The sequence below is a fragment of the Quercus suber genome, unplaced genomic scaffold (assembly GCF_002906115.3).
Source record: "Quercus suber isolate HL8 unplaced genomic scaffold, Cork oak 2.0 scaffold_260, whole genome shotgun sequence".
Classification (NCBI taxonomy): Eukaryota; Viridiplantae; Streptophyta; class Magnoliopsida; order Fagales; family Fagaceae; genus Quercus; species Quercus suber.
In genome coordinates this window covers 162,827-234,915 of record NW_027069716.1, presented here as the reverse complement: position 1 = coordinate 234,915, position 72,089 = coordinate 162,827, and the positions used below count along the sequence as shown (strand labels likewise).

Below are 72,089 nucleotides of genomic sequence, written 5' to 3'. Positions count from 1 at the left end.
AAAAAATAAATAAATAAATAAATAAAGGTGAAACTTTGTTCTGTCAACTTTCCTGTTAGTATTGGATATTTAATGAGTTGACGTAGCATAGCACAATTGCTTGGAAAATAATAAAGCATGAAGGGCTATACCTATACCTAAAGATTGTACAAGAACAGCAGTTATATCGCGGCGTGTGAAGCAGAGGTAGGACCTAACCTTGGGTTCTTCTACGCGTTCCAATGTCCACCATGAGCTCACGAACTTGACTACGCGCTTGTTGTTGAGTAGTATTTTTTTTTTTTTTTTTAAGATAAAAGGAGTAATTTTTAAATATTTTTAAAGTCCGGGAGAATTCATTTCTTTCCTATTTATATTGGGGTTCATTTATTAAATTCATTCGTAATTAAGTCTATTATGAATATGATATGAGGAAAATACCATTTTTTCATATTTTGAGAATATCTAATAATTTTCTATTAAGAGCATTTTTCTTTTCATTTATTATTATTATTATTATTATGGTCCAGTTAATGTGTGCCATAAGGGCACACGTTAACCATTCATTTTGAGAAAGTTTTTATTAGAAATTGAAAAAACCGTCAAAACAGTTAATTATTTTTGTTTTTCTATAAAAAGTTTCCTAAAATAGTTTATTAAAATATGCCGCACATGTTAGTAAATCTCTTATTATTATTATTATTATTATTATATTTTTTCCCAATGCCTTAGGCTTATGAGCCTAACTCAACTCATGGATGGGGAAATTATACGGTCTTCTGATGGATCACGTTACTTGTCCACTATTCTACTAAAAGATTCTCATTTGTTTAAAATTACTGAGTCAATAATCAATTTCTGTTTAAAAAAAATTTTTAACTCAGTAATTTTAGACAAATAAAAATCTTTTAGTAAAATGATAGACTCCGTTACTTATCAACCGTGAATACCTTATAATTTCTACCCCGGATGATACAGCCTACCGGCCAACGTCAGGCAAATAGTCTAAAGAATGTTAGGATGATTTAAATATCTTTCATAAAAGTACAGTCCATTCCATCAGCAAAAAAGAAAAGAAGGTACAGTCCATAGCCCAAGCCCATGAAGAAATACGAAAAAAAAAAAGAATTTCATTCCAACTGAGTCTGCAGGCTTTCCTTAAATTTTGGCCTCAATTTTCTCTAATTATCAGCAATTGTTGTTTTGCCTTATAATTAGCCGATTGAGTAACAATAGTTACAATACAACTCCTTTCTTTTACAGTTTTTTTTTTTAATACAATTTGGACTTCTCCTTGGAAACATCAATCACGGCTATAATTAAGTTAGTGTTAACTTAACAGTGCTCTTACAGCATTTGTAAATTGACAATTTTAAAAAAAATTTAATATCAATTTTATGAAAAATATAAAAAATTGCCAAAAAAGTTAATTATTATTTTTTCTTTTATCGTAAAAGGTTTTTAAAAATATTTCATAAATCAATATTTTTAGGGCATTCGTGAATTTTTTCCATTGAGTTATAAAGCTTTCTTCTCTTTTACAGCTGAGCCTCCAAAACCATGAGCAATTAAAGAGTCTATTTGGGATGAGCTACAAGCTTCAGCTTATTTGAGTTTTTAGCTTCTTTTTAGTACTATTCATGAGTTCTATTGTATTATTCAGCTAATTTTTTTAATTTATTTTTTTACACTTTAACAATTTTTTATTATTTTTAATTTTATCTAAATAAACTATTTCCAATCATATCCAAAATGCAACCAACTCCTAAGCCCAAACACAGGTCCATAGCTGCCCATAGGAAAGGCTTTTGATGTTCCGTCAGCATTAGCAATACATACATTCAGCAAAAATTAGATGAATAATACGTTCAGCTTATTTGAGTTTTTAGTTTTTTTTTGGTACTATTCATGAGTTCTATTGTATTATTTAGCTAATTTTATTTATTTTTTTTACACTTTTAACAAAAAAAAAAAAAAAAAGCTAAATAAGCTATTCTCAAACATATCCAAAATGCCACCAACTCCTAAGCCCAACACAGGTCCACAGCTGCCCATAGGAAAGGCTTTTGATGTTCCGTCAGCATTAGCAATACATACATTCAGCAAAAGTAGATCATCAACCACCGTAAAGGGCTTGTATGAAACAACAAGATAATATTTAATCTTCACTATGAAAAAACTCCCTCCATCTATTCGCTCAACCAGCACCTTTTACACTCTTCCAGCAAAGTATAAAAATAAGCATTAAGCTATTAACACGCATCACCAACACCATATCCTTTCCCTTCCTAACTCATTCGCCCTTATACTTCTCTTGATTTTAGCCTACTATACGTTTGGTTACCGTAGGCCTTGAGTTTCTTTCCTTAATTGCAAAAAAAAAAAAAAAAAAAAAAAAAAAACAATTCTAAAGTAATAAATTGGAAATTTCTTAAAAAACAAAAAAGGAAAAGCATTTAATGTGAAAGTCCTCGGTCCATCCTTCCACGTACCATGATGGTCAATACTCAATAGCATTTGTTGCTACCATCAAACATTCGAAGATCGTAGAGAGAGAGGAAAGTTAGTTCGCAATCACACCGTTCTGACAAACTCTCTGTAGGGTCAAATGTATTTGTTGGCAAACCCATTTCCAAAGCTTTGTTTCAAATGTTATAATTAAATTGTAAGTTTTAGGGTCGTGATTAGTGTTTGAAGAATTATGTTGAAAACACAAAAAATTGCTCCGAAGTTGAAGTTTATGTTGCCTCGACTACAGCTCAATCGGTTGAGACTCATTAAAGCTAAATTCTTTGCTCAACTTTAGTCACCCTATTGAGACCAAGATTTTCAAACTCGGACCATTCAAAGAACCGAAAAAGGGAGAGGTTCAAGGTTTTTAAGGTCGGACCGAGGTCCAACCAAGGTCGAACCGTGATGACGTCAAAATTAATTTAATATTAATTAAAATACAAATAAATGTATTAAATGTGTAAAAATATGAAAATTTACCCTTTAAAAAATATTAAGCAATTAAAACAACTTTCAAATGTATTTTCGATATTTTTATAAAGTGAATAGAAAATAGTAAATATAAACAAGCTTTAAAAAATTTTATTTGTTATTCTTTCAAATAAAAAATGCATTTTAATTTAAAATAACATCATTTTTAACATAAATTTACAATTTTCATATTCATATTTATTGATGTGAAAGAATAATTCTTGAACCAAAAAAAAGAAAAAGAAAATACTATTAAGTAAATAGTGATAAAATTAAATCCAAAACTATTAATCTTGTAGAATTAAAATAAATAAAATATAAGTTTCAAGAAGAACACAAGGAAGCCTAGTGGTTCAGTGGTTAGCATGTTGGACAAAGGTCCAGAAATCCTAGGAGGTCGCTGGTTCTAATTAATTTCAGAACTGGTTTTCACTCACTAAAGAACCAGATTGGAGCTCGGGTCACGGGTAACCGGGTTGGATCGTCTGGTCCAGTTCGGATTTCACAACTATAATTTGAGACTCTTTTTTTTTTTTTTTAGGAAAACCCTTTCGAGACTTGAGTAAACTAATTTCTCAATTAGCAATCCATAATAACCAAAGGACCCAAGGAACTGTGTACTAGGGGTCTAGAGCTTATTCAAAGTCATATTAGGTCATCGTAAGCATGAAAACACTCATTGAAAATGAGCTCTTGTTGCGACGTTTGGCTCCAAAGGTTTGTACCAAGTGAACTCTCTGACACCTTATTGAAGATCAAGAAGTGCCTCAAGTCCTATATACATTAAAAAAAGAAAAAGAAAAAGAAAAAGAAAAAAAAAAGAACTGCCTCAAGTGAGGTTACTACATCAAAAACCTACTTTAATCAAGTTGTTCCTACAAGGTTAGACATCGATTAGGTATTTGTACATTAAAGAGATTCATAAGTAAAATAGTCCAACATGGTTGGAGCTGCATACCGTCACCTGTGTAAGTTTCTACTATAGGTAGCAATACGTGGATTGAGGATAGTCTTGTATTGTAACAACTTGTATTTTACTTAGTGAATTCTATAGTTTCGTGGTAAGCTACAAACTATCGAAACAATTTTTTTCTGTCGGAGTTTTTTCTTCATAACCATATATAGTTATGTACATCACATGTTAAATTGGAATTTCACCTAATTAGTTTAAACTAATCAAGTTGGTTAATTACTAAATTTCCCAACACTTTTCCCATAGTTTTGAATGTTACTAATATAAACTTATTCTTCTAGTTTAGGAGAAGATTACTATTCTCACAAAAAATTAATTTTTATTTATTACTTTGTAAACTAATTATAAGTTTGAAGAATACTATATTTGAAAAAATTAGCCAAAATTTATAAAGAAAAATCACAATTCACCATCTTGTGGTTAACACTACCATAATTTAATTTATAAATTTTCAATTGTTACATTTAACCCTTAAGTTTTGGATTAAAATAAAATCGTTAAGTTCCCTTTTGAAGTACCCCCTTTTTTTTTTTTACCAAAGGCGATAAAATTATATTAAATAAACACAAATAGTACAAACTACTCAATAAGAAGAGTGTCAGAAGCAAAATAGCCTACGCAAAGGCAATGATAGCTACTGGGCTCAGAAAAAGAAAAAAACAAACACGATAAAAAACTAAAAAAGAAGACGTGTGAACTATCACTACTAAACAGGTTGGAGAGCTGCCATGTGTCACTGATACTCCTTAAGGAACGCCATCACTCCACGGTGAATCCCAGCTGGGTGAGTCCGGACTTGCTCAAAATGAAACTTATTGCGAGCATTCCACAGGGACCAAGAAATCATGGCCCACGCTTCCAGCTCTTTCTTCGGAAGTCTACCAATCATCTGCCTAGTCAGTAGGTGAAAACAAGAAGCTACGGAGTTAGACTTCTAAATTTTGCCACGGACATGGGACCAAGTGCATCGAGCAAACGGACACTCCCAAAGGACGTGGCTTGTTGTCTCATCCTGCTATCCACAAAAGCCACATTTCGGGTCAACCTGTACTTTCCGCCATCGAAGATTGACTCTGGTAAGGAGGATGTCAGAGCAAGCCCGCCAAATGAAGTTCCAAACTTTTGGGGGAGTATTAAGGGACCAAACCTTGTTCCACAAACACTTATCCTGGTTAGTAAGAGAATGCTCCCCCATGGATGCATTGGAAAGACGAGGTGCAACATGGTAGGCGAATTTAACTGAGAATGTTCGACTCTTTGTCTCAATCCAGTGTAGCTTATCACGTGTCCGTGCATCCCCCAACTTAATCCGCAGGATATCATCTCTTGTGGAAGCATGGAATAGTGACTGAATCAAAGGTCTATTCCACTGTCTGGTATCAACATCAAACAGATGACACACCTTTAAGGATCTGTCAGCTCCAGGCTTGAAACTAGGAGGCCGTGGGAGCCATTTATGGCTTTCTATACCTACAGTTTCACCATCACCAATCTTCCAGGCAGAACCCGCAGTGATGAGCTCTCTTGCTTGAAGGAGGCTGTGCTAGACAAAAGAGGGGTTGCTACCCAATTCAACTTCCATAAACGAGCAAGAAGGAAAGTATCGAGCTTTATACACCCTATAAAACAGAGAGTGGGAACCCTGGATAAGACTCCAAGCTTCTTTGGCGAGCAAGGCTAGGTTGAAAGCATGAATATCCCGAAATCCAATGCCACCTTTATTCTTTGGGGAACAAAGCTTATTCCAGTTAATCCAATGAATTTTTTTCTCATTTCGAGATTGACCCCACCAATATTTAGCCAAGACAGAGTTTATACCATCACATATTGCCTTAGGAATTTTGAAAAGACTCATAGAATAAGTCGGGATAGCCTATGCCATGGTCTTGATCAATACCTCTCTTCCAGCTTTTGAAATATGTTTCTCCTTCCACCCCATTACCTTATTCGTTATACGTTCTAGCAGCCCTTTAAAGGTAGACACCTTGGATTGCCCCCCTACCATCAATAGTCCCAAATATTTCTCATAGTCATTCATCACTTGTGCACCAAGTAAGGCTTGAATCTCTTGCTTAACTTCAGGTGCAGTGTTCCGGCTAAAGAAGAGAGTTGTTTTTTGCCTATTGATAGCTTGGCCAGAAGCAGCTTCATATTTTGCCAATATGGCTAAAAGGTTTTGGCACTCCTTGGTGCGAGCCTCACAGAAAAGCAAAGTATCATCAGCAAAAAGAATATGAGATATCTTTACACCCCCATGACAAGACAATAATCCATGTACTTGATTACTTTCTGTGGCTTTCCTAAGCATAGATGAGAGACCCTCAGCACATAATAAGAACAAATAAGGAGACAGGGGGTCCCCTTGCCTTATCCCTCGGGTTGGAGTGACGAAACCTTTTGGCTCTCCATTTATAAGAATGGAGTAAGAGGCTGTGCAAACAGTTTCCATGGCCAAATCTACCCACTACTCGGATAACCCCAACTTGAGCATTATCCGTCTAAGGAAAGTCCATTCCACTCGATCATATGCTTTACTGATATCAAGCTTGACAACCATGTGCCCAGTACGGCCTTGCCTCCTATTTCGCATTCGATGCAACATCTCAAATGCCATTGTCGTATTATCAGTAATAAGTCTACTTGGTACAAAAGCACTCTGTGAATCCGAGATAACATTAGGGAGGATAGTTTTCAACCTGTTTGCTAACACCTTGGACACAATTCTAGAGACTACATTACTTAGGATGATCGGGCGGAATTCAGTAATATGCTGGGGGACATTCACTTTAGGGACAAGCACAATGTGAGTAAAGTTCATTTTACAAAGGCATCTCCCTGAATGTAAAGAAGATAACACGGCAGAGGTAACATCCTGCCCTACAATATGCCAATACTTTTGAAAGAAAAAACGAGACATACCATTTGGTCATGGGGCTTTTGAGGGGTGCATCTGAAACAATGTTGTACGAACCTCTTCCTTAGTGTACGGTTGTGCTAAAGTTGCATTCATCCCCTCTATAACAACTCGGTCTACAAAGTTTAACACCCTATCCATGTGCATCGGGTTAGTGGAGGTAAACAACTCTATGTAATACTCTTCAGCTATAGTGGCCACTCTACCCTCATCTGTTTGCCAAACTCCCTGCCCATCATACAAACCTTCAATATGATTTTGGTGTCATCTATGGCCTGCTCGCTGGTGAAAGAACTTTGTGTTCTTATCCCCAGTAGGGAGCCCTACTGCTCTAAACTGCTGTTTCCAAAAGACCTCCTCATGATGTAGAAGCTCAGTGATGGTTTTTTTTACCTCCGTAATACTACCCAAATTTGAGGAGAACTCCCCCCCGAGTGAGTTTGTCTAACTCCATCTGCTTTTGATTCAATTTGGTTCTTGTATCCTCGAAAGTGACTCGGCTCCAGCTAAGAAGGTCCAGGTGACATCTCTTTATTTTTTTGAATAAGCGAAACATCGGACTTCCTGACATTACCACCTGGGCCCAAGAAGTTCTAATTCTGTCTTCACATTCCGTATGAGGCACCCACTTTTCCTCGAATCGTTGTAAATGTTTCCGACGAACAATTTGTGGGCTTGAGTTGTCGAGGTTCAGTTGAATGGGGTCATGGTCAGAGTACGCAACATTAAGATGTTCCACTTGTGCTCTAGGGAAGAGTTTCGACCATGCAGTATTTACACAAGCTCTGTCCAACCTCTCCTCCACAAACTCCAGCTCTTGCCTCCCATTTCTCCACGTGAAGATTTTCCCACTATAGCCTAAGTCAACTAGCCGCCAATGGAGAAGTGTGCTACTAAAGGCTTGCATTAGACCCAACAGCTTAGGTATTCGACCATTCTTTTCATCCAAGGACAATATCTCATTAAAGTCACTAATGCACAACCATGGTAGGGACGTGTAACTGTATAGGTGACGCATGAGATGCCAAGTTTCACATTTTTGCTGGTCCTCGGGGTGGCCATAATCCCCGTTAACCTCCAAGGTACTGGCACAGGATAAGAAACATAGGCATCAATATGATTAGGGGAGACAGTTTGGGTGTTAAGCAAGACATTATTCTTCCACATGAGTGCAAGCCCTCCACTCCTTCTTCTACTAGGTACCCTTGACTATTCCATTTTAATACAAAATTTAGAGAGTCAAACTTGTTGCGTTCAAGTGTGACCCTAGTTAAATTAACCAATTGCCTAAGTTGATTAAATTAGTCTAACTTTATGCAACATTCAATTAATGCGGCAACAAATAAATTTGACATAGGCAACATGGTCACAATGGTGAAAGCTTTGCAGGAAAAATCCTAACAGGTGATATATAGGTCACCACTCCTTGAATAATCCACTAACAAAGATTGAGGTTACAAGTATAGGGAATATACTCGATCCCAAAGTACCTACCTATAGTAGATCCTACTGATTGATCCAAGCTTCGCTCCAACTCAATTGGACTACTCTTCTCAGCATCCTTCTTTGGTGTGCACTGATCTATAATCTACATGATTGACTTCATCATAAAAATCCCTAATTGTCGTAGTCTTGGTTTTGTAATAGCTTCACTAAAAACTCCTCAATGATCTTCAATATGATGTCAAAGACAATGGTGGTAAATAGCTCGAAGGCACACAAAAGTTGTAGTGAAATCTTATTCTTTCTCTTTCTGAACTCACTAGTTCACTAGGTGAAGACTACAGTTTATCTCTTAAACCCTTAGGGTTTTTGCCTTTACAACTGCCTTTTTTGCCTCTAAAAGTTGCACAATAAGTGGTTTATATAGGTGCACAAAGTAGGGTTAAAACCTATCAAGAATACTTCTCTTATTAGAATTTGGAGCTAAATCCTACAGTTTTTTTGCACTTCCTAGTTCAACTTTTAGGGTCAACTTTAAACCGCAATATGTCACTAGTTTCAAATTCAAATAGGCCTGAATGCAAAAGACATGAGTGGAAGAACCATAACTCCTCCTCTTGAGCATATCGAAACTTTGATGTCTTTGAGCAATTTCTAACCCGGACTCAACCTTTTTGTCATGAGTTTCCAACATTCAATATTTTGGACCTAACAAAATTGTAACAATTATTATATTTTAAAAAAAAAAAAAAATCCTGATTAGACTGAATTGTGATTGGATCAACTACAAGGGATAATTTAGTGTTTTAATAAATGTAAAATCTATTAATTAGGACAAAACCCTAAGAGTTTTATTTTAATCCAAACTTTTTAAGTTCAAATAAAATAATTGAAAACTTATAGACTAAATTGTGAAAAGATCAGATCATCAAAAGAAGGACTAAAATGTAATTGACCACACACACATATATATATTGAGTGAAGGGAGAAAACTTTAACTAAAATCCCAATCTCATAAAATTGTAAATCAATTTAAAAAATTTGTGGACAAACTGAGTTAATTGAAAAATTATTGCCAATAGTCAAATAAATTAAACATTCAGGTTTGTTTGGTTGGAATGGGTCTATAGAAGATGGAAAAAAAAGAAAAAGAAAATAGGTGAGATAGGTATTTAGTTGGAATGAGAGAGAGAAGAGAAAAATGGTGGGCCTGGCTATTTTGTCTCCAAGCTCACCAAAACTTCTTTTATTAATTTATTTATTTTTTATTTTGAAGATGTGTTTTTGAAAAAATTGTCATTCTCCACCAATTAGCATTTTTTTTTTCTTCCTTTTTTCGTTTTTTGTTTTTGCTTTCGTCTCTTCTATTATTCCAGTTCATTTGTTTTGCTTTCATTTATGTTTCTTTTTTCATTATCTCACTTTGTCTTTTTCCTTATTTTATTTTTATCTATGACACCACTGTTGTTGTTTTCGGGTTTCTTTTACTTTTGTTTTTCTCCTTATCTTAGTTTTTGTCTTTTTCTTTATTTTGTTTTTATCTTTCTTTCATTCTCGGTTTTATTTTTATTTTTATTTTTTTATAATTATTATTTTCCTTATATAAGTTTTGGATTCTTTTAGCTTGTGCTTTTAAAATATATTAAAAAAAGAAGAAGTGAAGTGTCTATACACAAAATTTTAATTAAAAAAATGTGTATAAAAATTTGTGTTGCCTTTTGTTTTATTTAATAAGGATATTGTGGGGCTTGTGGGCCTGGTAACCTCGGCCCACTTCACATCTGGCTCAGGGCCCATGCCGAGGAAGAAGTATTGTACGAAAACGATGTATGAAGGCCTAAGCTCTTAGAACCCTCGCTGAGGATATCCCTATCCTCGACAGACCGAGACTAACCCCAAGTGGTGGGGGGGAGCCGAGTTTAGGAGAGGTTGTTACCTCCACAATAAATGCGCTCACCTAACCCCCTGGCCACATTAATGGAGATGTGACTCTTAGACTGGATAACCTTGGTCATTGTAAATCACTTGAGTACTGATAGTATAGCTGATGGGATGGACAGTCAGAAGGTAGGTGCATGGATGATCAACAGATGGAAGAAAGAGAAGAAAGAGAGGGGGCTATATAAGAAGAACCCAATAGAACAAAAAAGGGGGGAGGAAAAAAGGAAAAGGGGGAAAGGAAGGAAGCTCCTCGAATGAGTGTCGAGGACCAACCTTAAGGAGCTGCCTGGATGCCTCGACCTCCAAAGGGTTGTAATTCCTGTTTTTAGAGTTGCCTGTCTGTTAAAGCCTAATTCTTCATCTCACTCTCTAAAAATGTATTGTTTGGGCTTGTTGGGCTAGATACCCATCCTTTTTTTGGGTCCAATCCAAACTGAGTCCTTACAATTGGCGCTGTCTGTGGGAAGAATTTGTGCACTAACAAGCGCAACGGATGATCGTTCCTAAATAGCTGGTTTACGGAAGGTTAACGAGGATGTGCCACCAAAAAAAAAAAATACAAATAAATGAATAAATAAACTTTTGCAGAAAGGTAGAAGATTCAAAGGAAAAGAGATGAAGCATCGCATTATTTTATTAAATGAAAAAGAAATACAAGATACAAACAGAGGCTCAGACAGGCGTGTTTTAAAGCTAAGGCTACAAACAGAGGCCCAGACGGGCCTGACCTAAAGCTAACTAGAGGGAATGGGGCTGAGGCAGGCCTGTTTCAAGGCTACCAACAACTCCTGGACCAGTGTTGTGGTGCCGGCGACAAGAGAGGAGCAGACGCATGGGCGCCTGACGGCCCCTCCTCATAACGTTCCCTTGATTCTCTCCTAGCCCCACCGCGGTTGGCCATTGGAGACGGCAACACTCGGGCACTAAACATGACGTAATCTTGCGCGTCTCCTCCGGTAGGAATGCGCCCCAGAGAAGAGTATTATGTACTTCAGGGACCTTCTTCCTAGCCGCCTTGCACGGCACAATCACGGTGACGCCCAAATTTTGCCACGCCAGAAGTCTGACACGGACTATTGCCGCAGCGGCTCTCGGTCGAGGGAGGAGGGCCTTTAGCCTATACGCCCTCACTCCCATCCGGGGCTGTCCCATTTCTCCAAACTCTTATCACAAGTCTGACAAGGTTATTGAAGGAGCTTAGAAAGTTGGGAGGACATGTTTCCTGTTTTGTTAGAAGGTTCATGAAGTGAAGGAAGACATCTCCTTCCTAATAGCCTTATATAGGGAGTGGAAGTTGGTGAGAATTGATCTACGCAAAACATTAGTGAAGAATTATCAGCGACATTAATCGCGACCAAATTCCAAGGCGGCTATTGACCGTTGGATCTGCATCAATCTACCAAAATATTAATGAGAGCACGCCTCGTGCATCGAAACGTCAAGCGGGGAACGCGAATAGTCGGGAGACGCCTTGTAACTGAAGAGGGCAGAAACTTGAATTGAGGGCGGGATTACAGCCACGCGTAAGGTTAGAATTCCAAACCACCCTTGCCCAGGGCATTGAGAGGTCAAGGGTCAAGTCCACAGGGTGGCCCACTTCCGACGAAGCAGAGCATATACCTGGGTACTAGACAGAACCAAGGTCTTGCATGGTCCTCGGACCCAAACCTATGGGGAAACTAGCTACTTACAGAAAAACAGAAGTGTTAGACAGAACCAAGGTCTTGTATGGTCCTTGGACCCAAACCTATGGGAAAACTAACCACGTAAATATACCTGGGTACTAGACAGAACCAAAGTCTTGCATGGTCCTCGGACTTAAACCTATGAGGAAACTAGCTACTTACAAAAGAACAGAAGAGTTAGACAGAAACAAGGTCTTGCATGGTCCTCGGAGCCAAACCTATGGGAAAACTAACCACTCAAATATACCTGGGTACTAAACAGAACCAAGGTCTTGCATGGTCCTCGGACTCAAACCTATGGGGAAACTAGCTACTTACAGAAGAACAGAAGTGTTAGATAGAACCAAGGTCTTGTATAGTCCTCGAACCCAAACCTATGGGAAAACTAACCACTCAAATATACCTGGGTACTAGACAGAACCAAGGTCTTGCATGGTCCTCAGATCCAAACTTATGGGGAAACTAGCTACTTACAGAAGAACAGAAGTTTTAGACAGAACCAAGGTCTTGCATGGTCCTCGTACCCAAACCTATGGGAAAACTAACCACGCAAATATACCTGGGTACTAGACAGAACCAAGGTCTTGCATGGTCCTCGGACTCAAACCTATGGGGAAACTAGCTACTTACAGAAGAACAGAAGTGTTAGACAGAACCAAGGTCTTGCATGGTCCTCGGACCCAAACCTATGAAAAAACTAACCACTCAAATATACCTGGGTACTAGACAGAACCAAGGTCTTGCATGGTCCTCGGACTCAAACCTATGGGAAACTAGCTACTTACAAAAGAACAGAAGTGTTAGACAGAACCAAGGTCTTGTATGGTCCTCAAACCCAAACCTATGGAAAAACTAACCACTCAAATATACCTGGGTACCAGACAGAACCAAGGTCTTGCATGGTCCTCGGACTCAAACCTATGGGGAAACTAGCTACTTACAGATGAACAGAAGTGTTAGACAGAACCAAAGTCTTGCATGGTCCTTGGACCCAAACCTATGGGAAAACTAACCACGCAAATATACCTGGGTACTAGATAGAACCAAGGTCTTGCATGGTCCTCGGACTCAAATCTATGGGGAAACTAGCTACTTACAGAAGAACAGAAGTGTTAGACAGAACTAAGGTCTTGCATGGTCCTCGGACCTAAACCTATAGGAAAACTAACCACTCAAATATACCTCGGTACTAGACAGAACCAAGGTCTTACATGGTCCTCGGACTTAAACCTATGGGTAAACTAGCTACTTACAGAAGAACAGAAGTGTTAGACAGAACCAAGGTCTTGCATGGTCCTCGGACCCAAACCTATGAGAAAACTAACCACTCAAATATACCTGAGTACTAGACAAAACCAAGGTCTTGCATGGTCCTCGGACTCAAGCCTATGGAAAAGCTAACTATTTGCGGAAGAACAAAAGCGTTAGATAGAACTGAGTGGTGGTACTGTCCTCGGATTCACGCTTCAGGGACAGCTGATTGCCCCACGAGACTAAGTCCAGAACAGAACCAAGATATTGAGCAAAACATTAGAGTATAACAAGTAAGAGGAAGCATCAATCAAGAAACTAAAAGTAAGCTACTGAATATATATTTCAAATAGAAAATATGTATTCTCGTTACAATGTCGCCAAGCCAAAAAGCAAAATGAAATGAAAAAGAAAACAAATAAGAGTGTCCTACGCCACCCCCAACTCAGTAGGCAGCTTGTCTAGAGGAGTATGTTGAAACACCTAAGAACCCTGATTCGGAGGGCCTACTTCAGAGGAACCTTCCACGGTAGGAGAAATCTAAGGGACAGTAAAGGTGGCTCGGGATTCAGCAGGAGGCCTCACCCTACCTTGGGGCACCTCTTGACTGTCGGTTTCAGCCCCTTCCAACGCTCCATGGGGCTCAGCCTCCTCAGAAGGTCTGTCAGCTGAGGATGTGTCCTCAGCAGTCTTAGTCTGACTTTTACTTGCCGCGGGTAATGCAGACTCCTCCTCGGAAGTAATGGAGGTAACCTCGCGAATTTCGGGAGGATAATATATTCTCTCTGCCCTCCTAAGGTCAGACGAGACATCAACTCCCGCTTGGTTGAGGGCTTCATTCCAAATCTGGGAACAAAAGCGCCTGCATATTTCAGGGATTTGAGCCTTGAAGGTAGCCTCAGTCTTAGCGACCCCCTCAGCAAATGCCTCCTCCTCCGCCTGTTCTAAGGAACGCTCAGCGTATATTCTTGCAAATAAAGCCTCTTCTTTGGCCCTCACGGCCTCGTCCCTGGCATACTCGGCAATACCCTTTGCCTCAATCGCCTCAACCAACTTTTTCTTCAGATCGGTGACGTCCTCTTTGGCAGCCCACAGCTGGCCCTCAGCATCCTGCAAGCGCTTTGTCTGATCCTTGGCTTGCTTCGTAGCCGCAGCCAGGTCAGAGGCCGCTCTATCTCTGTCCTTTATCATCTCCTCCAGACTTTCGATCACCTTCTTGAGATCTGCCTCAGATCTCTTAAGGGTGCTTGCAGCCTTCAAGAACTTGTCGCGCTCCTACATCAGAGTAACACTCTGACCGTCGACCTCCTTGTCCAACCTGAAAACAGCCTGGATGGCCTGCCGACCAAAACAAATATGCTGTAAAGGAGAAGGGTGATACTAGGCATTAAAATTCAAACAGAATAAACAACTATCAGAGGTCACCCCCCCCCCCCCCCCAAAGTGAGTTTTGAAAGTTCAATATGGGTATAAAACACCCTTGAACGTTTAAACCCCTAGATACAAAAATACCAATTCAAGCTTTATATCAAAAAATTAATGTGCGGAATATGATAACAAGCTTATAATAGAATTGATAAAATAATCTATGCCAAATATAAACACATCCACAACAGTAAATATAAGGCAAAGATAAAGGAAAGAGAGATGCAAACACACGGACAACATACGATGTGTTATCGAAGAGGAAACCAAAATCCTTGGCGTAAAACCTCTCCGCCGCCCTCCAAGCGGTGATAAAATCTACTAAAGAATATAGTTGGGATACATGAACAGCAGAAGATCCTCCAAGCCTAATCTACCCAAGTACCTAAGCCCTCCAAGCTTCTTGCTCCAACGAGGTTACGCCGAACCTATTTCTTCTTTAGCTTACCGGATTCCGCTACTTGACCATAGCATCAACCAATGTATATTGGTTCCTTTCCAAACTGCTTTCCTAAGCACCAAATGGACCTTCTCACAGACATGGGTGTGGTGAGATAAGGGTTTGGTAAATGACCTCTCAAGGGTATGACAATGGAGAGGAAGAGAGTAGAGGAATTTGTAGAATCTCTTTAGATGAAGATTGGGGATGACTCAATCTTGGTTTTCTCTAGGATTTTCTCTCACAAAATTCTCTCTAGAAGCTCTCTCAATATGATGGGTATAAGGATGTATATATAGTAGGGTGAGAAGGGAATGCAAAACGTCAGTTTTTGCCAAACAGGGCAAGTTGGCGACTTGATCTCGCGGCTGAACTAAGTCGCGAATTCAAGTCGCGACGTAACAGCCTGGCCAGACTGGAACTTTTGTCCTGTAGCGTGACAGCTGGCGCGACCCTTCAGCTTCCCAGTGTGCCTCTCACGTGCCTACCTTTCGTGGCTTGCCAATCGCGATCCACCCGCGAGCCCTAGCCGCTAGTCTCTGTTTTTCTTGCACACTCTTGAACTTTTCTTCACATCTTCTCACACACTACCCTTACAATTTTTCCACCTAAATACAGGGTTGCTAAATGCTAAATTACAAGCAAATTGGTCACGGAATAAAGCCAATTAAATGGTTGATTAAATTCAACCTTACAAGTTTGTCTAACTCCATCTGCTTTTGATTCAACCTGGTTCTTGTATCCTCCAAAGTGACTCGGCTCCAGCTAAGAAGGTCCAGGCAACATCTCTTTATTTTTTTGAATAAGCCAAACATTAGACTTCCTGACAGTACCTCTTGGGCCCAAGAAGTTCTAATTCTGTCTTCGCATTCCGTATGAGGCACCCACTTTTCCTCGAATCGTTGTAAATGTTCCCGACAAACAATTTGTGGGCTTGAGTTGTCGAGGTTCAGTTGAATGGGGTCATGGTCAGAGTACGCAACATTAAGATGTTCCACTCGTGCTCTAGGGAAAAGTTCCGACCATGCAGTATTTGCACAAACTCTATCCAACCTCTCCTCCACAAACTCCAACTCCTGCCTCCCATTTCTCCACGTGAAGATCTTCCCACTATAGCCTAAGTCAACTAGCCGCCAATGGAGAAGTGTGCTACTGAAGGCTTGCATCAGACCCAACGGCTTAGGTATTCGACCATTCTTTTCATCCGAGGACAACATCTCATTAAAGTCACCAATGCACAACCATGGTAGGGACGTGTAACTGTATAGGTGACGCATGAGATGCCAAGTTTCACATTTCCGTTGTTCCTCGGGGTGGCCATAAATCCCCGTCAACCTCCATTGTACCTGCACAGGATAAGAAACATAGGCACCAATATGATTAGGGGAGACAATTTGGGTGTTAAGCAAGACATCATTCTTCCACAGGAGTGCAAGCCCTCCACTCCTTCTTCTACTAGGTACCCTTGACTATTCCATTTTAATACAAAATTTAGAGAGTCAAACTTGTTACGTTCAAGTGTGAACGCAGTTAAATTAACCAATTGCCTACATTGATTAAATTAGTCTAATTTTATGCAACATTTAATTAATGTAGCAACAAATAAATTTGACACAAGCAACATGGTCACAATGGTGAAAGCTTCGCAGGAAAAATCCTAACAGGTGATATATAGGTCACCATTCCTTGAATAATCCACTAACAAAGATTGAGGTTACAAGCATAGGGAATATACTCGATCCCAAAGTACCTACCTATAGTAGATCCTACTGATTGATCCAACCTTCGCTCCAACTCAATTGGACTACTCTTCTTAGCGTCCTTCTTTGGTGTGCACTGATCTATAATCTACATGATTGACTTCACCATAGAAATCCCTAATTGTCGTAGTCTTGGTTTTGTAATAGCTTCACTAAAAACACCTCAATGATCTCCAATATGATGTCAAAGACGATGGTGGGAAATAGCTCGAAGGCACACAAAAGTTGTAGTGAAATCTTATTCTTTCTCTTTCTGAACTCACTAGTTCACTAGGTGGAGGCTAGAGTTTATCTCTTAAACCCTTAGCGTTTTTGCCTTTACGACTGCCTTTTTTGCCTCTAAAAGTTGCACAATAAGTGGTTTATATAGGTGCACAAAGTAGGGTTAAAACCTATCAAGAATACTTCTCTTATTAGAATTTGGAGCTAAATCCTACAATTTTTTTGCATTTCCTAGTTCAACTTTTAGGGTCAACTTTAAACTGTAATATGTCACTAGTTTCAAATGCAAATAGGCCTGAATGCAAAAGATATGAGCGGAAGAACCATAACTCCTCCTCTTGAGCATATTGAAACTTTGACGTCTTTGAGCAATTTCTAACCCGGACTCAACCTTTTTGTCATGAGTTTCCAACATTCAATATTTTGGACCTAACAAAATTGTAACAATTACTATATTAAAAAAAAATTCCTGATTGGACTGAATTGTGATTGGATCAACTACAAGGGATAATTTAGTGTTTTAATAAGTGTAAAATCTATTAATTAGGACAAAACCCTAAGAGTTTTATTCTAATCCAAACTTTTTAAGTTCAAATATAATAATTGAAAACTTATAGACTAAATTGTGAAAAGATCAGACCATCAAAAGAAGGACTAAAATGTAATTGACCCCACACACACACACACACACACACACACACACACACATATATATATATATATATATTGAGTGAAGGGAGAAAACTTTAACTAAAATCCCAATCTCATAAAATTGTAAATCAATTTAAAAAATTTGTGGACAAACTGAGTTAATTGAAAAATTATTGCCAATTGTCAAATAAATTAAACATTCAGGTTTGTTTGGTTGGAATGAGTCTATAGAAGATGGAAAAAAAGAAAAAGAAAAAGAAAATAGGTGAGATAGGTATTTAGTTGGAATGAGAGAGAGAGAAGAGAAAAATGGTGGGCCTGGCTATTTTGTCTCCAAGCTCACCAAAACTTCTTTTATGAATTTATTTATTTTTTATTTTGAAGATGTGTTTTTGAAAAAAATTGTCATTCTCCACCAACAAGCATTTTTTTTTTCTTTTTTCGTTTTTTGTTTTTGCTTTCATCTCTTCTATTATTCCAATTCATTTGTTTTGCTTTCATTTATGTTTCTTTTTTCATTATCTCACTTTGTCTTTTTCCTTATTTTATTTTTATCTATGACACCACTGTTGTTGTTTCCGGGTTTCTTTTACTTTTTTTTTTTTTTTCCTTATCTCAGTTTTTGTCTTTTTCTTTATTTCGTTTTTATCTTTCTTTCATTCTCGGTTTTTTTTTTTTAATTATTGTTTTTCTTATATAAGTTTTGGATTCTTTTAGCTTGTGCTTTTAAAATATATTAAAAAAAGAAGAAGTGAAGTGTCTATATACAAAATTTTAATTAAAAAAATGTGTATAAAAATTTGTGTTGCCTTTTGTTTTATTTAATAAGGATATAATTGTAATTTATACTAACTTCATTTTCAATAGTTTTTTATATCTCTATTTTTCCATCCTCTTAACTAAACACATTCGAGAGTAAACTAAATATTTTATATTCTTACTTTTTTATCCCTCCAACCAAATGGACTAGAGTTATAATGGAACAATTTATACATATTCTGAATTATTTTTTTAATAAATAATTTGGGGCTATGATGCATGGCCCGAGCAAATGAGGCAGTGGGCTCAAATTTTAATTTTAATTTTTAATTTTTCAAATGTTAAAATAGGTTTTTCCTTTATTTATATTTGTCTGTGAAACTCTTTGCCTAGCCACCCCAAGGTGTCAATAGGGATGGAGGCAAATCCAGCAAAGCAATTATCAACCAAAATCCAAAAGAAACGACGCTAGAGCATCATATTGATGTCATGTAAATGCCAAGCTTGCTTGACACATATATGTACACACACTTCCATTACTTTCATCTTGCCTTTCTTTTTGTTCAATTTTAATTTTAAGTTGTACTAAATTTCACTCTTGTTGATATCAAAAAACCCAAAAAATAAAAAAAAATCTCTCCTCCCCCTCATCCCCTTCTTTTTTTAGATTAAAAATTCACTCCCATGCTGGCAAAATTTTACAAAGAATTTTATGATTATCGGGAAACATTTTCAAGTTTGACCAAAATTTACAACAAAACAAACAGAGTGATAATATATTTGAAATAATTAGTCAATTTTTTTTATTAAGGAAAAATTAATATATTTTTTTTCCATGTACTTTATCACAATTTAGTCAATGAACTTTCAATTGCAACATTTGGCCCTTTAAGGTTTGGCCTAAAATAAAATTATTAGGGTTCTGTCCAATATATTTATATCATTTCATTTTAATCCAAACTTTTGTCAAAATGTAAAAATTGAAAAAGACTTGTTGGACTATCTTGAGATTGGGTCAAACCACAAGGATAATTTGATCATCCAAAAAATAAATTTTTTTTTGCAGAATCTATTGATTTGGACCAAATTCTATTGGTTCATTTTAAAATCAAAACTTTATACTTTATAGTATCAAATATAATAATTGAATATTTGTAGACTAAATTTTAATAGGATTAAACACAAGGGCTTATAAAAACTTTCTTTATTTGTTACGTTGTTTAAGTAGCACTAATTTATATTTTTGTCACATTAATTTGTAAGTTTTTTTTAATAAAATTTATAATTGATTTAGCATTTTCCTTTAACACACTTATGTAAATAAGAGATTAAAAAAAGAGGTTAGTTCACTTCAGATAAGATTTAGAGATTAAAATCTGGTTTCAGTTTTCTCAAAAAAAAAAAAAAAAAAAATCTGATTTCAAAATTTTTGACTTTTGTTATTGTTTTATTTTTTTATTTTTTATTTTTTTTTTGAGAAACAGAGATTAAAATCTGGTTTCAGTTTTCTCAAAAAAAAAAAAAAAAAAAATCTGATTTCAAAATTTTTGACTTTTGTTATTGTTTTATTTTTTTATTTTTTATTTTTTTTTTGAGAAACAAAGAGGTTGTTGTTGTTGATAAAGTTAGAAGAAGAAGAATCGGAGAAAGTTGTAACTAAAAAAATCTCAGTAACTGTAATGCGGACGAACTAGCACTAACTGCACCAAGTTCACTGGAGAAGACACATTTGGGATTCAAATATAAAAGTTTAACAGTTCACCACAACACACACATTGTCTCTTTCATTAAACAATTCGAAAATCACAAAATATTTTTGCTCTCTGTGTCATTGTTTTCTCCGGCACAAAGAAGAACACCTCTTCTCAGATGCCAATTTAAGGTAAGGCTTTTTCATTCTCTACTGGGTCTCTTGCATGTCTTGAAGAATCTCTCTTCTGCATTATTTCATTGAAATATTCATTTGTTTTTCGCACTTTACATTAAGAAACTTTATTTTTTGATAAGTACTTTACATTGAGAAACTTATAATAAATGTATTTAAAAGTTTGTCCTTCTGTAATTTTTTTTTCTTTCTTTTTTTGTTTTTGGCAGGAATGTTTTAGGTTCTTTGAGCTGCATTTTCTAATTCTATGTTATGAAAGTTTTCATTTTGATCCATTTATAAGCCGTGTCTAAGGTACCCTTTTCTTGGCAGGTTCTGAAATCCGAGAAAATCCAGTTCCAGTACACCTAAATTTGTTTATTCTAAGCCCAACAACCAAAAACTTATTTTACTAATTACCCAGGTCATACATTTCGATTTGTTGAGCAAATGCACTTCCTGTGATCTCAAAAATTCATAGAATTTTTGCTTTAAGGGAAAGGGAAAAGGGTTCATGCTCATTTTCACTTTCTTATTTGGATCATCACAGGAATTGTTTTGTTTTGTCAATTCTGATCCGCACCATTCCAATTAGTGTAATCAACTTCTTACCAAAAATGTCCGAATCCAATCCAAACATTCCCTTGATTCCCCAGCTGTCCTCGCGAAACCTCCCTGATTTCAAACAATCTGTGAAGCTGAAATATGTGAAACTTGGCTACCATTACCTCATCACCCATGGAATGTACCTGTTTTTGTCGCCTTTGATTGTTCTAATCGCAGCGCAACTCTCTACATTCTCACTTCAAGATGTCTATGACCTATGGAGCCATCTCCAGTTCAATCTCATATCTGTGATGCTTTGCTCAACTCTTCTTGTCTTTCTATCAACCCTTTATGTACTTACTCGTCCCCGTCCAGTCTACCTTGTTGATTTCTCGTGCTATAAGCCAGAGGATGCCCGGAAATGCACAAGGCAGGTGTTCATGAATCTGTCCTGTTTGACAGGGACATTCACGGAGGAAAACCTCGAGTTCCAACGGAAAATTATGGAGAGGTCAGGTCTTGGAGAGTCAACTTATCTTCCTGAAGCGGTTTTGAGAATTCCTCCAAACCCATCATTGGCAGAGGCAAGGAAAGAAGCTGAGATGGTAATGTTTGGTGCCCTTGATCAGCTTTTTGAGAAAACGCGTTTGAAACCAAAAGACATTGGGATTTTGATCGTGAATTGTAGCTTGTTTAATCCAACACCATCACTATCTGCCATGATTATTAACCATTACAAGCTTCGAGGGAATATCATTAGTTATAATCTGGGTGGAATGGGTTGTAGTGCTGGTTTGATCTCAATTGATCTTGCTAAAGATCTTCTTCAAGTTCATCCCAATTCGTATGCTTTGGTGATTAGCATGGAGAATATCACTTTGAATTGGTATTTTGGGAATGATAGGTCGATGCTTGTTTCGAATTGTTTGTTTCGAATGGGAGGGGCTGCAATTTTGCTTACAAACAAGAGGTCTGAACAATGTCGATCCAAGTATCGATTAGTTCATACAGTTCGTACCCACAAAGGAGCTGATGATAAGTGCTTCTCTTGTGTTACTCAACAAGAGGATTCCACTGGGAGGATTGGAGTTTCTTTGTCTAAGGATCTAATGGCAGTTGCTGGGGATGCTTTGAAGACTAATATAACAACATTGGGTCCTCTTGTGTTGCCTATGTCTGAACAATTGCTCTTCTTTGCCACATTGGTTGGAAAGAAAATTTTCAAGATGAAAGTGAAGCCATACATCCCAGATTTCAAACTGGCTTTTGAGCATTTCTGCATTCATGCCGGAGGAAGAGCTGTGCTGGATGAATTGGAGAAGAACTTGCAGCTTTTGGATTGGCATATGGAACCTTCAAGGATGACACTCAACCGTTTTGGCAACACCTCAAGTAGCTCTCTTTGGTATGAATTGGCTTATACAGAAGCCAAGGGGAGAGTGAAGAAGGGAGACAGAATATGGCAGATAGCGTTTGGATCCGGGTTCAAATGTAACAGTGCAGTTTGGAAGGCTCTAAAGACTGTGAATCCAGCAAAGGAGAACCCATGGATGGATGAGATTCATCAGTTCCCAGTGAATGTTCCTAAGATCTCGTCCATCTGAATGCGACGGTTATAGGTCCCCGCTCTTTGAGTGGTGAATCCTTCTTGTTTTTTGTTTCAATGGGGATCCAGGATATGGTTTTTTATTTTTTATTAATTTATTTTAGGTTGGAAAGGTGGTAGGACTAGTGTATTTTTATTTTCTAATAGTCCGTTTGGATTGAGGGGAAGGGAGGGGAGAAGCAGACTAGAGTAGATTTAGTACAAAATTAACTTATTTTTAGCTAATATTACTGTACTCTCCCTGCTTCTTCCTTCATCCAAACAGGCCATAAATCTTTCTTTTGGTTAGTTTCTAATTGTATGTTGTTAACTGTTACTGTTTGGTAGGATATCAAGAATGTTTATGTTTTTCGGTGATACCAGATGGAGGTCAACTGAGCTCTCTAGTCAGAAACTGAGATTTAACTGTGATTTTCTGGCTATTTATCAGGTATTTGTTTCCAGATAGGACCAGACTAGGAGAAGGTGTTTTCACGTTATCTTGAAAGTCCATGGCAGTAGATTGAGATCAATCATTTTTTAAGGGAATGGAACTCTGATCATCGTCTTCATTTGGGTATTTTGAATTGCTATCAAGATCATCAAATAGCAATCATGAATATCACTTACCGCGGATTTTAATTATTGAGTGAGATTAACTTTATAAATCTTAGAAATTGATGAGTCCAACTTTTTAACAAAAAACATCTTCTCAAAAAATAAAAAACAAACAAACGCGCTACTGAAATGTAATTAAAAAATTTATTTATTATGTTGTTAGTGTGACTGTAACTTAATGTGATACTAATTATAGTTATTGTCAAGTCAATTTGTAAATCTTTTATAAAATTGGTGGTAACTTTAATATATATTTTTAACTATTCATAAGATCAAATTACCTTTTTTGCCATCTAGTGTACATGATACATTACTTGGCTTCATGTTTCCTTCATTTTTTATTTAGCGTGTGCATCTAATAGGTGGCACCGAAAAGCAATAGGCATCAAAAGTAGTTGCCTTTTTAATTCATCTATTTTTAAAATGAACTAGTAGCAGACTAAGTGGGAGGAAATAAATAATTATTTTTTATTGAAATATAATTTATAATTTTTTCTTTAAAATTTTTGAAAATAATTTGTTCTCTCTAAAAATTAAACAATTTTTATTCGGTCCAGTTAGATACACTTTGCTCCCATTCAGTCCAATTAGGCCTACTTCAATCCAATTTGGTCTCCTCGGTCTAGTTCAGTCTACTTGGTCAATTTCGGTCCCTCCTTTAGTCCATTTTAGACTAATTAGGCTCTAAATTGATTTTCTTGTAGGTTTTCTTTTTTTTAGCTCAAAATTTCATTTTTTTCTTAATTTTTGGGTTGAAAAGTATGAAATTTTATTATATTTGTGCTAATTTTTTTAGTTTTGAGTTAAAAAAATACAAGGAAAATACAAAAATAGACATTAGAAATTAGAAACATGAGCTCTAAAAATGCAATAAAAATGATAAATATTCAAAAGTCTTATTTAGTCCACATTGATTCTATTCGGTCCATTTTATCATCTTTGGTCATATTTGGTCCTATTTAGTCCATTTTGTCCACTAAAGTTCTATTTGCTTCAACTCGGTCTTATTTAGTCCACCTTAGTTCATTCAATCCTTGGTTCATTCAATCCACATTTGCCCTATTCGGTCCACATTGGTCATATTCTATCTACTTTAGTCCTATTCGGTCAATTTTGTCCACTTTGGTCCTATTTTGTCTATTTTTATTCTATTTAGTCCTATTCGGTCCACATTCGTCCTATTCAGTCCATTATGTCCACTTTGATCTACTTCAGTCCTATTCGGGTCATTCTTTCCACTTCAGTCCTATTCAGTCCACATTCATCCTATTCGGTCTACTTCGGTCCAGCTTGTCTACTTCGGTCCTATTCAGTCTACATTGTTCTTATTCTGTCCATTCAGTCCTATTCTGTTTATTTGGTCTACTTTGTTCCATTTGGTCCAATTCAGATCACTGCGGTTCATTTTGATCCACTTTGATTTATTTTTGTGCACTTACATAATAGGAAAAGACATGTTTAGGTTAAAAGCACTTAATTTAAATCCAAATTTATTAATATATATATATATATATAAAATCTTAAACTTGTAATATCTAAAATCTTAAGCACAATATTTATTGTTGCTATGCTTTTGTTAAGTCACATTAATGTAGTATTTCAGTCCACTTCAGTACGGCTAATTTAAGTGAAAGTCTTTCTAAACATAACAGCTATAAATATACAAATGCAATCTTTAGGGCAATTATTCATTTGTTTTAAATTAATTTTGTTACTTTTAAATAAATTGCATGAGATTGATTATACATTTAAGCAAAATAAATAAATATATACATATATGTATAATTTTTATTTAAATAAATTATTTAAATTATTCATTCTCTTAAAAGAGATTATCATGATAATCAAAACTCATATCAAACTTATACTAGATATGAATAATTTATTCTCTAAATTTTATTGGAGAGAGAGAGAGAGAGAGAGTACTTGTGATGGGGAACTAAAAAATACAATACCAAAACGTATGAACCCAAAATAGAGTTTTAAAAATCACAATGATTCATCAATATAAAATATAGTTGCAAGAAAGAATAAAAAATCAAGAGAAAGAGAATAACCACTTTTTCAAGAGAAAATGTGACAAAGAATAATAAGAAATTTATAGAAAATAATATGAGAAGAAAAAAAGTAAAAATAAAAAATAGTAATAAACACCAAATTTTCTAAATCATGTTATGCAATAAAATAATATTATATTCTTATATACTACTATCTTTTTAATCCTATATGATAACATCTATGAAATAAAAGAGAATAAAAAAGATAACAACTTAAAAACACAAAACTTAATCACATCAACCCAAATTAGAGTTCCAAATAATACAAAAATTCATCAACCTAAAGTAGAGACGCAATAAAAATATAATAAAATCCACCAAAAATGAGAGAGAGAGAGAGAGAGAGAGAGAGAGAGAGAGAGAGAGATAACATTTTGTGTGTGAAAAAATTATGAATAGAATGGAAAAGAGAATTGTAAATTTGCAATAAGAGGAGGGGAATAAGAAATACAAAAAATTTAGGAAGATAAAAGAATAGAGGAAAAGTGATATTAATGTAGATAATAATGGAGAGATGAAAATGTAAAAGGGAGGGGGAAAAGTTAGAGAAAATATAACAATAAGTTGGGAAATTAATAATTTAAAAAAAAAAATTAAAATTAACATTGCATTTTGGTGTATTTAGAACACTTGATGTGGAAGATTTTACGGAAATGCCAAAAACTTTGGCATTTGGCACACTTGATTGCTCTAGAATGATAGCATTTCCAACCTTAGTTTTTTTTCATTCACAAAAATGAGATTGACTTTGTCAAAAGCCTTATAGTTTAATTGGACATCTTTTAGTATTCCTAACGAAGATGTTTATGATTCATATCCTTCCCCTCCAACTATTGTATTACCAAAAAAAAAAAAAAAAAAGAGATTTGACTTTGAGGGAAGAAGTCCATTCTCCTTTTCGTAATGTGACGGAGATAATTTGGTTTTGACTTCAATTCCCTAACTGGTTTGAGCCTTTAACGGACAGGGACTTCCTGACACAATGAGAACATATTACGTTAATAATTTTAGGGACTGAAGCTAATGAAATGTGTAAGAGCAAAGAGCATGAAATAAAGATGCATTTCTTTGGTATTATCTTCTAAAAACTTCACAATGCCAACCGCTATAGAATACCAAAAGATTTTTCTCCTTTCAAATGTTTTTGACCAGCAACATTTCCTAATCGTACCCCTCAGGGAATAGAGTACTGAAAAGTACCGACTTCCAAGGTGACTCGAACATATAAACTCACATTTTCCGTTTTGCAACCCATGATGGCCTCATAAGTCATAACTTCATAATATTTTTCCTATGAGGAGAGGGAGAACATGTTTGTTCAGAAAATGTGAATGTCAAGAATTCTTCCTCTGTTGTATTCTATTGAACTCATTACCAGGAAAGTATTCCTTATTCCAAAGTCCAAACACACGTACCATGCTTCTCTTTCACACAGTGGAATCCGTCATATATGAGGAACTTATACAAGGAGGGTATAATTCACTGAATGCATCGAATAATTTCACCCGATTCCAACTAAAATGACAAGCAGTTATTTATGGCCATCCAATTCTACAGGCTCACATTTTGCAGCTCACAAAGTTTCTGCAAATGTGTTTGCATATGTTTTGATAACTTATTCGCTTAAAGGTCAGTAAAAAAGCTTTAATCAAATACAGTAAGCTTTTTTGCTGAAACTTACCTTTAAGCAAACAAGCTGCCAAAAGCAGTAAGAAAAATCCTCCACCACTTACGGCAAAGCCTTATTGTTGGAGTAAAATGGTAAAACGGCAAAGGCTCAGACACACACCCAAGGAGAGAGAGAGAGAGAGAGAAATCAAGGTTCAAGTTCAAGATGTAACCTTCATAGAAAAATAAATACATTCAGACACAAAATACTACAAAACAACCATGCCAAATGTCCCCAACAACTACCAAGACAAAATAGAATCAATATCCTGTGATAACCGCAGAAGGTCCCAATAATTGCCAATCCTACAAAAAGGCCAATATCCACCATAGATGTCAGCAAAATGTACACAGCAATCCCACTTTTTAAAAGTTAACAATATAAGGATCCCAATATAACCTCTAATCCTTTGCAGACTTGTTGATGAGTGACTTGTGAATGTGAGGAATCACACCACCACCGGCTATTGTTCCTTTGATGAGTGTATCAAGTTCTTCATCACCACGAATTGCCAGCTGAAGATGCCTGGGTGTTATACGTTTCACTTTCAGATCTTTGCTTGCATTGCCTGCCAGCTCCAAAACTTCGGCAGTCAGGTATTCCAAGATAGCAGCAGAGTACACAGCAGCTGTTGCACCAACTCTTCCATGGGCCATGACCCTTGTCTTAAGGAGACGGTGAATACGACCAACAGGGAACTGCCGGATCAGATGTACAAGGTTGAGTCATTAGTGAACTCGAAGCAAAAGAACATAATCCCTTTTTTAAGATAANGGGGGGGGGGGGGGGGGGGGGGGGGGGGGGGGGGGGGGGGGGGGGGGGGGGGGGGGGGGGGGGGGGGGGGGGGGGGGGGGGGGATCCTTTTTACATAGAATGTATACAAGAGACACACTGAAAGCTATCAGTTAAGATTACAAAGATCATTATGTTCAAGTAATTTAAAAAAGAACAATGTGCTGTGGAAGCCCTCCAATTATATAAACCTCAAGAATTCAAGCTTAAAGTCAAAATTTGATTTCTCACACTTCTCTCCAAATAGACTGCATGAGACATAAAGTACTTGCATTCCATTTGTCTCTTGTTTATTTATGTTATGTGCCACATCCTTATATGAATTTGGTATAAGTGGATTGGGCAGTAGAACAGGAGTTGATAAATTTGTATATTCTACTAGATTTGAAATGTAGAACTCCTGGATGGCTTAAATACTTGCCCAAAAATTTTAGCAGTCTTGCTTATTTCCTAATAGAATTCCAGATACAAGTGATGGATGTTATTCACAATTGATGAACTATTTTGGTATTACCTGTTTTATAATGTTAGCTTTCTACGTTTAATGCATTAAGTTTGTTGAGTTTTGCTCATTTCAATTATCTTAAAAAAGGGATTATGTTCTTTTGCTTCGAGTTCACTAATGACTCAACCTTGTACATCTGATCCGGCAGTTCCCTGTTGGTCGTATTCACCGTCTCCTTAAGACAAGGGTCATGGCCCATGGAAGAGTTGGTGCAACAGCTGCTGTGTACTCTGCTGCTATCTTGGAATACCTGACTGCCGAAGTTTTGGAGCTGGCAGGCAATGCAAGCAAAGATCTGAAAGTGAAACGTATAACACCCACATGTGAAAAAAAAAAAAAAAAAGCATAGGCCAGAAAGTTGAGATAAGGAGAATTAGGAACATTAATCAATATGCCACCAAATTATAGTCCTTTGGGATACGAACTTACTCTAAATACTCCATTAAGCTCAGCATTGAAGTTTTCTAAATATTTAGCATTTAACCAATAAGATGTCCCATCTTTAGGAAAAGAACATCACAATTTTACCACATTATTGGGCAAGATACATCATCATGTGCAGCACGCAGATGGTAATTATGATTGTGAAGATAATAAATGAAGGAAACACAATTCAGCTCCTGTACAGCATTTACTATTCCACTGATTAATATGCCTGAATTATTATCAAGAACCTTAAGTGTTTCAATTGCTTTAAGAAAATGAGAAATGCCAAGCCCTTCAAAACCCATTACAACTTGATCAATAGAGCTTGACAATCCTAATCTCACCATATAGAGAGAGATATTTAGTAAGTTGGTAACAGCTTTACCACATCACAATTTTACCACATTATTGGGCAAGATACATCATCAGCGCAGGTTCCACACAGATGGTAATTATGATTGTGAAGATAATAAATGAAGGAAACACGAGTCAGCTCCTATATAGCATCTACTATTCCACTGATTAATATGTCTGGATTATGATCAGGAACCTTAAGCGTTTCAATTGCTTTAAGAAAATGAGAAATGCCAAGCCCTTCAAAACCCATTACAACTTGATCAATAGAGCTTGACAATCCTAATCTCACCATAGAGAGAGAGATATTTTGGTAAGTTGGTAACAGCTTTATTGGATGCTACTTCTGTTGCTAAGAGGCTATATGAACAAGATTAATCCCACATAAAAATTAACTGTTTCACATTTCAGTGGAGCAAACTAAGGAACCCTTAAGACAGCTTAAAAATCCAAGACCAGAAAAAGCACATGTTCTGAGTCTGCTAAAATAAATCAGAGATACTTCATAATGCTTCCTAAAACCTGTTCAACTAGCCAAAAACATAGCATCCAACCAATTTATCCCCAAAAAATGCATTTTAAAGTTTGAAGACATCATCTTTTACTTTTTTTTTTTAATAAGTAATAAAAATATAAACAATCAGTTACAAAAATTGCATAAATCTAATAAATCAACATTAGAAAATAAAGAAAGATTCCTCAAGGCTAAAGTCATCATCTTATTTAGACCACTGACAAGATATAATACACACTCACAATCTGTTTATAACTTCTAAGGGACAAGTCCAAGATCTCTAGTTTCAATTGCTTTAAGAAAATGAGAAATGCCAAGCCCTTCAAAACCCATTACAACTTGATCAATAGAGCTTGACAATCCTAATCTCACCATATAGAGAGAGATATTTTAGTAAGTTGGTAACAGCTTTACCACATCACAATTTTAACACATTATTGGGCAAGATTCATCATCAGTGCAGGTTCCATGCAGATGGTAATTATGATTGTGAAGATAATAAATGAAGGAAACACGAGTCAGCTCCTGTATAGCATTTACTATTCCACTGATTAATATGTCTGGCTATTATCAGGAACCTTAAGCGTTTCAATTGCTTTAAGAAAATGAGAAATGCCAAGCCCTTCAAAACCCATTACAACTTGATCAATAGAGCTTGACAATCCTAATCTCACCATAGAGAGAGAGATATTTTGGTAAGTTGGTAACAGCTTTATTGGATGCTACTTCTGTTGCTAAGAGGCTATATGAACAAGATTAATCCCACATAAAAATTAACTGTTTCACATTTCAGTGGAGCAAACTAAGGAACCCTTAAGACAGCTTAAAAATCCAAGACCAGAAAAAGCACATGTTCTGAGTCTGCTAAAATAAATCAGAGATACTTCATAATGCTTCCTAAAACCTGTTCAACTAGCCAAAAACATAGTATCCAACCAATTTATCCCCAAAAAATGCATTTTAAAGTTTGAAGACATCATCTTTTACTTTTTTTTTTTATAAGTAATAAAAATATAAACAATCAGTTACAAAAATTGCATAAATCTAATAAATCAACATTAGAAAATAAAGAAAGATTCCTCAAGGCTAAAGTCATCATCTTATTTAGACCACTGACAAGATATAATACACACTCACAATCTGTTTATAACTTCTAAGGGACAAGTCCAAGATCTCTTTGAACCTCAACTTTTTTACTTTAAACCTTACCACCTGAGCTCAAGACAAACCATTACTTAGGACTAAACGAGAAACAAGTCTACTGCCAACTTCGGTCCGTTGATTACACAACTGATGCAGTAGCATCTAAGCCAAGAAGGGTCAGTAGATTATTTTGCCTAATCCGTAGTTATTATAAGATAAGACTAGTCTATTTCTCGATGTTGTTGTTGTTGTTGTTTTTTTTTTTTTTTTTTTTTGATAGGTTAAAAAAAAAGGGTCAACTGACTAGCATGTGACATTCAATGATGTTTGATGGTTAGGATTTAACTGTTATATGTAAGATGAAGGGATAGGATTCTACGGTTACTGAAAGCCATTATAGATAGCCTCTTTTGAGTCATTGTAGGCAGCATTTTCTTATCTATTGCATGAAATTTCAGATTTGAATATTTCTTGAGCTCTTGGACCCTAGAACTTGATATTTGATTGTTCCAATTCCAATCCTATTTTCTTTTCCTTTTTTGCTTTAATGTTGTTTGATGCTAGAATTTCTTCTAGATAGATCTAAGTTCTCATTGTATTAAGTAATATCAGGGCAAAAGATCCTAGATCTACGCCACAAAATTTAGATCTAAGTCAAAGGTTGCAATGTTAAGCTATGGTTGGCCGTGGTACAAGTTGTGGGGTAGAGGAAATCAAGGCCAATAGACAGATATGGTTGAGATGAGGTGTATGATTGAAGATTTGTTGTGAGTTGTACAAGTTCTTTAGTGACAGGAACCAGCAGGAGCCCATACAGAGATGCTGAAAGGTGAATGCAAACCCTAGGACACCAAAATGTGGATGATGATTATTATTTTTTATATAATTTGAAGGTTAAAATAGGGGGGGGGGGGGGTGGGGGTTGGGGATTTGAACCTTGAATGTTTCCATTGGAAATGTTAGGAGGTGTTGATTTGGCTACAAGGCTCTTGATAGAGGATGAGGATGAAAAAGAAAAAAAAAAAAAACCCTTTCATGAAGTCAGACCTATAGAACGTGTGACAAAAGGCGGATTGGAGGATTGGTTGGTGAGGGAATCAAGATTGAGGTTGCTAACTTTTTGGGAGATGCATGCAAAGGATCATTAGATTAAGAAGCTAGTTTAGAGTTATTTTGAGTGGAAGCCCATGAGTGAAGAAAGAAAGGTGTTGTCTGTGAAGCTTAAATTGAAAGGTACTGTGCTTCAATGGTGGGAGAGAGTTAAAGAGCAACATGCTTGACAAGGCAAGCCAAAAATCAAGTGTGGGAACACATGAAATTGAAGCTACGGAAGCAATTTTTGCTAGCTAATTATGCAATGAAATTGTATGAAAGATTCCATTCATTAAAACAAAGAGGGATGTTTGTGGAGGAATGCACTTTTGAGTTCAACAACCTTTCTATTTGAGCTAGCGTCGATGAGACTAACAAGCAAATGAGATCTATATTGCAGGCATAAACCAACCTATTAGCGATGAAATGGGGTTGATTAATTTTGAAGACACTTGACAATGTACCTTAATGACAGAAAATCGGGTGTTGTGTTATGGTGCAAGAACTTTGTTGGGAAGAGTTGGTTGTGCAATACAAAGGGGTTCATTAGTCGTTTAGGGTGTTCATAGTTCATACTGACCAAACAACTCAAAATGTTGGTCGAGATACTACCATAATTCATCAAGCAACAAGGAGAAATACTAGCAATGTTGATAGAAGTGAAAAAGGGAAAGATAAAGTAATATATGGAGCACAAAGCAATTCTGGTCCAGCTTCTTCCAAGGTTGGTTATGGATCACATGTGTGATGTTTTGCTTGTGGAGAAAAGGGGCACATCTAAGAATTTCCACAATGACGGGTGATTCTTGTAGAACTTGAAGGGGAAGAAGAGGTGCTACTGGAGCCAACTTATGATAATGAGATAATCATGATAATGAGGAAGAGGATGTTGATATTTATCCAGTAGGAGAGTCCTTGGTGGTGCTGTGAGTGATCTAAAGACAACACTGAAAATGGAGGAAGAAGATTGGAGGCATCATGATATTTTCCAGACTAGAGTTCTTAGTGATTGTAATAGGTGTGCAATGTTGTTCTCACAGGAGGAGCTGTGAGAACATATCTCCAAAGAGGTGATTAAAAATTCGAAATTGCATATCAAAAGCATCCTCATCCTTACAAAATTTCTTTGCTTTTGAAATGGTAATGAAGTTTTGGTTACGTCTTGCTACTTAGTCAATTTTCCTTGGTGACAATGTTGATAGTGAGGGTACATGCGATATTGTGCCCATAAATCCTTGTCACGTTCTATTGGGAGACCATTGTTATATGACTATGACATGATCAATCACACTAGAGCCAATAATTAAATCATTCTGAAGGGCAATGAAAACTATATCTTGCATCCTCTTAGGGAAAAAGTCGCCAGTTCTTCTAAAGACATCAAGATTAATGGCTTCTAGACTGCTACAAAGTTTGAAGCTAAGAGTCAAGATATGGGAGTTATATATGCCTTTGCAAAGTTGGGAAGGAAGTACAGCTTTTAGAGTTTGATGATCATTCCCCAGAAATTCAACAACTCTTATGAATTACCTCATTGTTTGCTGAATGCTATTGATTTAGTACCAAAGGCAGCTTTGCTAAATTTGACTGTTTATAGAATGCCACCTCAACAACGAGTTGACACACAGATATAAGTTGAAGAGTCGATTAACAAAAGTTCAGTGCGCAAATTCAAAAGCCCTTGTGCCATCCCATTTTTCCTACATGGATGGCTCACAAAGGATGTGAAGCGTCTTACCCCAAAAGGTTACAAACTTTATGGTGGGTGTGTTTGTATAAGCTGTTGGAAAACAGTGTTTTTAAAATGAGCGTTTGTTAAAAAGTTATGAGAAGTTGTGGTTGCAAAACAGTCTTTGGTTTTAAAAACGCTCGTTTAAGCTCCCAAAACTTCTAACCAAATGGACCCAGTATCTTCTCCCCAAAAGTCAGAATATTGGCAATTTAGATGATGAAATTTTTGAAACACTAACAGAACTTTTATAAAACACAGGAAGAATTGGAATCCTAACAGAATTTGTAAGTAATCAATTTATGTTCCCTGTTGTACATTCAAGCAGGCTGCAAGCCAATACAAAATCATAGCAAGTTCTTTCATACAATTAGGTGATAACTCAAAATCCAAATCTCCAAAAGTAATAGCTTACTATTTCTAGACTTTATTAAGCAATCAGATCAGCTTTATTTCTGAAACATGCCAATTATTTATAAAAGTTGAAACTAAAGATCGCCATAAAGTAAAAGTTGGACAGGTTGAAACCACATAACAAAACCCATCAGCAAACACCAAATAACCATGAAAGCACAAAAATCGCATATCAAACATAGACACAGTTCAGTCCGGTGGGGGCTTCACATGCTCCGAAATAGTGCAAAATTGAATGACCCATTGCTTGCAATTAAACAACAAAGAAAACCCAGTAACCCAAAACCAAAGAAATGCAAGAAACAGAGTACCTGAAGACCAGCTCGAGAGGAACGAGTGACGGGCTTTTTCTTGTCTTTGTCCTTGTCCTTGCTTAGGGTTTTGCCCATTATCAAACCCTTTGCGCCTTTCCCTGACATCTTATCTGCTAATCTCTAATCGAATCGAATCGAATATACTTGATTGATTGAAATATCAAGAGGGATATGGAGCTCCTCTGACTCTAACTCTGAGAGAGATAGAGAAAAATCGATTTTGGTTTGGGGTAGAAGGTAGAAACTAGTGAGAAACACAGCCAAACAAGGATCGGGGTGAGAGGAGACCCGTGCTTTCTTTTCTTGTATTTGGGGAAAAAGAAAAGTAAAAGACCAAAAAAACACACAGCTGTTTCTCATTAATGAGAAATTTTAGCTTTCAATAAAGGGTCATTCAGTCATTCTACCTTTTACGGTACTTACGGGAAAAAAAAAAAAAAACCACGCAAATCTTAATTAATATTATTACTTTAGTATTTTTTTAATGGATTTTAGTATTGTTTTGATCTCATTACAAAAAAAAAAAAAAATGTATTGTTTTGATCTAATTGTTAATTTAATTTTTAGTGGGATACTAGTTATTGTAAAACAGGTGAATGTATATAAAGTTATAAACCCAAAAAAAAAAAAAAAAAATCAAATAGTTCCTCCCTCAACTTTTTCTTTCGTGTTCTCTACTTTTTCTAGATTGCTTCTTCTTTAAAAAAAAAAAAAACTAGATTACTTTTTCTTGCGTTCTCTTCACCATCAAGTGGATTAAATCTCAGGTAAAGGATTAAAATCATTTTGATATTGTTAAAAGTAATGATCAGAATGATAAAACCTAATTTTACTGCCATTGTTTTGTTTCCCTCTTTTCTTTATTAGTCTTTTGGGATTACCCACTTGAAAGGTTGCTTTCAATGATAATGGGGCTAAGGGTCCGTTTAGATTCAGCTGAAAACTGAAAATACTGTAGCAAAATAATTTTAAAATGTGTGAATAGTGCCGTGGGACCCATTTTTAATGAAAAAGTTGATAAAAATTGAGAATTGTGGGACCTGCGAACAGTGCTCACTGGCTGAAAAGTCAAATAATGCGACTACTGTTCAATGAACAGTAGCCGCACTACACCTGAAATGCTTGAAAAAAAAAAAAAAAAAAAAAAAAAAGAAAGAAAAAGAAATGCGCTTTCATCAAAACGCAGACGCTAGACGCCGAATCCAAACGGCCTCTAATTCTCTAAAACGTTCATGAAAGGTAGAATTAAGTACAAGGCCGTAAGTTTAGAAGCCTGTGGCAAAGTACTAGAATATTATGTGCATGATTGCAATATATTGTTTCCACATAAAAAGTCATAGTTCAAGACATTCACTTTGAAACTACATTGCTGAATAAGGGTTCATTTTTTATTTTTTATTTTTTATGGGAAATACTTGACTTTATTGAAAACAAATCAACAAGTTACATTCTTGTCATGCACACAAGCATGCTCTATCAGACTAGGGCATTCCTCTAGCCATGCAACATAATTCTCAACATTCTTAGTGTGTTGAGCTAGTAAGTGAGCATGGACATTTTCCTGTCGTTTAATGTGAGTAAACTTCCACTGCCTAAAGTACGAGACTTGGTTCATTATCCTAGCGAGCACATTCATATTGAAGAGGGCGGCGAAACTAGTCCTTGCAGGCATTGCAAACCAACAATGAGTCACTCTCAAACTCTGCTTCTCTAATTCCAACGTCCCTTGCAAAATTGACCTCGGCTTCCAAGGCTTTTGCTTCAACTTCTATTGAACCTAATGGACACTTCCACTTTTTGCTTACAATCACTTCCCTAGTACCATCCCTGATTATCACTCCGACACCTGCCTACTTTCTGTTCGAGAAGACCGTGCCATCTATATTCACTTTGTAGTATCCTTGAGGTGGGGGTTGCCAAGAGACCAGTGGTACGGGTTCAGCCTGGTTCTCTGTTTTTGCTTTATTTGCAGTCCAAAATTCCTCCACCAGGTGCATGGCATTCCTCAGAATTGTCCTTCTCGCCTTTCCTTTCCCCCATCCGAAGATCGTTCCTATTTTCCATATACCCCAGCAAACTGTAATAAATTGTTCCTGTAGGGTCTAATTTCTCTATGTAAACCCAAAGACAATTAATTTGTAGAGTATGGGTTGAAGAACTAGAGTTGACAAGGGACTCACAGCAAAAGATTATCACTTCTTTTATTATTTATTGATCAGTTTCTCCTACATTCCATGCCCCGTTTCATACCCTCTCCCTCTATTATATAGCCACTCTCACTCTCATCCCTACCGTCCACGTGCTCCCCATCCATGGACGTGCTCAAGTACCTGTCACGTCAGGCAGTTGCTTTTCATCTCTGTGTGAGTGGCGGTAGGTCATGAAGCACTGTTCAGATGTCTTCTCCACATAAATGAGGCCAGAAAAGCTGTTGCAATGCATTGAATACGGTGGCAGCAGCCTTCCCCTCAGATATTTCTTCATCCTTATCGTTCTTGAGTGTGCTTTGAGCTTATCTTGATCATGTGGGATCCTCGGACGATCAACCAGGCTTTTCCCTTACTCAACCAATCTTCCGCACCATATCAGGAAGAAACATCCTCCTCGGACAGGAGATGTCCTCCTATTCTTGAGTGTGCTTTGAGCTTATCTTGATCATGTGGGATCCTCGGACGATCAACCAGGCTTTTCCCTTACTCAACCAATCTTCCGCACCATATCAGGAAGAAACATCCTCCTCGGACAGGAGATGTCCTCCTCGGACAGGGGCCACCCCCCTCGGACAGAGATGATCCCCTGCCAAAGGGGATTCCAATCCAACCTGGGCCTCGCAGTCTCTGCTCCTCTCTCTTCGGATGTCAAACAGTCTTCTTGTGGGTGTTCGGCCCATTAACTTGGGCCTGATCCTTCTATCCCCCACAGTTCCATTTGCCTAGGCCAAAGGTGATCGCACTTCTGTAGGTTCGCAACCACATCCAAGAAATTCCATTGCGTTGAGATTTCAAACGGCAATGCGGATTTACTATTCTTCCACACTTCTTTGGCATGATCACAACTCCTCAATAAGTGACAAACCATCTCCTCATTATGTCCACAAAGTTTGCATGTTTCATTTAGTGTGATTCTCCGCTTAGCCAAGTTAGATTTTGTGGCTAGAATATCCCGACCTGCCTTTTTATGCAAAGTGTTTTATTTTTTGTTGGATCTTCAGGTGCCATATGGTCTTCCATATTTTCCTCCTGGCTGACTCGTCCGAGCAATCTACCCTGGTGGTGTGCACCTTCTCTTCCAATGTTAGCACATAAGCACTTTTGATAGTAAACTTCCCACTCCTATTTTCGGCCTAAATTAGTCTGTCAAGAGTGCTGCTTGAGCTCAGGGGAATACTCATAATAGTATCACTGTCTTCGGGCATGAACCAACTATTTAACTTGTCAATATTCCACTCACTTGTTCCTCTGTTTATGAGCCCATAAACCAAAGTATTAGTGGAGTTTGGCTTTTCTGTTGTAATCACCTTGTACGTGCATGGTCTGGGGATCCATTTGTCGTGCCACACCTTTATCTTGTTGCCATTCCCTACTTGCCACCTCATCCCCTTTTGGACTATGCTCTGGCTGCCATTAAGCTTCTCCACGCATAGGACGGATTTCAGCCCATTGTCGCCTCAACAAAATTACAATGTATAAAGTATTTCGCTTTATAAACTTGGCTAAACAGGGAGTTGGAGTTGGTTTGAAGCCGCCACCCCTGTTTGGTTAAGAGAGCTAAATTGAAGCTTCTCAAGTCTCTAAAACCCAGGCCTCGTCTGTCCTTCGACATGCACATTGTCTCCCAGCTCAACCATGCGATTTTCTTCTCATTCCCCGTCTATCCCCACCAGAATTGTCTGATCACACTAGTAAGCTATTCCCATAGATTCTTAGGCAGCAGAAAACAACTCATAGTGTATAAGGGCATGGCTTGGGCCACGGATTTAATAAGAATTTCCTTCCTAGCGGGCATTAGTATCTTTTCTTTCCAACCCGAAACTTTGTTAGCCACTCTCTGTTTAAGTTGAGCAAAAGCATTGTTCTTGGACCTTCCTACAAGTGATGGCAGACCCAGGTAGGCTTCATGAGGTTTAATAACTTGGGCACCGAACATAGTTTTCACCCTCTCTTTTATTCCATTGTTAGTGTTTAGGCTAAAATACAAGGAAGTTTTGTGGCAGTTTAACTGTTGACCAGAGGAGATTTCATAGACTTTGAGAATCCTTTGAATTTTCATGGCTTCACTCACTGTTGCTCTTCCAATACCAAGTTGTTGCAAGCAAAAAATAAGCGAGATACTCTAGGACCATTAGCTGAGGCAGCCACCCTTTTAATAGCTTTTCTTTGTGCTGTATGATGTAGCAAGGCAGACAAGCCCTCGACGCAAATAAGGAAGAGATAGGGCGACAATAGGTCACCCTGTCTCAATCCTCGAGTTAGCTGGATTAGACCATATGGTTGCCCATTAATTTGTACTGCGTATTTCATTGAAGATACACATTACATCACAATGCTAATCCATTTCTCATGAAAACCGAGCTTCTTCATAATCTGCTTCAAACAATCCCACTCAACCTAATTATGCGCCTTGCTCATGTCCAACTTTATAGCCATCTCGCCGCATTTACCTTTCTTCTTCTTGCTAATATGGCTCATCATCTCATGTGCCACCAAGACATTGTTTGTGATGAGACGTTTTGCTACAAAAGCACTTTGATTCTTTCCTATGATTTCTTGTAACACCAATTTCATCCTGTTCGCCACAACTTTTGAAGCTATTTTGTAAGCCACATTACATAATGAAATCGATTTATAATCAGTCACTTTTTTCGAGTTCTTTGTTTTAGGAATAAGCACAATGTGGGTGTCATGGAATTTTGGGGGGGATACACCATGGTTTAGAAAATCAAGTGCAGTGAGAATGACAATAGATTTAACAGTAGGCCAAAAGTGATGATAAAATAAAGGTGGCATATTGTTTGGGCTAGGTGGCGTTAAAGGGTGCATTTGTTTTAGTGTCTTCTCCAACTTCATAGCCTTGGGTAAGAGTAGAGTTCATTCTTTCGATGACCTTGGAGTGGACTGCATTAATCATCTCTTGCTCCACCTTCAGCCTTGAAGTAGTGAAGAGCTCCTCAAAATAGCTCACAAAGGTCTGCCCAATCTGATCTACATCCTCTAATCACCTATTATTTGCATCCACAATTCTGTTAATAGTATTCCGCTGGTATCAGTTTGAGGCCTTTGTGTGGAAAAATGTGGTGTTTCTATCCCCTGCCTTCAGCCAATTATTCCTACTTCTCTGATGCCACATTTCCTCTTCAATGCCGAGCCACCTATGAAGTTCCACTTTCGTTGCATGGATTGCTTCCAGATTCATGCCATTACCCTTCATGGCCTCAAGCATTTGGAGTTTTTTTGTAGGTCCGCAACTTGCTTTCCCACATGGCCAAAGGTTTTATTCCATGACCTCAATGATGTTTGACATTCATCCAAACAAGCCTCTAATGGCCATTATGAGTGGCTAGTCCGTCCCCTTTCCCATGCCTTCTCTACCACATTTTTACATCTCTCATCTTCAAGCCACATAGATTCGAACCGGAACAACCTTGATTGCCGCCGTTGCTATCTTGGAAGGCTAGTTTCCTTGAGCACTAAAATACTATAATCAGAAACTGAATTGGACAAGTGGTGTAGCTTCACTAATGGAAAAGCAACTGCCCAATCCATGGACACCAATGCTCTATCTAGTCTTTCTTGTACCCATCCTTGACTTCCTAATCGTTTACTCCAAGTGTAATCTGAGCCCACATATCCCAAGTCTCTCAATCTGCATCTATTGATTGTTTTACGAAAGCACCTCATCTGCCCTTCTAGCCGAACCCCACCACCAAATTTTTCCTTGGCATGCATTATTTCATTGAAGTCCCCCATGCAAACCCATAGCAAGTTACTTCGATGACTGAGACTCTCCAACAATGTCCGTGATTCCCCTTTTTTTCTTGTCTCTAGGTGGCCATAAAATCTGTTGAACCTCCATTTTTTCATCCCCTGCTCTTCAGACACTATTGCATCAATATGCCCTGGAGAGTATGACAATATATCTACCTGCAATGAGTTCCTCCACAAGAGAGCCAAACCTCTTGCCCCCATCGTATACTCAGAACCACCAGTCCTTGCTGCCTTTCTATTTTCCGTTTAATTCCATCTATCTCTATAACATTTAGTCTCCATTAGAAAAACTAAGGTAGGATCTTTCACCAACACCACCTTTTGGAGGGCATTAATTGTTAGAGGGTTCCCAAGCCCCCTACAATTTCAACTAAAGTGAAGTTATTGACACCCTCATTATGCATACTATTTTATCTTAACCCAAAATTTTATGTACTTATATTTATAAAAATTAGTGGGGGGATTGTTGGAATGTTTTTATAAAAATTATTATAAGGGATAATTACAGTAAACCCACCTGTGGTATGGCTCGTTTTCACTTTGCCTACTCGTGGTTCAATCATTTACACTTTGCCTACCTGAACTTCAATCCGTTACCCATCCGCTACCCACCTCTGTTAAAATCAGGGGTAAAAATGTATTTTATCTTCCCTTTTATGTCTCTCTCCTCTAAAAACAAAAAATAACAGAAAAAACTCAAACAAACAAGATCAAAGAGGGAGGTTTTGTAGCTTGGGTTCAAGAACACACTTGCTCTTGGTATGAACAGTCTTAAGCCAATCAATCCAAATAAAATTTTCATATTTGCACAAATCCTAAAAAACATTTACAAAAATCCTACACTTGAAAGTGCTCTACTCTAATTTCACAAAAATCCTTTTAGGCACTTTCAGTTATTCACAAAAATCATACACGGCTTCAACTTAGTTCTCTCTCAAATCTCAAACCAAAACCAAAGCAAACTCCTCTTCAAAACCCAGACCCACCAAACCTAGCAATACAAGCACAGACCCACCACACCCATAGCAAAGAAAATAAGATAGCAGAGAGAGAAAGGTGGATTAAAGTCACAGTCGGAGCCAAACTCAACGCGAAGGAACCCATGGCCAAAGCTAGAACTTGCATTGCTGCAATATTCATTTGTCATTGCTCCGTTCACCACCACCATTGCTCTGTTCACTGCTGCTACATTGGTTCGATTCATTCCTCTTCCTTAACTAGCCACTCATGCTCACCTAAGCTCTCTATTCGGTCAGCCATCTTTGTTCCTTCTTGCTGACCCATCTTTCTCCCAGTCACCCTCTTGCCAAGCCATCTTGCCCACAACGCAATCTTCGAACTCAATGGAGAGGAATGAAATTGAAATTGAAATTTTTGCTGCAACCACCAACTACGACGATGTCATTTTTGGTTGATGGTGGATTGTGGGTGATGCCGTGAGTGGGTTGGGTTTGAAGAGAGGGAGAAGTCAGAGAGATAAAGATGAAGAGGAAGAAAAAATAATAAATAAATGAAGGAAATGGGTCTAGAAGCTATTGGATTTTTTTATTATTATTTATATTTGATTTGTATTCCTCCAATTTATTCTCATAGAAGTTTTTCAACAATCAAAAACCCTAACTTTTTTATTTTTGTTATGTTTGTTTTTTCTTAAAACTTTGTTTTTCTAACGGCAAAGGGAAATGTAGGTAACAGAGTCCTAGCGGAAGTTACCACAGATGGGTAAAGTGTAAATTATTGAACCATGGGTAGGCAAAATGAAAATGAGCCATACCACAAGTTGGTTTACTGTAATTATCTCTTATTATAAATTAAGTGAAAGAAAAAAAAAGTCAATTTTTTTTGGCATAATAGTTTCATGCTATTAAATTAAAATTAAAATTTAGTAATAATATCATAACTTGCCTATTATGAGTCGGTCAAATCAATGCAAACTGATTATCAAATTTTTTTCAAACGTTGAAGTGAATGTTGCTAATCTTCTAAGCTTCTTTCTTACAATAAATTTGAAGAGTCGAAGCAATTAAAAGAAATTAATTGACATTAATTTATTTATCTTGTCATGAGATATTATGAAGCACATCAACGAGGTAATATCTCTCAATTTGTTATCTATTTTACAATTATTGTGGATTGTCTTTATATAAAAAATTATTCGGTAAAATTGTGAGATACAATTTATCTATTATTTTATGTTTATGTTCATGTGCTAGTTAACCATTTAAATGAAAGTAAAAAAATTGTCATTCAAGAGTTAAGGTTTGGTGGTTTTTTGGATTTAAGGTGTATAATTTTGGATAAAGATATATGCAAATAGCTAATTGATAATTTTGACCCAAACATGTGTACATTGGATATTTGTGGTAAGAGGTTATCGATATCCATTAGAGATTTTGAGTATAAGAATAAAGCCATACATGGTTGAAGTATCTACTGTTGTGAGCAGAAAAGATGTAAAGTATACATGCTAACATGGACTTAATGTGGGAGGGGATATACTAATTAAAGTCTTAGAGGATAATTTGAAAGATAAAAAAACATTAGGAGATGAATTTGTGGGTTGTTGTTGACACCCCATTTTGCAACCTGCATTTAACCTTACATGGAGTGTAAAAGGATAATTTCATCTTGAAAATAGGCATCTTAATTATGGCCATTAGATCCTTCATTTCATTTCATCAAAATGATCTTGATGTGGTAATGATTAAATCGACTGGTCATAAACCGTAATCGGATCATTAAATTGAAAGTTATCATCAAATCAAGTTTTAATGGTTGAGATGCACTATCACAAATTGAGTCTGACTATATGTGATTATGAACAATTGATTCCAATTGGTTATAATTATAATCAACTTGAGATTAATGAAATATCATAATTTGATTGGGTATGACTACATCTTATGATAAGGTTACACACACTTAATTCATAGATAGTCAAACATTAATTATTCAATGAGTATTTTGTGTAATTATCTTTTTAATTAGGATAAATTTAGAACTAATTAAGTTTGAAATGGAAGTTATTGGAGCCTATTAATGTTAATTGGAAACTAATTTGGGGACCTATTAATGATAATTATGCTGAAATTATTTTCTAACAAATGATCTTTGCTCACCATTTTGTTGATATCTCTCAGAATATTTTGAATATGTGAGTGATGTTAATTTTTCCAGAAACTAGACATCTAGGGTTTCAATTTGAGCACAAGAACGAGACAATTCCGATCATAATTAAGTAAGATATGATTTTTTGAAGTTGGCTCTGCAGACTGTTATAATAACTACTAGAAAAACCGAATTTGGCTTACTAATCACTTCTACTAATCTCTACATTTAATGCACCACCTTTCTCCAAAGTATCAAATAGGGTCTAGTTTCATGATTCCTTTTGATTTTTTGTCAACTCTCATTAAATGAGTTTCCATTTATATTTTTTCCACTACAACTATATAAACCCCCTCTTCTCCATTCCAAAACACACAAAAACACTCTCTCTTCTCCTCTTTTAAGTTTCAGTAAAGTAGAGTAGTCTTATCATATCTTGATCTTCTTAAGACTCAAGGTATTAAGTGAGACTCACTCTCCCTCTCCTAGTTCTTCTTTTCTACTTCACCTTTGGGACCTCCACCAAGAGTCTACTCCTCCATCGTGTGGATCTTGCATGCAGGTATAATCCCTTTCTCTAACTTATTTTTTATATTACTATGATGAGATTAAGATTAAAGTATGATAGTGTTTATTTAAATTCTTTGAATATGATTGAATATTCTTAAATGTTCATATGCGTTCTTCACATGTTCTTAATTGTTCATCACATGTTCATACATAATACTAGTTTTGATCTTAAATCCACATAAAAAATATGGAAAATATGTTTGTTTCATAATTCTCTCAAATCGTTGAATCTAGGATACCATCATTCACACACTTTCACTAGAATTTATTTTTCAATTCAAATGTAATGATTAATAAATTGAATTAGAATTCATCACATACACACACATTAAAATTCAACATGCAATTGAGTGATTTTGATTATATAATATGAATGTTGATCATCATAGTTTAGAAGACCAATTTTATTGGGCAAAGTGGGTACTTAACACTTTCCCATCTTGTCACATAACCTTTGAGCTTAAATCAAGGGTTAGTAGATCAACAACTTATCCATGTAGTTTTCAATCTCTAGATTGTTATTAGGAAACAGAGTCATGTACTTTATCTTAGATTCTATTTAGGATCAAAGTTATGTAATTTCCTATGATCAATGTACATTCATTATCAAATCAATAAAATGATGAATTTTTTAATTATGGTTTTCTCATTTTTTTTTTCCAATAATTAAATAAATGGCGACTCCATTGTAAAACTCTTAACCTAAAAGGGAAAATATAATCAGTTAAACCTCCACTTCGAAAAGCAATAACACAACTCCATCCATTAACGTAAGTTCGACCCAACACTAAAATAAAGTCGCCACTTATTTAATTATTAGTATATATAAGAAAACCAAAATTAAAAAATTCCTTATTTTATTGATTTGCAAATAAATTTACATTGATCACAAGAAATTACATGGCTTTGGTCCTAGATACAATCTAAGATAAAGTACATAACTTTGTTTTCAAGTTACAATTTAGAAATTGAAAATTACATGAATAAACACTGGTCTATTAACCCTTAATTTAAGCTCGAAAGCTATGTTACAAGGTGGGAAGGTGTTAGCCACTCACCTTGCCCGATAAAACCGGTCTTCTAAATTATAATGACCAACATTCATATCATATTATCCAATATATTATTAATCAATTTGCATGTTAAATTTCATGTGTGTGCATGTGATAAACTCTAATTCAATTTATTAATACTTGCATTTGGATTGAAAAATAAATTCTAGTTAATGTGTGTGAATAATGATATCTTAGATTCAAGGATTTGAGAGAATTATGAAACAAACATGTTTTCTATATTTTTGATGTGAATTTAAAATTAAAACTAGTGTTATGTACTAACATGTGATGAACAATCAAGAACATGTGATGAACAACCAAAAACATGTGAACATTTAAGAACATTCAAACATATTTAAGGAATTTAAATAAATACTAGCATGCTCTAATCTTAATCTTATCATAGTAATATAAAAAACAAGTTAGGGAAAGAGATTATATCTACATGCAAAATCCACACAATGAAGGAGAAGACTCTTAGTAGAGGTCCTAAGGGTAGAGTAGAAAATAAGAATTAGGAGAAGGAGAGTGAATCTCACTCAATACCCTGAGTCTTAGGAAAACTAAGATATGACAAGACTACTCTACTTTACTAGAACTCAAGAGAGGAGAAGAGAGAGTGTTTCTGTGTGCTTTGAAATATAGGAGATGGGGGGTTTATATAGTTGTAGTGGAAAAATATGAATAGAAGATTATTTAATGAGGATTGACAAAGGATTAAAAGGAATCATAAACTTAGATTCAATTTTAGACTTCAGGAAAAGCTGGTGCATTAAATGTAAAGATTAGTGAGAGTGATAAGTAGGCAAAATTCGATTTTTCCTGTAGCTATTGTAACAGCCCGCAGAGCCAAATTCAAAAAATCATATCATACTCAATTCTGATCAGAATTATCTTGTTCTTGCACTCAAATTGAAGCCTTAGATGTCTAGTTTCTAGAACAATTAACCTCACTCACAGATTCAAAATATTCTTAGAAATATCAACGAAATTGTGAGTAAAGGTCATTTGTTAAAAAATAATTTTAGCACAATTAACATTAATAGGTCCCAAATTAATTTCTAATTAATATTAATAGGCTCCAATCACTTCTATTTCAGACTTAATTAGTTCCAAATTTATCCTAATTAAAAACATAATTACATAAATTACTTATTCAATAATTAATGTTTAACTATCTAATTAATTGTGTGTAACCTTACCATAAGATGTAGCCCTAGCCAATCAAATTATGACACATCATTAATCTCAAATTGATTATAATTATAACCAATTGGAATCAATTGTCATAATCACATATAGTTAAACTCAATTTGTGATAATGCATCTTGGTTATTAAAACTTGATTTGATAATAACTTTCAATCTGATGGTCTGATTAGGGCTTATGACCAGTCGATTTGATTGTTGCAATATCAAGGTTATTTTGATGAAATGAGATTAAGGATATAATGGCCAAAATTAAGATGCCTATTTTGAGGGTGAAATCACCCTTTTACGCTCCATGTGAGGTTAAATGCGGATTGTAAAATGAGGTGTCAAAAGTTGTATTTTGTTGTTTGTCTTGAGTATTTGATTATGTTCCACAACAAAACCTTATGTCAAACAATCTTTTATTTCAATTCTCCAAAATATTAAAAAAGTTAAAACTTGAATTGCGGGAAGCTCGTATTGAATTTTCTTGTTTGAGGTATGTACATATATAAAGACAAAAACCATGTTGGCATTAATGGTTGAGTGTTGTTCTTAATAGTAATTTGTTATAAATAATTAAATTCAAGAATATGATTTTATTGATTAAATTTCTATAACTCTTTAGTTTAAATTTCTAATATTGTAGTTGTTTTATTTCGAGCATGTTAATGTTAAAATGAATGTTGAACGCATATCCAAACGACCTCAACCATATATTTGTTATTGGCAAGACCAAGAAGTTCTATTCAATTGGAAGTTTTGATGGTCCAAAGGTAATACTTGTACTTATAATATTTGACTATATATTAATAAGTTAAAATATGTTTTGAACTTATTAATAAATAGTTTAATATTATAAATACAAGTATTACCTCTAGACAATCAAAACTTCCAATCGAATGCAACTTTTGTATTCTTTGCTTAACTTCTTGGTCTCGCCAATAACAAATACTTGACTGAGGTTGGGTAAAAAGGGTTTCATAAAGAAATTAATAACAACACAACCAATAGCACAACAAGGTTCTTGTCTTTATCAAGAGTTAAAGAAATTTAATCAAAAAATCATATTTTTGAATGTAACTATTTATAACAAAATCAATTTTATTTATCAAAAAAAAAAAAAAACTATTTATAACAAATTACAAAGGAATTTAAATAAATACTAGCATGCTCTAATCTTAATCTTATCATAGTAATATAAAAAACAAGTTAGGGAAAGAGATTATATCTACATGCAAAATCCACACAATGAAGGAGAAGACTCTTAGTAGAGGTCCTAAGGGTAGAGTAGAAAATAAGAATTAGGAGAAGGAGAGTGAATCTCACTCAATACCCTGAGTCTTAGGAAAACTAAGATATGACAAGACTACTCTACTTTACTAGAACTCAAGAGAGGAGAAGAGAGAGTGTTTCTGTGTGCTTTGAAATATAGGAGATGGGGGGTTTATATAGTTGTAGTGGAAAAATATGAATAGAAGATTATTTAATGAGGATTGACAAAGGATTAAAAGGAATCATAAACTTAGATTCAATTTTAGACTTCAGGAAAAGCTGGTGCATTAAATGTAAAGATTAGTGAGAGTGATAAGTAGGCAAAATTCGATTTTTCCTGTAGCTATTGTAACAGCCCACAGAGCCAAATTCAAAAAATCATATCATACTCAATTCTGATCAGAATTATCTTGTTCTTGCACTCAAATTGAAGCCTTAGATGTCTAGTTTCTAGAACAATTAACCTCACTCACAGATTCAAAATATTCTTAGAAATATCAACGAAATTGTGAGTAAAGGTCATTTGTTAAAAAATAATTTTAGCACAATTAACATTAATAGGTCCCAAATTAATTTCTAATTAATATTAATAGGCTCCAATCACTTCTATTTCAGACTTAATTAGTTCCAAATTTATCCTAATTAAAAACATAATTACATAAATTACTTATTCAATAATTAATGTTTAACTATCTAATTAATTGTGTGTAACCTTACCATAAGATGTAGCCCTAGCCAATCAAATTATGACACATCATTAATCTCAAATTGATTATAATTATAACCAATTGGAATCAATTGTCATAATCACATATAGTTAAACTCAATTTGTGATAATGCATCTTGGTTATTAAAACTTGATTTGATAATAACTTTCAATCTGATGGTCTGATTAGGGCTTATGACCAGTCGATTTGATTGTTGCAATATCAAGGTTATTTTGATGAAATGAGATTAAGGATATAATGGCCAAAATTAAGATGCCTATTTTGAGGGTGAAATCACCCTTTTACGCTCCATGTGAGGTTAAATGCGGATTGTAAAATGAGGTGTCAAAAGTTGTATTTTGTTGTTTGTCTTGAGTATTTGATTATGTTCCACAACAAAACCTTATGTCAAACAATCTTTTATTTCAATTCTCCAAAATATTAAAAAAGTTAAAACTTGAATTGCGGGAAGCTCGTATTGAATTTTCTTGTTTGAGGTATGTACATATATAAAGACAAAAACCATGTTGGCATTAATGGTTGAGTGTTGTTCTTAATAGTAATTTGTTATAAATAATTAAATTCAAGAATATGATTTTATTGATTAAATTTCTATAACTCTTTAGTTTAAATTTCTAATATTGTAGTTGTTTTATTTCGAGCATGTTAATGTTAAAATGAATGTTGAACGCATATCCAAACGACCTCAACCATATATTTGTTATTGGCAAGACCAAGAAGTTCTATTCAATTGGAAGTTTTGATGGTCCAAAGGTAATACTTGTACTTATAATATTTGACTATATATTAATAAGTTAAAATATGTTTTGAACTTATTAATAAATAGTTTAATATTATAAATACAAGTATTACCTCTAGACAATCAAAACTTCCAATCGAATGCAACTTTTGTATTCTTTGCTTAACTTCTTGGTCTCGCCAATAACAAATACTTGACTGAGGTTGGGTAAAAAGGGTTTCATAAAGAAATTAATAACAACACAACCAATAGCACAACAAGGTTCTTGTCTTTATCAAGAGTTAAAGAAATTTAATCAAAAAATCATATTTTTGAATGTAACTATTTATAACAAAATCAATTTTATTTATCAAAAAAAAAAAAAAACTATTTATAACAAATTACCATTAACAACAACACAACCAGTAGCACAACAAGGTTGTTGTCTTTATATTCGTGCACACGTTGAACGAAAAAAATTCAATACAAGTTTCACGCAATTCAAGTTTCTAATATCTTTAGTATTTTGGAGAATTGAAAATAAAAATAGTTTGACATAAGTTTTTGTTGTGAGACATAATAAAGTACCCAAGACAAACAACATAAAACAACCCACAAATGAAAACATTGAGTCCAAGTTGTTGGCATCAACCCCATTTGACTTTATTCCTAAAATAAACTTAATATCTCTAATGATATTGGTAACCTCTTACCACAGAATGTACACAGATTTAGTTAAAATTTATCAATTAACCATGTGCATAGATCTCTATCTAATCATATATACCTTAAATCCAAAAAATCCACCCAATCCCAACTCTTAGAATGACTTTTTTTTTTTTTACTTTCATTTAAGCTAGCAACTATCTTACCAACACAATTAGGGCAAGCTGAGTACTATTGAAATCTGTGTTATATATTGGGTAAAAAGGGTTTCATAAAGAAATTAATAAATATTAATGCATGTTAAAAGTTTCATAGGTGAATTCGTACTTTACGCGGTTTGCAAGGAATGTTATGTATCAAATTGGCATATTTTTTAGAATTTGATACCACATGCTTCTTTATTCTAATTTAAAGTATTTATCAAGATTATTCCTTAATCTCATTATTAACATATAATGTTAGACATTCATAGTGAACTAATATGTCAACTAAACAATATATTTGATAATAATAAGGTTAAAAAATCTAACTATTATGTGACTTATAGTTTTGCTTATTTTATTCGCAATACCTTTAGCTTTCATCGATTCTATTTGCTTTATATTGCAAATCCAAATCTAATCAATTAGACTATTTTACTAGTAACAACTAGAAAATTAATATTAGTGGATACATAATGAATAGCCTAAATCTTACTAATACAATAAATATGGTTCAATTGGTCTTCTAAGGGGACTAACATGGACATCATGTTGCTCTTCAATATTATTTACTATACCCATACTCCTATTTCAAGTTGCATGAAATAAAAACAAGGTAAGCAATAGCATAATTCTTGATAAATACATACATTTGGTAAATTCAAGTTTCATAGATACCTAGATCCTTATTTTTGTTCAATTGGTATAGATTCTGCTTTACATTCTGTTCAACATATACTAAATACTAAATACAATATTAAACTGCAACAAATATTTAATAAATAAAATGAAAATTTGAACAAAAAATTGTACACTGGCATATCCCAATAGAACTTTAACAATTTTATTAAATAAATTTGAAAATTCAATTTCATTTTATAGATTGTAATCTTTTTGTTGCATTCTTTGATTTTAGTTATTTGCACTCATAGCACCAACAACCATGGCAACAAGCCATAAAAAATAAACAAAAGTAGGTGCAAGCAATACCAACCAAATAAAAAACAAATACTAGCAACCAAACAAATACTAGCAACCAGACAAAAACAACACCCCAACCTACTAGCAACCACCATATTTAAAGAAGAAAACAATTAAGGAGATCAAGTCTATGGCTACCTCACAACCCAATTTGTAGAATTTAAACAAACTAGTATATTAACCCACACACCAAACCCACCAGCTCTTTCCAAGTTAGCAACACCAAGCCCAAGCTACTGCCCATATATCCCCACACTTTATTAAATTTCTTGCTGCCTAGCTTTAGGTTCTAAGTGGAAAAAAAAAAAAAAAAAACCATCCTTTTAAGAAGTACGTTTCTTCTTTTTCAGTTTTTCTTATCTATAACAAGTAAAACTGATGGTTAAGATATAAGTGGGTACTATAAAAATAAAAAAATAAAATTGGTACTATAGAATATGAGCTAGGAAAACACTTTATTATACTAATTAATCTGAAAAACACGAAGTAGGAAAACACTGATAAGCATTAAACATAATACTAAGGTTTGACATCTAGCAAGTAGCAATCATAATTACAGATAATTGAAGGAATGCACATTTACAAAACAATTTCAAGTTTAGTTATTAGCTAACCAAAAAGATTAGGCAGGACTTCAGTAGACAAACTTCCACCACTTTATTTGGAATAAAACCAGATTGGGCTATACATGGATATTGATAATCGGGAAAAAAAAAAAAGTTTTGAAGTGCATATAATCAAGAATTAGAATGGTGATCTTATTGAGAAACACAAGTGGTATGCCAAGTACAGATTTGATCCCTACCACCAAAGTTTTGAAAGTCAATCTATGAAACACTCTTTGGTAGCAGAGTTGCTTCACAAGTTAATAAATTCCCACAACTCGTGCACACCTTAGGCCTTTTCCCTTCATAGCCCCAACCCCATCTTCAAATCAAATATTATTTGACCATCTAATTAGCAAAATAAATGAAAAATTGAAATCCTACATCAAATCTCGCATGAAAACTAAAATCTAAATGTCAAAACCTCTTTGTGTATTACTAGCTAAACAGGTCATCGTTGGGCAATTTTATGTAATCTGTCTTATCTAAGGAAAATAAAGAATAGCAAACTTTGAGATTCCACATCTTGCTCAATCAATTCAGTAACAGATTTTGACTTCAATCATGTTGCCAGTGGCGAAGTCATGAATTTTTCCTGGGCCACTACCCAACCTTGTTGGCTTACTAATGAGATAATTTACTAAACAATAGGCAATATTTGTTATTGGCTAATATTCTAACCATGAAGAATGTTTGAGGATGCTTTTCATTTTCAGACAATTTATAATTCTCACTTTCATGTTGATATGGCCTAGATTTGATATACTCTGGACGATAAGATATTCCTTATAAATTACTCACACTTTGAAAACCAAAATATTAAACACATTTTGAAAACCTAAATATTAAATTTAATAATATATTCCAAGTTCCAACAGCAACAACCAAAATAAAAACCTTACCGCTTAAACGCCGCGCGCCGGCTGAAAGAAGCGACGACAGAAGCGAATCAATTCTCCACTCTAACCGCTGCCGCCGTCGCACCAGGTCAGTCCCTCCACAGCTTCACCGGTATTTACCTCTCTTTGGCTCTCTCTCTCCGTGTGTACTGTGTAGTGAATTATATTCAAGTTTACATGACTCTTTAGTAAAAGTTACTGAAGTAGCGTATAGGTTTGTTAATTATATACAATGATTGATTCCTGTAGATCAACCAAACAAGGAAGAACAGTACGTGTAGTATTGTAGTCGGATTCTCAAAAAGATAATTCTCAAAAAGATAATAAAAAAAAAAAAAAAAAAGGTGTCCTACTATTTGACAATAAATAGCATCTAAAAAAATTAAACACTAATGGCCTGTTTGAATGTTAAAAAAGAGGGGAGTAAAGTAAAGGGAGGGGGAATAATCCAATTACTTTGTTTAAAGGAGTTTCAATTCCTCTAACTTCTCATTTTTAATTTTCTCAAATTAGAGAGATTTTGAGAGAGAATAGAGTAGATAAATTATTATCCAAGTAAATTTTCTCTTTATTTTTCTAAATTAATCATAAATCAAGTTGCAAGTTTATTTTTAAATAAGGGTAAATTATTATTTTATTGTCAAATAGTAGACACCTTTTTTTTTTTTTTTTTATTATCATAGAATTATCAGAATCACGACTACAGACTAAGTTTTAATTCAACTTATCTACAGGAATCAACATTCACCAAAAAGTATAAATATTAAACAAACTAAATATCGCTCTTCAGTAATCCTTTTACATGAGTATTCCTTGTAAATCAGGACTCCTCCACGGAGATTATATTTATTAATGAAGGATAAACAATCTGCCTTGAATTAAAAACCCCCCCCAGCCGCCGTTTCCCGTTTACTCCCAAATTCAAAATCTGGAATACAGGAATTATTGGCCAACGAATGGGCCAATTTTTTTTTTTTTGGGTTTTTTTCCCCGAAATTTTGAGGATTGAAAATGAAAATAGCATATATATATATATATATAAAATTCGGGTGGTAACTAAATTACTCTTAAATTTTAAAATAATTTCTTCTTTCAACCCTCCCAGTGCTCTAGTTTGGCCCCTGCAGCTACTTTCTCAGTTAGAATGTATAGTTAAGTAAAACATCTCGTAAATGGCACAAAATAAAAGTGAATTATGATTTTAGGGAAAAAAAAAAAAAAAAACTGAATTATGATTGTTTTGGGACCTTAAAAGTAATCACTATTTGCACTATTAACACATACACACCATTCTATCAAAAAAAAAAAAAAAAAACACATACACACCCCTAAAATATATATCTTGATCCAATTTCCAATCTTTTTACCTCCTGTCCCTTAAAAAATCAATCTTTAAGTGCCAGGCACCAACAACCGTAATTTAAATAAATAAGCCAAATCCATTGCCAGAGAGGAAAGAAAAGATCATATTATTGATATATAATTATCAAAAAGGACTTAAAAACTGTTTGCAATAGGACGACAGAAATGCATGAAGAAGATTGAGTATTCCTCCCCACCCATCTTGTACATAATAGCCACAAGAAAATCAACACTAATCATATGAAATAAAATGTTGAAATTGCATATATCTAGCTTTTCAAGTGGGTAATCTCTGAAAAACTAATTAAAAAAAGGAAAAAAAACTATGGAAGTGAAATTAGGGTTTTAGCGTTTTGATCATTGCCTTTAACAATATCAAAAGGATTTTGATCTTTTTAAGTAGCCTTCACCTGAGACTAAATCAATTCGATGATAGACCAAATGTGAGAAAAAGCAATCTGGAAGAAGTGGAAAATGGGAGAACAAAAGATGAGAGGAACCATCTAAATATTTTTTTGGGTTTATATTCACTGACTTGCTTTACTGATAACTAGCTTCCCAATAAAATTAAATGAACGATCATGATTAAAACAATACTAAATTAATGGTTAAGATTTGGGTGTATACCATATTAAAAAAAAAAAAAAAATTGTAGAATGACCCTCTTACCACTTAGAGTCATTTGAGATAATAAAATATAATTTTAGGTAAACTATCTTCAAGAGAGTGTAGCCATTTATTGCGGAGAAAAGAATAGATAACCAAGGTTTTGAAACCTGGATTGTTCATTAAACCATGAAAGAGAGAGGTACAAGGTTTTTAAGGTCGAATTAAGGTTGAACGTGGTCGAACCGGGGTCGAACCGTGATAATGTCATAATTAATTTAATAATTATTTAAATATAAATAAATTTATTAAATTTGTAAATATTAGCAAAATTTACTAAAAATATCTTAAAAATTGAAACAAAATACATAAAATAGTACATTATAAGGTTAATGTAGGGTTAACGGCTCAAATTATATATTGGGCCTTGGGCCTTAGCCGAGAACGTGAATGGTCCGAGAAGGAATAAATAGTTATGAGGGAGTCCAATTTAGAGTCTCATAAGTAAGGAATGAATGAAAGGTGGTCCGAGGAGGAATTCCTCCTCGGATATGATGAATGCAACTCAAGTATGTATTCTAGTAATTAGAGTGACCCTTCAAAAAGCTCCAATGATAGGGACGTACCTCATGAACATACGAAAAGGAAGGAAACCCAAAAATATCTAAGAGAAAGCTGCTACCACCGCATTAAATGTACTGCAGTTACTTTTCTGACCGCATTTATGTGGAGAAGACCCCTGAACAGTATTGCCTTGGTTATCATAACTCACAGAAAGCCAAAGAGAGTGTCTGATGGAACAAGCATTCAAGTAAGGGCTCAAATGATCAACAAGTGTAAGATCAAGATGGTCCAAGGGAATTTATAAAATGTAAGAGACCCTTCATGAGAGAGAGATCGAAAAGAAAGAGAAAGAATACTATAGCAATCAAAGTTATATTTGTGATCAATTTAATTGATTTGTGTGAAGATTTGACTCGTCGGACAGTGAATTCATTTAGTTCTATGTTCCTTGTTCTTGTGTGATCATCTTTTGAATCCATACTAGTCGTTGTCAAATTTATTAAGGCCTAGTTCTTTGATCCATTCTCTACAAATTTATTATACTAGGCTCACTGGGCCAACATCTCTTACATTTTGGGCTGAGGCTGCAAAACGTGCCCCTACAATTGGCGTTGTTTGTGGGAAGAACTAGTGCGATAGTGAGTGCAACGCTTAGCTATGGTAGGATCAAGTCCACACCAAGCAGAGTCTTTGGGATCCCAGCATGGCGACCCCTTTATCAACCTTAAGCAAAGAGGTAATCGTGAAGGAAGTGTACATACCATACATATTGACAGGAGTCAATCTAGAGGTGGAAGCCATATCTCCCATGCAAAGAGTAATAAGGGTATGCAACTGGAGATTAACTAGTTGAAGAGGAAGTTGCGCCATGCATGGTGAAGGCGAATCCCCTCCAACTCTGATGACGGAAGGGACGTTAATTATAGGCGAAGGTAATCTCGCCCAGTGAATCTTTCTCCTATGAGGAGAAACACCGTCATGAACAGAGGGTTAGAAGCCTACCTCGTAAAGGTGTGGGAAAAGATGTTATGAGCAGGGCCTTGAACCAAATCTTCAAGTCGCCCTTTAGGCGCAAAATTGAGGATGCAAAACTTCCTTAACGATTATTCAGCCCGCTTTCACCATGTACAATGGTAGAATAGACCCTGTGGAGCATGTGGGCCACTTCAATAAGAGAATGGCTATCCATTCCAAGGACGAAACCTTGATGTGTAAGATTTTCCCATCCAGTCTAGGACCCGTTGCGATGAGATGGTTTGACAACCTGAGGGCAGATTCCATAAGTTCCTTTAAGGAGCTCACTTAGGCATTTGGTTCCCGATTCGTCACTTATAGCAGGGTTCCTCGGCCCTTGACTTCCCTACTGTCCTTAAGCATGCGAAAGGGAGAGACTTTGGAAACATACTCAGATAGATACTAGGAGATGTTTAATGAGATAAAGGTGACTTTGACGATGTGGCCATCAGTACTTTTAAGGTCAGCCTTCTAGCCGAGCATATTTTGAGGAAATCTCTGATTGGCAAACCTGTCATCAGTGTGCGCCAACTCATGGACTGGATTGATAAGTATAAAAGGGTTGAGGAAGACCAGTAGCAGGGGAAATGAAAGGATAAGATTATCTCTTAGGAGAGGGAGAATTTCAGGTCGAATCGATATAATAACAACTGGCCACGGAGAGATTTTACTGGGCAGTTAGGATCTACTAGTATTCAGGCGGTTAATGCTGTATTTCAAGAACCGCATCAGGTTTTGGAGAATATTAGGAATAAGCCATTCTTCAAATGGCCAAATAAAATAGCAGAAAACCCCACAAGGTGCAACCAAAACTTTTATTGCCAATACCACCAAGACCAAGGACATACCACAAAAGATTGTAGAAATCTGTGAGACTATCTAGACCAGCTTGTCCATGAAGGAAAGTGAAAGCAACTCTTGCATCACTCTAGTGGCCAGAGGGGCCAAACAAACTTAGAACCCCAGAGGGATGATTCTTCAAGACTGCCCTTGGGAACGATAAATGTCATCTTTGCCGCTCCAGAGAGGACCGACTCTTGCCCTTCCAGAGTGATGTCTATGGCTCAATTATCTGCCAAGGGTGCTAGTCCGGAGCGAAAGAGGGCTAGAGTAGAAATCCAACCGATTTTGGGTTTCTCAGACGAAGATGAGATCAGAACCATCCAACCCCATAACGATGCTTTAGTTATCACACTTAGGATTAGGGGATATGATGTGAAGAGGGTGTTGGTGGATCAGGGCAGTGGTGCTGAGATTATGTACCCCGACCTGTATAAGGGGCTAAATTTGAGACCCGAAGACCTAACGGCCTACGATTCCCCTTTGGTAAGTTTTGATGGGAAGATTTTCGTTCCGAGAAGACAAATTAGATTACCCGTACAGATTGGTTCAGAAGTGGTGGAGGTGGATTTCACCGTAGTAGACGCTTATTCATCCTACACAGCCATTGTGGCCAGACTTTGGCTTCATACCTTAGGAGCCGTTTCTTCTACTTTGCACTAAAAGGTGAAATATCCGTTGGAGGGCCAGGTTAAGGAGATCTTAGGAAGTCAATGCACGGCTAGGCAATGCCTAGTGGCTACCATCTTACATTAGCCCGAAACTGAGTCCTCGACCTCTACTAAAGGGGACTTATAACAATTAAGAGCTTCAGTGTTAATTGACAACGGATCGACCAAAGAGGCGAAATGTGAGGATTTGGAAATGGTTATTGTTGGCGATGATCCAGAGAAGTTCTTTCATATCGGGGCTCAGCTACCTCCTCTAGAGAAGGAAGAGCTGATGGAGTTTCTTAAAAAAAATGTTGACTTGTTTGCATGGAATACTTACGAGGCCCCAGGGGTGGATCTAAGCTTCATCTATCACTATTTAAATGTTAATCCCTCTATCACCCCCAAAAAGCAATTACCTCGGCGCTCATCCAAGGATCATTCCGATGCTGTCAAAGACGAGGTGATGAAACTTAAGCAAGTAGGGGCTATCAAGAAGGTGTTCTACCTTGAATGGCTGGCCAATATTGTGGTATTGAAGAAGAAGAGTGGGAAATGGCGAGTGTGTGTAGACTTCACAGATCTAAACAAGGCTTGCCCAAAAGATCCCTTCTCTATGCCTAAGATAGACTAGCTGGTAGATGTAATCATAGGCCATTCTCGGACGAGCTTCTTAGATGCCTTTCAAGGGTACCACCAGATACCACTAGTCCTGGATGATCAAGAAAAAACAACTTTTGTCACCCCCATTGGGAACTATCACTACAAGGTGATGCCCTTTGATTTGAAAAATGTAGGATCTACCTATCAAAGGATGCTAACTAGAATATTTGAACCACAGTTAGGCAAGAGCATCTAGGTCTATATAGACGACATGGTGGTGAAAAGTAAGATAGTTTCTGAGCATGCAGGAGATCTCGAAATTTTTTTTGAAATTTTGAGGAAGCACAAGTTGCACCCTAACGCTTCCAAATTCTTTTTTGGTATAGGGTTAGAAAATTTTTGGGCTACATGGTTACCAATCGCGGAATTGAAGTTAACCTCGATCAGATTAAGGCAATCAACATTTTACAACCACCTCGGAATTCCAAGGAAGTCTAGAAATTGACCGGAATGACTGCCGCCTTGAATCGGTTTATCTCTAGGTCAACAGACAGGTGCAGACCCTTTTTCCTAATGATGAATAAGTGGAAGGGGTTTGAGTGGACCGAGGAGTGTGCCTTAGCCTTCCAGCAGCTTAAGGATTATCTTTCTCAGCCACCTATTATGTCCAATCCTATGATGGATGAGGTTTTGTTTGCCTATATTGTTGTGGCTCCTCATGCTGTAAGCTTGATCTTGATACGAGTTGATAGCGGTATACAAAGGCCAGTTTATTATATGAGCAAGTCACTACATAAGGTCGAGATCCGCTATCTACCACTAGAGAAAACCATTTTGGCGGTAGTACATACTACACGTAAACTCCCCTATTACTTCCAAGCACACACGGTAGTCATCCTAACTTAACTCCTACTTTGAGCTCTGCTTTGAAGTGCTGATTTTTGACATCAAATACATGCTTCGCACCTTTGTCAAGTGTCAAGTCCTCGCGGATCTGGTAGCCAAGTTTGCTAAATCCTCGTTAGAAGTAGAAATAGAGAATTAAACACGGATGAAAAATCGGTTGGCATGATCTCCCAACAAGATCTCTTATTTTGGAAAGTGTATGTTGATGGTGCAGCAAATCAGAAAGGGTCTGGAGTGGGGCTAGTTCTGGTCTCACCCAAGAAAATCAACATTGAGAAATTATTAAAATTGGGATTCTCGACCACAAATAACGAAGTCAAATATGAGGCTCTGCAATGACCATGGTCCAAAAATGGGCAGAAAGGCTGTAGAGGTGTTCTCGGACTCAAGATTGGTCGTCAGCCAAGTGAAAAGGGAGTTTGAAGCCAAAGATAAGAGAATGTGAGGGTACTTGAGTCAGGTTAGACGTTAGTAGTCAAATTTCAAATCTTTCAACCTGTTGCATGTCCCTAGAAGCGGAAACACACATGCTAATTCCCTAGCGACACTTACAACCTCTTCGAAGCAAAGCTTACCCCGGGTCATCCTTGTGGAAGACTTATGCAAGCCCATAGAGGTAAACAAAAAGGTGGTTCATGTTCACCACATTAGAATGAGGCCTAGCTAGATGGACCCCATAGCACTATTCCTAAAGGAGGATATCTTACCTGAGGAGAGGTCAGAAGTAGACAAAGTACAAAGAAAGGCTTCTCAGTTCTAGCTGTCCAAGGATAAAAAATTGTACAAATGCTCATTTTTTAGGCCATACTTACTATGCATACACCCTAAAGCAACATAATTACTTTTGGAGGAGTTGCATGGGAGGATTTATGGAAGCCACACTGGAGGAAGATCCTTGTCGCATAAAGCCATCACTCAAGGCTATTGGTGGCCCAACATGTAAAAAGACGCATAAGAATATGTAAGGAAGTGCAACCAGTGTCAAAGATTCGCACCAAACATACACTAACCGAAAGGAGTCCTTAATCCTCTGTCCAGCCCCTGGCTATTCACTCAATAGGGTTTGGACATTGTTGGTCCTTTCCCCAAGGTAGCAGGGAACAAGAGGTATTTGCTAGTCGGCATGGACTACTTTACTAAGTGGGTCGAAGCTGAGCCCTTAGCGAATATCAATGACGTAGATGCCAAGAAGTTTGTTTGGAGGAACATCGTTACTCGGTTTGGGGTCTCTCGTACCCTCGTCTTGGATAATAGCCTTCAGTTCGATAGTAAAGCCTTCAGGTGATACTACTGTGATCTTGGAATTACAAATTGATATTCCACCCCAGCTTATCCCCAAGGTAATGGACAGGCTGAGGCTGTTAATAAGGTTATAGTGAACGGACTTAAGAAAGGCTGGATGATGCAAAGGAAAAATGGGTGGAAAAACTGTCGCATGTCCTCTTGACATATTGAACCACGCCTTGCAGATCAACAAGGGAGACCCCCTTCTCAATGACTTATAGAGCTGAAGCTGTTATCCCCTAAGAGACTGGCTTCCTAACATTGAGAACAAGTTCTTTTAATCCGAGCAATAACAAAAGATTGCTGGAAAAGAGCTTAGACCTAATTGAAGAGAAGAGAGAAAATGCAATAGTCCAACTGGCATATTACCAACACAAGCTCAAGTAGGGTTTTAATGCCAATGTGAAGCTGAAATCGTTGGCACCTGGCAACTTGGTGTTGAGAAAGGTTGTAGGTACCGCAAAGAACCTAGCATAGGGGAAGCTGGGGCCAAATTGGGAAGGGTCATAACGCATCACTTCGGTGGCTGGTATATGAGCATATTTCCTCGAAGACCTAGATGAACATATAATACTACGACCTTAGAATGTAAACAACCTGAAAAGATATTATTATTAATGAAAGTTCCCTTTGTCATATGCTCATTTATTGTGTAAATATATCGTACCTCCCAGTATCATTTTTATAAGTGTTTAAACAGAACCTTAGTCATGCCTGGGTCCTCGGACCAAATGCTTTGGGGAAATCAACATTCTATGACATCTTTATAAGTGTTTAAATAGAACCTTAGTCATGCTTGGATCTTCAGACTAGATGCTTTGGGAAAATTAACACTCTATGACATCTTTATAAGTGTTTAACAGAACTTTAGTTATGCATGGCTCTTTAGACCACATACTTTGGGGAAATTAACATTCTATGATATCTATTTGTTTCTCACTAAGTGTCAAGACAGATCCAAGATTATAACCAACTCCTCAGATTGTTAGCTATAAGTAAGTTGAAGTCCTTAATTATTTATCCAAGTGTTGAGCAGAGTGAAGAATTTCTCCCCCTTTTATTCTTTACGAAGTTTATTACTTATCTTTATTAGATTCAGCCTTCATTGTATAAAGAGTAATTCACAGTACAAATATGGGATAAATCTCTTCATTGTTGGTACTTAGTCAAATTACTTACACTAGTGGCAGGGTATTGTTGTTAGTTTTTATTAAAACTAAAGTGGCAACAGTTCAAGTCTATTTGCAATAACAGTAAGCTTGAAAGCATATAAAGCAAAGACATAAGAGATAGAAAAATCCATTCATTAATCAAAAAGAGGGAGTACATTATATTCTATGACAAAGTGCCACTACCAAAAAAAAATGAAAAAAAGAAAAAGAAAAAAGAGGAAAGCTACAAGAAAATCCTAAGGGCTAAGCCTTGGCCTTAGGGGTAGGAGGGTCTTCTTTATGGCTCGGCTGGGAGGTGTCAACGTCCTTGGCTTTAGGATTAGCTTCTTTATTCTTGGCATCTGTTTCTTTTGCCTTAGCTTCAGCTTCCTTGGCCTTAGCAGCGTTTTTGGCTCTTGCTGTGGGCTTGTTCTCCTTGCCCTTACTCTTGTCGTTGGCCCTCTCAGCCCCTGGCCTTAATCACCAACTTGGCTGGATCCCTTCAAAGTCTCAGGAGGAGGGAAAGCAGCTTGGATGGCTAGGGGCTGCTATGAGGTCTCTAGAGCATGGGCAGTAGAAGAAGGGATGGCATTTAGGACTTCATGGATGTCTGTGTGGTAGTATATGCTCCCAGACTATCTCTAGACCCAGTCTGTAGGGACTCTTGCAACGTCAAGGGCCCTATCCCATGATACATTGCAATAATCCCTACACACCTTAGAAACCTCCTCAGTGGGCCTCACTTGTGTTTCTTATATGTCGAGCTGATAGGACGCTTGCTTCTTAGCCTCAGCTGCCTCCTTAGCCAGTTGAGCCGCCTCCTTGGCCTTTTGTAGTTCAACCTTGAGATCTTTAACCAGTTGCCTTTCAGTGGTCAAGTCTATCTTAGTCACGTGCAGTTTTTGGCGCTGATCCTCAGCTTGCCTCTTTACGGACTTTAGACTCACCTCGACACTCAGGCGAGCCTTGATCGCTTCTTTTAACTTTTCGGTCAACTCCTCCTGTTCTTATTTGAGGGCCCCCAAGGACTTCTCAACATCAGCACCGGAAAGGGCCTCAACATTGGCCTCATTACGGGCATTGCAAACCCATTCCTCGACCACAAAAACTTGTTGAGCGACCTGCACAAAAACAACGGAAGAATCACATGAATGAAAAAGTAAGGAAAGGACGAAAGTACAACTTAGCATTTAAGATCAAGGATATGATAGACTGCTTACCATAGCAAGGCCCCTCTTCAAGGACAAGAAAAAGTCGTTCTGCTTAAAGCACCTATAAGCCTTCATGTCTCGAGGGAGGAGAAGATACTACTTTAAGGCTTTAACGATGTAGCCAACATGTCCCCTTTAGAAGTCCCTGACCGAGGCATTCCAAGGGATGGCAGCCCTATCCACGTCCAGTCGAGGAGACCAGGTGCATTGTGGGAGGCGCACCTTGGCCTTGTTTTGCTCCTCCCGGCTATCCACAAAAGTGGACCTCTTGTCATGAGAGTCTTTAGCCACCTTCTGTTGCTTAGACCCCTTCTGAAGACCCACGTCCCCTTCTTCAAGCTCTTGAAGTGGCATTTTCTTCTTCAGATCTGGAAGGGACTTCAATTCGAGGTCGGTGGGAAGTAGAGGAGGAGGAGGGAGTGTGGGCGGAGCTTGGGACTTGGTGGCTTCTTTGGAAACTGACACCTTGCCCCTTGTGGCCATAAGATCTCTCAGACTCTTATTCCCCCAGTTTAAGGCCATTTCACCTTCCTCTTCTTCAAAGGTACCGTCTGGATGGGAAGTCACAAGGATTAGAGCGTGGACACTGGAATGCCTATTAGATTCATCCTCAGCGTCTGAGACAAGAATCACTTGCACTCTCTAAGTCTCCTTTTCTTTGAAATGAAACTTGTCAATTTCTTCTTCGAGCGAGGAATTTAAGGAGGCAATCTCTTCTCCTGCTGTTGCTGCTTTAGGTAGAACTTGCTGAAATGGTTGTACAACTAGTGGAAGGTTTTGTTGGAATGGATGTGCAACTGGTGGAAAGTCGTCTCGGGCTAGAAAGTTGGGCTATGATACATCATTCCGAGCCAGTCGTGGGTCACCCGCTCTTATGGCATGGTCGATTTCTTGGTATATCTCCGAGATGGGCTGGAAGTCCAAAATTAGGTGGACGGTTCGCAGCTGCTTATCCTTATTTACAAATATTTCAGATCTCAACAAGTAATTGAGATTTTCAGCGTTGGTTAGGCTAAGCCTAGGAGCTACTTGCCTCTTATCTGCGAAAGTAGCCGAAGAGCAAAACATGGTTAGAAAATTGGAATCCATCATTAAAAGGAGCAAAATATGGTCAGGGTTAAAGAGTCTAAAGCTCTTGCTAAGGAACCTAACTCTAAGGTATCTCACCTGGCACTCCCTTTTGGACGGGGCAGTGATGGCCATCATGCCACGCTCCTGAAGCTATCAGATAGTCATCTTTCATGCCTTTGTTAGATTTAGGTAGACACAATACTAGTCTGACAACGTCCAATCGGGACTTGAGATAATATCCCGCGCTTTTGAGGGAGTGGCACTCGTACATGTGGACTACATCATGCCAGGTGAGTTGCAGACCCAGATGCTCATTGAGAGAATCAACGCTACCCAAGACCCTAAATAGGTTGGGCGCGCACTGGTGGGGGCATTTCCTATGGTTAATGAGGTAGTCCCGTGTTATCCTACCCATAGGGAGAGTTATTCCCCCTTCTATGAAAGATATTATGGGGATGATGACTTCCCCCTCTTCTCTGTATGTCACTATTTGTTCAGAGGAATAGCTATCAGATAGTTGTCTTTCATACCCTTGTTAGATTTAGGTAGACACAATACTAGTCTGAAAACGTCCAATCGGGACTTGAGATAATATCCCGCACTTTTGAGGGAGTGGCACTTGTACATGTGGACCACATCATGCTAGGTGAGCTGCAGACCCAAATGCTCATTGAGAGCATTAACGCTACCCAAGACCCTAAATAGGTTGGGCGCGCATTGGTAGGGGCATATCCTATGGTTAATGAGGTAGTCCCGTGTTATCCTACCCATAGGGAGAGTTATTCCCCCTTCTATGAAAGATATTATGGGGATGATGACTTCCCCCTCTTCTCTGTATGTCACTATTTGTTCCGAGGAACAGTATTGCAGGGCAACTTCTTGTGGTATGTGGTATTTATCCTTAAAGGCCTCTATTTTGGCAAGGGAATCTACTAGATGCTTAAATCTACTCATCTAGTTAAGCTAAAAGGAAATGGGCGAATTTTTTAAAGAAAGAAGACAAAGAATGGAGGGCCAAAAGGATTGGCTGAGAAGAAAACGACCTAGAACAAAACAAAAAAGTGAAAACTTACAAGAAAATGAACAAGTGACATTAGGGGAGGTTCTTGAAGGATTGAGAATTCTGTAAAAGTTGAGTGCTCTTGAGGGTTTGAAAGATTTTGTAAAGTGAGAGAAAGCAAGCTCTTCGTACGCCTTATATAGGAGGGAGAATTGAGTGGGAGTTATCTCGCTCAAAATTCAAAGAAAAATACCCACCGTTGGATTAGTGCCTCACCATTGGATGCAGGGAACAAAACGTCGCCTAAAGCAATTAATGACGCCTTGCGGGCTCTAAAGCATTAGTAGCAATTATGAGGGCATGCAAAACGGCATTCCCATGTGCGCGAATCAAAGGGCAAAATAATATCAACACATGAAGAATTAAAACCCCACTTTTCTCCTCGGATGAGAGGGAAAAACCGGAGTTTTGAGGGGCTATTGTAGGGTTAAGGGCCTAAATCATATATTGGGCCTTGGGTCTTGGCTGAGAACGTAAATGGTCCGAGGAGGAATAAATACTTATGAGGGATTCTAGTTTAAAATCTCATAAGTAAGGAATGAATGAAAGGTGGACCAAGGAGGAACTCCTCCTCGAATATGATGAATGCAACTCAAGTATGTATTCCAGCAATTAGAGTGACCCTTTAAGAAACTCCAGTGATAGGGACGTGCCTCATGAACATACGAGAAGGAAAGAAAAACCCAAAAATATCTAAGGGAAAGCTACTACCACCGCATTAAATGTACTGCAACTACTTTTCTAGCCGCATTTATGTGGAGAAAATCCCTGAACAGTACTATCTTAGCTACCACAACTCATAGAAAGCCAAAGAAGATGTCTGATGGGACAAGCACTCAAGTAAAAACTCAAATGATCAACAAGTGTATGATTAAGATGGTCTAAGGAAATCTATATAATGTAAGAGACCCTTCATGAGAGAGAGATCGAAAAGAAAGAGAAAGAATATTGTAGCAATCAAAGGTATATTTGTGATCAGTTAATTGATTTGTGTGAAGATTTAACTCCTTGGACAGTGAATTCATTCAGTTCTATGTTCCTTGTTCTTGCTTGATCATCTTTTGAATCCATACTAGCCGTTGTCAAATTCATTAGGGCCTAGTTCTTTGACCAATTCTCTACAAATTTATTGTACTGGGCTCATTGGGCCAACATCCCTTACATTTTGGGCTTGGGCTACAAAATGTGCCCCTATAGTTAATAAAAAATAGTACAACATAAATAAGAATAAAAAGAAATTTTTGTAATAATCCTTTAAGAGAAATCATTTCAATTAACTAAAAATGACTTTTAAAATAAATTCATAAATTGCATAGGTATTATTCTTAAATAAAAAGTTTATTTAGTAATATTTAATATGTTGAGAAAGATTACATAGAAGTTTAGAAACTATAAATCATGTAAATTTAATAGTATTGCATATTAGCTCCCAAGAAGAACACTGAGTCCGTTGATCATGGCTTCAGTCTTGCTTACAAGGTGTGAGAGCTAAGGTTTGGATCCTGGCAGCCACATTTTTCTTTAATTTTTCCTTATTCCATGACCAGTTGAGCCGACCTATGGTTCGGACGGTTTTCCCGGTTGAACCCCGATTCGTCTGGTTCTCTCACAACTCACTAATACTTAGTTCTCTAGGCTTAAAAAACCAGATTTTAGTTTGATTCCCAGTTTTCCCGGTCAGACCACCCGATTCGGTCTGGGTTTCAAAACCTTGTACATAACTACTTGGTACAACGGAGTCTTTTGGCTCAATATTATAAAAATTAGATTTTATTGGGTTTATTAGAGTTTTTTAGCTAAATAAGGAGAGATGCAAATTTCGGTACTGGTGTTGCCGAAATACAAGAAAAAAAAGGAGGAGAGAGAAATTTCTTATCAATTTCATGAATTGGATTGCCGAAATTCAATTGTTATTTTGGTTGTTAGTTTTTTTTTTTTTTTTTGTTAAGTTTTCCGTTTGGTTAGTTTCTTCATAGTTTATTTTTATTTAAAATAAAAGATAAGAACAACCTAGGGGGATTGAACCCTTGAGCAAGGGTTATTCCTCATAAGAAGCAACCAGAAGACTAAGGCACAACATGTGTAATTTATATGGAAACTAAATTAATTTATTCTAAAACGGGTAGAAATTTCAAGTTTTCAAAAACACAAAAAAAAAAAAAAAAAAAAAAACCCACACACACACACTTTTTTTTTTTTTTTTTTATATATATACTTTCCAAAAATTGATAGTTATGATAACAAGAATGGTAAATTCAAATTATAGTTCATCCAAAATGATGTCAAAATTAATTAATATTAACTAAATAAAAAATAACAATTTTGTAAATACTAGTAACCTTAATTAAAATTGACAAAGTTTAGCTACAACCTTATTCAATAAATTTTTATTGGAGGTGAATTTTGACAAATCTATTAATGGATTACATCTTCTTTTTATATCCTCCATACTTGCAAAAATTTTAGAATTTTTTTTTGTGTTTTTGAAAATTCATTGATGGATTTGTCAAAATTCACCTCCAATAAAAATTTATTGAGTAAGGTTGTAGCTAAACTTTGTCATTTTTAATTAAGGTTACCAGTATTTACAAAATTGTTATTTTTATTTAGTTAATATTAATTAATTTTGACATCATCGCAGTTCAACTATAATTTGAATTTACTATTCTTGTTATCATAACTATCAATTTTTGGAAAGTATATATATATAAAAGTGTGTGTGTGGGTGTTGTGTGTGTGTGTTTTTTTTTTGAAAATTTGAAATATCTACTAGTTTTAAAATAAATTAATTTAGTTTCCATATAGATTAAACATGTTATGTTTTGTGTAGAGTAGCTGCATTTGCGTTTGTTTCTCTTGCATTTTTTTTGGCTGGTCCATGGCACTGTTCATGGACCAGCCAAGTGCTAAAAATAGGTGAACAGTAATTTGTAGTAATAAAAAATATTTTGCTACAATATTTTAAGTAATAAATTTTCAATTTTCAACAAAATATGCGATATTCAAATGCACACTTAGTTTATTGGTTGCTTCTTATGTGGAATAACCCTTGCTCAAGGGTTCAAACCCCTGGATTGCTCTTGTCTTTTGTTTTAAAAAAAAATAAGCTATGAAGAAACTAACCAAACGGAAAACTAACAAAAAAAAAAAACTAACAACCAAAATAACAATTGAATTTCAGCAATCCAATTGACCAAATTGATAAGAAATTTTTGTCAGTTTCTATCTCCTCATTTTTCTTGAATTTCGGCAACTTCTATACCAAAATATCAAAATTATATGATATTTGTCAGTTTCTCTCTCTTCTTTTTGCTTGTATTTCGGCAACACTAATAATGAAATTTGCATCTCTCCTCATTTAGTTAAAAAACTACGCACAATTCACATAAACCCAATAAACTTTTATTTTTACAATATTGAGCCAAAAGACTTTGGTATAACAATAACTTCTAAAACTCAACTATTATTATATAATACATATATGATATGAATTTTATACATGACTCACATGTAAGGTTCACTTTTATGGTCAAATCTTACCCAAATATCAACGTCAATTGTCTCACCCAAAATGCAAATTCACCAATACTCACCAAATCGGGCTGAGACAATCACTCTACGAGGAATCCCAATCCCAAACATAAGATTAATTATCTGCTTCAGTCATGATTGGACCAAAAGGGTAAGCGAAAAAGAGAGCTATTGTAATAACTAATAAGAAACGTTAGCCAAAATCATAGATAGAAAAGGCTAAGATGCACAGGTACGTACCGGTATGATATGATACGAGAGATGGGGAATATGACCATTTTTGAAAAACTAGGATATAATATTACGGGAATACGTGTATTAATTGCTTATTAAATATATTTTATTTATATATTTTATATATTATTAAGCAAATATCACTTTAAGAGCAATAATGTATAATAAAATAAATCCATGCTTATTAAATAATGTTTAGAATTCAAATTAAGATTAAAAAAAGTAAATAAAAGATAACCAGTAAGTTTTTAACATTGAAATCAATATATAAAAAAATATAAATAAAAATTATCACAAATTTGAGCTATCTCTTACTATCGAGTGGTTGGGTTACAACTATATCCAAGTTATATCACAGGTGTATTATGAACAAACTGACTTTTTTTATTTTTTTGAACAAAAAAGATTGGGTATGTATTTTAGAGGTATCTAGTATGATACATAACAGATATAAATACTTGAAGAAAAAAGAAGTATCCAGACATCCTAGAGAAAGCCCGCCCCCCCCCCCCCCCCAAAAAAAAAGAAAAAAGAGAGAGTAAAGAATCAAAGAAAGGCACATCAAAGTTGCAAACAAACGAATGCAAAGTGCCAAAGATAGAGTTTACTAAATTATCGTTACTTTTCACCAATTAACTTTATTTATAAAAAAAATATTATGGTATACTATTAACTAGACTTATTTATTTCTTTCATATTATTTACATCATAAAATTTCACCGATTCAAATCTCAAAAAAAGGAAACAAGTAAAAAAGCTTAACAATAAAGGGTACATTGATACAATGATACTCCTTTTTTTTTTCTTTGTTCTTTTAAAGATTTTAGCTTAATTTTTTTAATTTAATAAACTGGTTGAAAGCTTTCATTTTAATTTCTCACGATGCGAAAGAGGAGGGAATGGGGAAGACTAAAACATGCTGGCATAAGTCTAGTAACAATATTTGTCCTAGCTGACACAGTTGGAAGAAAGGAGTGATAATTCTTATAGCTTGTAATTTTAATTCTTATTGGAAATGAAATTACTTGGAATGTGAAATTGTATGAACGCTTGAGTGTTGAGATTTGTGTGTGTGTTTTTTCAATAGAGGCTAGAAATGAACACTTGAGAATTTAAACATGCGAGGGTGAGTACAGTGCAAATCACTGATTAGTTGTTTGGATTTTACATTAGAAGATCATAAGTCATAAGTATCATCCTCTCCTTTTCTTTTTTTTTTTGGGTAATTATCATCCTCTCGTAGCGTTACGGTATTCTACATTTACTTTTCCACTACCTTCAAATTCATAGCTGGCAATTCCATTTAGTATAAAATTCTTCTCTGCAATCATAAATTCTCTGACAGAGCTTCGGAAACATCCTGTGATGTAAACCTAACTCCATATGGATTTAGAAATTCTGCAATTATAAAAACTTTTGAGATTGCTCAGATTTTGTGATTTTGTGTTTACACTCTTCCTTATAAAGGTATTGACTTTTTAAATGAGGTTGTAGACTCTAAATCACAAATTTATTTCAACTAAATCTTAGCCTACAAATGGACATTATGGACCTTTGAAATGGGAAGAATACAGATTGTAATTTTTGTTTTCTTTCTTTATTTTAAAAAGAGAACAAAAAAGAAAAGAAAATGCTATGTGCTGCTTGTCATGCCTAGCTATCACACCCTAATGGCATAGTGTATTGCGGTGTCTTCTTTAAAAATAAACTCTTTTTAGTAGACTTCAAAAAAATACTTGATCAGGGTAAAAGGGAAACAGGCAATCAATTAGGAAAAGAGCAAAAAAGCAGGTGCATTGAGTTGAGCCCACAAACGGACCGAACGATGGAAAATTGCAAATTAGGGAAAGGTCTAACTCTAACCATCATCAGGGGCGGAAATACTGGGATTGTTTGAGGGCAACTGGCAACGCTGTCTCTGTCCCAGCAGTAATGTTCATGTTGTTGCATTGTCAACATCTCGCTTTTAGATTTAGAGCATTCGCATAGTTTGTTCAAAAATTCTTGTTTATTTTGGCATAAGAATTTATTTATTTATTTTTAAATTTTACGTACTTACTTTTTAAAACATTACACATTATATTATCTATTTTATACTATATTTCATTAAAATATCAAATTTTCTTAATTTTTTTTAATTGTTTCTCTTTTTTTACACAACTACTGCCATCCACTTTTCTTTTTTTTTTAATTCTCGAGATATGTAAAGAAAATATAAACAATTAAATGCAAAATGAATAGTATTAGTATAAATTTATACGATAACAAATTTGTAAATTTATACAATTATATACGGATTAATGTGAATGCTTTTACATGCTTCATTTTTTTTCTTTCCTTTTTCTTCTTCTTCTTTAATTTTTTTTATTTTTATAACCCATCCAACCAGGGACCAGGGACCAGGGACCGAACCGCCTCGACAATTTTTCTTTAATAATATATGTAGTGGTGTTTTTTGTGGAAAAATAAAGTGTATAGAGTTCAGGGTCAGCTTAAGGCCTCGGCCACTTAGACCTAGGCCGAAGGCCCACCTCTATCCTCCAAAAATTAAAAAAGGGTTTTCAGACCCCGTTTTACATAAACAAAAGGTCTTCAAAATATTGTACCCCAAAAAAAAAAAATCCAAAAAATAGAGAATAATAATTAATTTTTGGTGGAATTATATCGAGGTCCCAAAGTTTGTTTGCGAATGCTTAGTTTGTTTCATTATAAAATGTTTTCTAATATAAAAAATGGTTTCATCTGAAAACATTGGCCTGGAAAATGCTTTTCCAATATTTGGTTGTATTTCTGAAAATGCTCTGAAAAATAATTTCAAGTGTTTGACCTAATGTAAAATGATAAAATTTCCACATATCAAATCTGGATATTTATGCAAAAAAAATATATAAATTTTTATTAACCAAAAAAAAAAAAAATCCAGATCCATTATTGAACGAACCCACACGCCCATTAACAAGAAAAATCAAACAAATAAAGAAAAAAAATTGAATCGACAAAAAAAGAAAAGAAAAAGAGAAGTGAGATCAAGAAGGAAATTCAAAGACTAGCCAAAAAATGGTGGAAACTCAAAGAGAAAATGGCGGAAATGTAGGAAATATGCATAAACGCAGCGAAAAAATTAACAGATCTACTTCATTCAGAATTGATAATATGCATTAAGTAAGTTTCAGAATATAAAACAAGAGAGTGTACCTTGATGCGGTGAATTTCAAAACAAAGATCGAAGCACTTAGGAATACTTTTAATCTTCACTCCAATTCCACTAACGCCCAACAAGTGTGGACTCTCAATCGGTCACAAAGGGATTAGAGAGTGACTTACACTTACTTACACACCATTTCACAATGATGTTTCTCATATATAAAATTTTGTACGTTTTCCCTTTGTGTCTAACTAATTATCTAATTGGGTTGGCCTTTTGGGCCTTTCCAATTGGGCTTAAGTGTGTGGCTTGGAGTGGGACCAAAAGGGACCAATAAGACACTAGTTCCAATGAGCCTTGGGCTTTTCTGTCAACTCTTGACAAGTCCAAAGTTACCATTAACTATATTTAATATCACTATATAAATATAGTTGCATTCTAGGCCTTATCTATAAATTATATCCCAAGATTTTATTATACATGCAACCCCTTCATAAAATATTCGTAGTAATTCAAAATCATGAATATAGACTGTCACTTTGAAGATTACTACATCTTAATCCTTGAGTACCCAGTTTAATCCTTTTAAGTTATTCACCATATATTTATGAAATCCAATTTCATAAATATATACTTTAGTAATTTCTTACCAAAGTGGTTAGGCCTAACTCTTTGAATAACTGAACCCATTAAATTTATCTCAAGGGAATATTTTACATCTCCGTTAAGAGATTATGAATTCCATCTTGAGAATATATGTTCCATCAATACTAAATGTGGTTGCCCAACATATTAAGGTTTTGACCGTTACTTTAGATCTCACTCCTGATAT

The 72,089-nt window shown here is 36.0% G+C and overlaps 3 protein-coding genes across 5 annotated transcripts; 2 read left to right on the top strand and 1 right to left on the bottom strand.

The window, feature by feature from the left end:
* The first annotated feature begins 20,091 nt into the window (after window positions 1-20,091).
* On the top strand, window positions 20,092-22,797 carry LOC112004711 (3-ketoacyl-CoA synthase 11). Of its 2 annotated transcripts, none has more exons than XM_024036954.2 (2): window positions 20,092-20,306; window positions 20,622-22,797. In XM_024036954.2, exon 2 carries the CDS (start codon window positions 20,906-20,908, stop codon window positions 22,436-22,438), a length of 1,533 nt encoding a protein of 510 aa, XP_023892722.1. In that variant the 5' UTR covers window positions 20,092-20,306; window positions 20,622-20,905; the 3' UTR covers window positions 22,439-22,797. The 2 variants fall into 2 exon arrangements, with proteins under 2 accessions (XP_023892722.1, XP_023892712.1); XM_024036944.2 differs by having other exon boundaries at window positions 20,519-22,797.
* Window positions 22,798-26,916: 4,119 nt separating this feature from the next.
* LOC112004657 (probable histone H2A variant 3) lies at window positions 26,917-34,353 on the bottom strand. Of its 2 annotated transcripts, XM_065781234.1 has the most exons (3): window positions 34,044-34,353; window positions 27,163-27,461; window positions 26,917-27,068 (listed from the first exon to the last, which is right to left on the bottom strand). In XM_065781234.1, exons 1-2 carry the CDS (start codon window positions 34,149-34,151, stop codon window positions 27,165-27,167), a joined length of 405 nt encoding a protein of 134 aa, XP_065637306.1. In that variant the 5' UTR covers window positions 34,152-34,353; the 3' UTR covers window positions 26,917-27,068; window positions 27,163-27,164. The 2 variants fall into 2 exon arrangements, with proteins under 2 accessions (XP_065637306.1, XP_065637305.1); XM_065781233.1 differs by having other exon boundaries at window positions 26,917-27,461.
* Window positions 34,354-56,624: 22,271 nt separating this feature from the next.
* Window positions 56,625-57,074, top strand: LOC111988310 (uncharacterized). Its single transcript, XM_024020099.2, has one exon. It carries the CDS (start codon window positions 56,625-56,627, stop codon window positions 57,072-57,074), a length of 450 nt encoding a protein of 149 aa, XP_023875867.2.
* Window positions 57,075-72,089: the final 15,015 nt, after the last annotated feature.

Bases quoted from the DNA above. Each gene is read 5' to 3' on its own strand.
- LOC112004711 (XM_024036954.2), top strand. From the start codon at position 20,906: ATGTCCGAATCCAATCCAAACATTCCCTTGATTCCCCAGCTGTCCTCG.
- LOC112004657 (XM_065781233.1), bottom strand. From the start codon at position 34,151: ATGTCAGGGAAAGGCGCAAAGGGTTTGATAATGGGCAAAACCCTAAGC. The intron at 27,462-34,043 runs GTACTCTGTTTC...CTGATCCGGCAG, and splicing joins CCTCTCGAGCTGGTCTTCAG to TTCCCTGTTGGTCGTATTCA.
- LOC111988310 (XM_024020099.2), top strand. From the start codon at position 56,625: ATGTCTATGGCTCAATTATCTGCCAAGGGTGCTAGTCCGGAGCGAAAG.